The sequence below is a fragment of the Chelonia mydas genome, chromosome 17, assembly GCF_015237465.2.
Source record: "Chelonia mydas isolate rCheMyd1 chromosome 17, rCheMyd1.pri.v2, whole genome shotgun sequence".
Taxonomy (NCBI): domain Eukaryota; kingdom Metazoa; phylum Chordata; order Testudines; family Cheloniidae; genus Chelonia; species Chelonia mydas.
Genome location: NC_051257.2, coordinates 23,859,564 through 23,931,247, shown reverse-complemented (window position 1 = coordinate 23,931,247; position 71,684 = coordinate 23,859,564). Strand labels below are relative to the sequence as shown.

At 51.9% G+C, this 71,684-nt stretch overlaps 1 long non-coding RNA gene across 1 annotated transcript; it reads left to right on the top strand.

Moving 5' to 3' along the window:
• The first annotated feature begins 24,847 nt into the window (after positions 1–24,847).
• On the top strand, positions 24,848–49,774 carry LOC122463196. The gene is made up of 4 exons (XR_006286339.1): positions 24,848–24,860; positions 29,778–29,782; positions 48,567–48,574; positions 49,569–49,774. It is a non-coding gene; the product is annotated as an uncharacterized LOC122463196 (long non-coding RNA).
• The last annotated feature ends 21,910 nt before the right edge of the window (positions 49,775–71,684 follow it).

The window sequence follows — 71,684 nt, the reverse complement described above, 5'->3', positions numbered from 1 at the left end:
AAATGCTCTCCCACGGGTTTTTGAATGTTATAATTCTTGACGTCTGTTTTGTGTCCATTTATTCTTTTGCGTAGAGACTGTCACATTACCAGATCTGGCAGACTTGAACTGGCTGATACGGCTCATGACTCTCAGTAAGTTGCTGATACCCCCTATGTAGACCAGCGCTTTAGGTGCAGGGCCACAAGCACAGATTGCTGGGATCATGTTGTCAGGCAGACCTGAATAACCAGCAGTGGGTCCAGAACTTTCGCATGAAGCTATTTGTGGAGCTTTGTCAGCATCTTGCCCCGATCGTCCAGTGTACAGATACATGCATGAGGGCAGCCATCCTAGTCTAGAAGCAGGTTGCTATAACAATCTGGAAGCTGGTTACCCCAGACTGCTACAGGTCTGTTGCACACCAGTTTGGGGTTGAGAAGTCGACTGTGGGTAAAGTGGTGGCGGAGATATCTGAGGCAATCAGACGTGTGGTTTGCCCCAAGGTGGACATGGATGGGGCCTTGGGGAAGGGGTGGAATCGGGGCGGGGCCTGGGGCAAAGCCAGGGGTCAAGTTCTCCCCTCCCCGGCACTTTGAAAAGCCAGCGCCTGTCCTCAAAGGCAGCCTGAGCCTTTCCCCTGCCTCTCGCCGCAAGTCCCTCTGCCCTTGGTTCTGGACCTGCTTGTGGGCCCTGTCCAGAACTTCAGCTGCCAGTTCATCATGGAAACACTCCCTCTTGGGACGGTCTGGGGAGTTCGTTGGTCCAGGCTTCTGCTGCACTGTGGGCGAGCTGTGGGGGTGCTGCAGCCAGCAGGAGGTGAGGGGCCTGGCACAGGACCACGCACCGAGGGCTTTCTTCTCCAACAGCAGGAGCACAGGAAGAATCCTTGTGGAATTGCAAGGACATAAAATGTTACTTTTCCAAACTGAACTTCCGTATATTGTGGGAGGGATGCTACAGACCACAGAAGCTCCCTGGACACAGCCTGCTTAATTGCAGCGAAAGATGCCCAGAGACAGTGGTAAGTTAAAAATGACTGCTGCTTTTTTGGTTTGGTTTGTTTACTAAAAATTCTAAAATTACCTGGATTTGAAAGTGGTGTCATCAGTGGCCGTGCTAAAAATGCTTTTTCTATCATTTCAGACCTTCCCATTTTGGAGCAGAGAACGGTTATTGTGGTGCCCGAGTGCAAAGGGAGATTTTATTGCAATCTGCTGGTCACACTTCTACAATGTAGTCAAATGTATAGTGACCGAAGAGCACGTCTGTGCGTGGTGTGGGGTGGTCAGCTGAGGTGCCCTTGGAAACTCTGCTCTTCCCTGAAATGTGGCTACCACTCTGGAGTTCCTGCGTCTGGGAACATATGCAACTATCTGTACCCCTGTTTAGGTCAGAATTTGTGAGGCGATTAACAGGAGGATGTGTCAGCTTCCACATGGCTTAGCCTGGTATGGCTGCATGTGAACACACAGAGCTCCGTGGTCATCCTCCTATGGGACTCCTTGAGCTGAAGTGGCCTGGATTTGTAAATGGAACCATTTCTGCCCCCTTCCCCCACAGCTTCCTGCTGCCAGGCAAAGCACTGAGTGGTTACAGGACGGAGTACTTCCAGGCCTGGCAAGGCAAGGAGATTATTTCTGCACCTCCTCAAACCACAATTCACTTCCAAGGTGTTTTACTGTTTGCACATGAAGCTCTGCATGATGGGAGCCACGGTGCTGGCATACAGTTCTCCATTAGTGGCTACATGCTCCTAGCCAGGGCTTCTACTAACCTCTGCATGGAAATTCCTCCCATTGCTGTGCTAATACACATTCAAATGGAGCTCAGGGGTGGCTTCCGTCGCTTCCATGTCTGCGGGTTGTTCCTCTGGGGGACGTCAAACAGCTCCTCCAAGTATGGCTCCAGGGCATGCTGCTGCTCCTGCTCCAAAGCGTGGCTGGATTCCAAGGCCAGCATGGCACCATCCCAGCTGACCAGGTACTGCACACTGGGCTGGCTCTGGGCTCGGCACAGTGCCCAGCACCTGGTCAAATGCCTCATAAAACAGGCATGATGTCGGGCTCAATGGATAGCGATCAATGGCTCCATGTCTAGTTGGCAGCCGGTATCAAGCGGAGTGCCCCAAGTGTCGGTCCTGGGGCCAGTTTTGTTCAATATCTTCATTAAGGATCTGGAGGATGGCGTGGATTGCACCCTCAGCAAGTATGCAGATGACATTAAACTGGGAGGAGTGGTAGATACGCTGGAGGGTAGGGATAGGATACAGAGGGACCTAGACAAATTAGAGGATTGGGCCAAAAGAAATCTGATGAGGTTCAACAAGGACAAGTGTAGAGACCTGCACTTAGGACGGAAGAATCCCATGCACCGCTACAGACTAGGGACCGAATGGCTAGGCAGCAGTTCTGCAGAAAAGGACTTAGGGGTTACAGTGGATGAGAAGCTGGATATGAGTCAGCAGTGTGCCCTTGTTGCCAAGAAGGCCAATGGCATTTTGGGATGTATACGTAGGGGCATTGCCAGCAGATGGAGGGACGTGATCGTTCCCCTCTATTCGACACTGGTGAGGCCTCATCTGGAGTACTGTGTCCAGTTTTGGGCCCCACACTACAAGAAGGATGTGGAAAAATTGGAAAGAGTCCAGCGGAGGGCAACAAAAATGATTAGGGGACTGGAACACATGAGTTATGAGGAGAAGCTGAGGGAACTGGGGATGTTTAGTCTGTGGAAGAGAAGAATGAGGGGGGATTTGATAGCTGCTTTCAACTACCTGAAAGGGGGTTCCAAAGAGGATGGCTCTAGACTGTTCTCAGTGGTAGCTGATGACAGAACAAGGAGTAATGGCCTCAAGTTGCAGTGGGGGAGGTTTACGTTGGATATTAGGAAGAACTTTTTCACTAGGAGGGTGGTGAAGCACAGGAAGGGGTTACCTAGGGAGGTGGTGGAATCTCCATCCTTAGAGGTTTTTAAGGTCAGGCTTGACAAAGCCCTGGCTGGGATGATTTAGTTGGGGTTGGTACTGCTTTGAGCAGGGGGTTGGACTAGATGACCTCCTGAGGTCCCTTCTAACCCTGATATTCTATGATTCTATGATGTTGGCTAGTTGTCCAAGGTGCCATTCTTGTCCCTGCTTTCCCTGTCCTCAGTCCTGAGCTGCTTAGTCCACTCCCTGCCCTGGTCACTGGCCCAGTAACTTTCCAGCATTGTCAGCTTCTTTCTATTTGCTGCTCTGTGTGGTCATTCCTGGTACATCTCCTAAATCCACTGCTTTGCTGGCCTCACAGCAGAGATTTCCCAAATCTGGCCATGCTCCTGTGACCATAAGGCAGCGTGCTTTGCAAAAGGGCTTCTAGTCAATGCCCACTGCAACCCAAAGTGCTCCCTGATGGTGCCTGCAGTTCGGGGGTCAGACACAACAAACTGGCTAAACACTGACTCACCGAGTTTGCTGCACGGCATCAAAGGGGGTTGTTTCTCTGGAGTAGACTGGAGGTTCTTGGGATAGAGAGGACAATGGAATTTGGCCCATGGGATTGTGGTATACTGTCGGCAGACTCCCAGGACCCGAGTCGTGGGCGGGGGGTCTGCGTCTACACTGCAAAGCAATAGGGCTCAAACCCTGGGTCCCAGCTTGACTCAGTCTCCAACCCTCTAGGACCCTAGGTCCAAGCCCTAGTCTGAGAGATTTGTATCTAGACAGAAGGGGTGTTTGGGCTCATGCCTGAGTCTGAGTCCAGGCTGACATTGCAGTGTAGACAAGGACCTGCCATGGTGTGGAGCAGATGCAGCTCTTCCCCAGGAACAACTCATCCTGGTTTGTACCTAATGCTCCAGAGATGCATTGAGATGAATGGCTAGGACTTTCCAAACAGCCCAGCCATGTTCCCAGCCATGCCCTGGGCAGATGTCACAAAAACTCAAGGATAATACCACTTACCTTTGCACTAATGAGACCCAACATCTCTAGGAAAACTGATGTTTCATGAGAACACGGTCCCAGGTGTGATCACTGACTGCCCATACAACATCCCCAGCAGCTTACACTCCAATAAGAACAAAACTTCCACTTGAGCCAAAGCTGTCAGGACTGAATCCAGTGTTGCTGGGAACTGGGAACTCTGCATGGCAAGGGCACAGAAGGGAGAGTTCTGTAACACCCCAGGAACCCTCCCCACTGCAGAGGCAGCTGATGCTGTTGAGAAGAGAAAGAAGTGGACCTACCGCCTTCCCCTCAATTCACGGCTTGCTCACATGATTTCCATGCACACAGGCTGTCTGGGGAGGCATGGGCACCAGCATACAGGGAAACAGCTTGGAAGGACCAGTGGAGGGGTTGGAAATGTTTAGACACTGCAAAAGGAGCCACATGAGTCAGAGATGCAGATGGAAGTGATTAGAGCTGCAGAACCTCACCCTCCAACATGATTACAATCAGCCAAAATGGGCTTAGCTTTCCGACCAGCTGGGCAGGCCAGCGCTAGTCTCTTGTATAGAACTTTTACAATCAATCGCAGACAATATTACATTATAAATTCCATGTTTTAATAGTCATTGTGAAGACAATGCCGTTGGATGGCAGAGCAATTATTCGTTTTAATTTTAGGCCTAGACAGAGATATGGTGTTATATGACCAGCTTAGTGGCATAAACGATCATTTCCTTGTGAGAATTAGCCACATATTTTTAAAATGCCGCTAATTTCATGGCATGGCGTGATTTGAATAAAGCTGCTCAGTGACGGAGCGTCAGTGCTGTGATGTGCTATAGAGGCTACTCACCAGCAGGATTCAGTATGGAAATGTCCTAGTCTCAATCCCAAAGTAACAGGAGGAAATGCTGCACCACACCACCATGCAACTCCTGGGGCAGAGCCGCTTTACTAGAGGACCTCAGAGTAAAATTGAAATAGGAGCAGAGGAAGCGGGAATCCTGGGCCGGGTTTCTGCTCATGGCCTGTCCTCCGCCTCGGTGACAGACGCTGTAATGGGCAGGTAGAGGCATAAGAGCTCAGAGCAGTGAGTGGCTGAGAAATGCTGTTTGGAGGAGTCTGAGATACAGCCATTGAGTCTCCTGATTTCTGGGGCCGTGTTGCTGGTGCAAGGGAGTCAACAGACCCAGGAGGAGCAATCCCTCCTCCCCAGGAACCTAGTTAGCAGGGCTGAGGCCAAGGTCAGCCCAGTGCATCTGGCTGGCTGCACCTTCCATGCTTCCTCTAGCACAGAAGACAAGCTTGCAGTGTCACAAGTCAAGAGACATCCATCGCTGGTGCACTGGTGTCATGGAGTGTGGGGGAGTCCAGGCCCTGCACCCCTTTTCCTGGAATTCACCGTGACTCTCAGCCAGCCAGTAAAACAGAAGGTTTATTGGACAACAGGAACACAGTCTAAAACAGAGCTTGTGGGTACAACCAGGACCCTCAGTCAAGTCCTTCTGGGGGGCAGGGAGCTTAGACCCCAGCCCTGGGGTTCCCTGCGTTCCTCCACCCAGCCCCAAACTGAAACCAACCCCCCCACAGCAGGCTCCCTCCTGCAACCTCTGTCCAGTTTCCCGGGCAGAGGTGTTACCTCCCCCTCCCCCTCCTGGCTCAGGTGACAGACTCTCCGGTCTCCCACCCCCAGTGAAACTCCCCTGCCACATTCCCAGGTCAACACTCCCCCTCCCTGCTGCGTCACAGCTGGTACTGCTCCTCCCTGCCCTGGAGCCAGCCACTCACAGGGCTCGTGCATCCACCCCAGAGTGCCTAGATCCTACAAGATGGCAACCCAGACTCCCCGATGGTATCCAGATGTCTCTCCTTCCAGATTGACTCCCAGCTTCTCCGTGTGAGGGGACAGGTCCCCCCCCCCCCGCACACCTCCCTGCCCTGCTCTGAGCTGGGGCTCCCCAGTGCCTGGCTCCCATGGTGCAGCGTTCCTGCACTGCACTTCCTCCCCGCTGTCCAGCTCAAGGGCTGTGTCTCCTGGGTCCATCTGGCCGCAGCTCACTGACAGCACTTTGCTGAGCGGGGACAGGGTAAGAACGGCCCTCATGCTTCAGGCCACAGCAAGAGCTGCTGAGAGACTCGGCCTGGGCAAAGCCAGCCTCAGCGCACCAGGAGATCTCTGGGCGTCACCAGTGTCCAAACACGTGGCACAGTCACCATCTTTGCCATCACCTTCACCAGACATGGACACTGGACAGCCCTGGGCTGGGATGGGGGCTGGGGGCACACAGGCAGTGTCCCATGGGGGAGGGGCTGGGATGGGGGCTGGGGGCACACAGGCAGTGTCCCATGGGGGAGGGGCTGGGATTGGGGGCTGGGGGCATACAGGCAGTGTTCCATGGGGGAGGGGCTGGGATGGGGGCTGGGGGCACACAGGCAGTGTCCCATGGGGGAGGGGCTGGGATTGGGGGCTGGGGGGCACACAGGCAGTGTCCCATGGGGGAGGGGCTAGGATTGGGGGCTGGGGGCACACAGGCAGTGTCCCATGGGGGAGGGGCTGGGATTGGGGGCTGGGGGGCACACAGGCAGTGTCCCATGGGGGAGGGGCTGGGATGGGGGCTGGGGGCACACAGGCAGTGTCCCATGGGGGAGGGGCTGGGATGGGGGCCTGGGGGCACACAGGCAGTGTCCCATAGTGGTGGGGATTGCGGGACTGGGGGCACATTGGCACTGTCCCATGAGGAATGGGGTGGGGGTTTGGATTAGGGGATGGGTGCACCAGGCTATCCCTGGATCTGGATTTCAAACAGTGCATGAAGGAAACTGGCTGCATCCTCATCAGGAATTGCTCTATAGTAAAATCTCACCAGGTCTTCAGCAGCGCAGAAGCACAAGCAAATTCAGATCACAGGCTGGTCGTGTCTCAGCTCTCACTGCATCTTCCAGGTCCTCCTAAGCCAGGCAACTACCAACGCAATGTCCAGTATCCTTCTGAGGATCCTGCTGAAGCTGTGGAATACGTGCAGCCATCAAAGATCACATTGGTAACCTGGGTACACCCTTGGACGACATGGAGACTGCCTGCAGAGATGTATGTAATGCTGCATCACATACCACCGGTGAAATAACTGGCTTCAGAAGATCATGCAAGTAACCGTAGCTTTCTGAAGAGGCCTTTGATGTACTAGCAAAAAAGGCAGGAGCATGCAAGCAGGGAGCCGTCTAAGAACATAAAGGGCTGAAAGGCATTTGCCAGGCTACGGCAAAACATGACTGTGGGAACTATACCAACTCCCTGGTCGACAAAGCAGAGAAGGGCCTAAACCACAATCTGTTCCACCTAAGAGCGTAACGTGCCTGGCTGTCAGCCATAAACAGCCTTCTAACATCCGCATCATGAACCCAGGCGGCTCTCCCTGTCATCGAGAGATGAGGTCCTGGACTGTTGGAAAACACATTATGAAAGTGCACTGAACCACACACCTGCTGGTGACTGTTCCAACTGTCTGGCAGCAGACCCACAAACAGACACTGATCCTCTGCCACTCGAGGCAGCAGGAAAAGCCATCCAACAGTTATGGAATGGATGTGCTGCTGGACCTGATGGTATCGCGCCCACACTGCTCAAAGGTGCATTGGGACCAGAGCACACTGGCCTGCCTCAGCTGTTTTTAAAAGTGTGGGTATCAGGCAAAGTACTAGCAGAATGGAACGACGGCATCAGTACAAGGATAAAGGATCTCATGCCAGATATGGCAACTGCAGGCCGATCTCATTGCTGTCCATCCCTGGAAAGGCTTTCATTCACGCTCTACTTAGCAGGGTGCAGCTGTTCCTTAATAGGCATCATCATCCACAGCAATCAGGTTTCACCACTGGGCAGGCAGTGATGGACTCTGTCCCTACCCTACAGCTCCTAGCTGAGCTGCAGTCAGAGTTCAAGCACCCACTTCACATGGCATACATCGCTGTCAAAGTGACTTCTGATTCAGTTGACAGGTCAGCACTTCAGTTGGCACTGAAAGGAGTTGGTGTCCCAGATATTCTGCTAAATCTGGTGTGTGACCTGCACACTGGTGCCAGTGTAAGAGTGCCTGTAGGTTCATGACTTACACCACATTTCTACACAACCTCAGGTGTGCGGCTGGGATGTATTCTCGCCCCAGCACTATTCTGTCAAGCTCCTGACTGGATGTTAGGACTTGCCACTCCACATGTCGGAGTCCAGATTAGTTAAGAAGTGTTCTCCAACCCAGACAATTGTGGAGAAGCCAGAGAATTTCAGCCGTGCCCTTTGAGGTTTCCAAGAGGCTGCCCGCACTATGTGGTTGAGTGTCTTATGGCAGAAGACCAAGGTCCAGAACTTTGGAGCTGGGCCACCAGAACCCCCGGTGCAGATGGGGTTGAGCACCATGGAGAGCATTGCTGAGTTCATCTACCTAGGCTTCAAACAGCTGCAGCAAACCAACAAACAGGTCTTGTCACCTTCTCCATAGATTCATAGAGTCTAGGGCCAGAAGGGACCATTGTGACCATCTATTCCTGATCTCCTGTATAACACAGTCTGGAGAACTGCCCCACAATCATTCCTGGAGCAGAACTTTTAGAAAAACACCCATCTTTATTTAAAAATTGCCAGTGATGGAGAATCCACCATGAGCCTTGGTAAGTTGTTCCAATGGTTAAAATGCATGCCTTATTTCCAGTGTGAATTTGTCTAGCTTCAACTTCCAGCCATTGGATCATGTTAGACCTCTCTCTGCTAGATTGAAGAGCCCATTACTAGATATTTATTCCCCATGGAGGTACTTATAGACTATAATCAAGTCACTCCTTAACCTTTTCTTTGTTAAGCTAAATCAGGGGTGGGCAAACTATGGCCTGGGGGTCACATCCGGCCCTTCAGGCATTTTAATCCGGCCCTTGAGTTCCTGCCAGGAAGCGGGGTCTGGGGCTTGCCCCACTCCACACGGCTCTGGGAAGCAGCAGCATGTTCCCCCCCCCCGGCTTCTATGTCTAGGGACAGCCAGGGGGCTCTGCATGCTGCTCCCGCAGCTCCCATTGGCCGGGAACCACAGCCAATGGGAGCTGCAGGGGCGGCACCTGCGGACAGGGCAGCACGCAGAGAGGCCTGGCCACACCTCCACTTAAGAGCCGGAGGAGGGACATGCCACTGTTTCTGGGAGCTGCTTGAGGTAAGTGCCGCCCGAAGCCTGCCCCACAACCCCCTCCCACACCCCAACCCCCTGCCCAGCCCTGATCCCCCTCCCGCCCTCCAAACCCCTTATTCCCAGCCCCACCCCAGAGCCCGTACCCCCAGCTGGAGCCCTCCTGCCCTCCCGCACCCCACCCCCCAATTTTGTGAGCATTCATGGCCTGCCATACAATTTCCATACCCAGATGTGGACCTCGGGCCAAAAAGTTTGCCCACCCCTGAGCTAAATAGATTGAGCTCCTTGAGTCTGTCATTATAAAGCAGGTTTTCTAATCCATTCTCATGGCTTTTCTCTGCATTCTCTCCAAGTTATCAACATCCTTCTTGAATTGTGGACACCAGAACTGGACATAGTATTCCAGCAGTATCTGCACCAGTGCCGAGTCCAAAGGTAAAAGTCTGTGAAGTCTGTGTCTCTCCTATGAATGTGAGAATATCTCTGCGCTGAGACAAGGTTCAGTATCTGTCAAATTTGTGTACTGCCTGCACTGCTATATGGGTCAGAAACCTGGACCTTCGGACAGGGAGACTCAGAGCAGCTAGAGGCATTCCGTGTGCGCTCTCAATGCCAAATCCTGAGCATAAAGTGGTTCAACTTTGTGCAAAATGACATAATCTCGCAGAGATCCGGCCATCTTCCAATTGCTCACTACACTGAAAGGCATCATTGCATGTTCTTTGGCCATGGTGCCAGGAGAGTCTGGCCATGCTCAGACTCTCCATCAACATTCAAAGGGGGGCACACCCTGGCTCTACCTGGTATCACCCGTGTGGCTGCCCCAGAGATTCATGGATTTGCAAGATTGAGACAGTACTGGGCACTTCACTCTACGAAGCCTGGTATTACGCCATCAGATGAGGTCACTCTGACTGGTGCAATGGTCTGCAATAGACTGTGTTTGCTGATGACGATTTGCACATGGGCAGTGTCCCACAGGGCATGGGTTGGAGGTTGTGGGCTGGGTGCACATGGGCAGTGTCCCATAGGGATGGGGTGGAGGTTGGGGGATGGATGCACATAGCCAGTGGCCCATAGGGGATGGACTAGGCTGTGGGCTGGGTGCACATGGGAAGTGTCACATAGGGGAGGGTGTGGGGGTTGGGATTGGAGGCTGGGTGCACATAGCCAGTGTCCATAGGGGAGGGTGGGAGTGGGGGCTGGGTGCACATGGCCAGTGTCCCATTGGGGAGGGGGTGGGGGCTGGGGGCTGGGTTCACATGACCAGTGTCCCACAGGGGTGGGGGTGGGGTGGAGCTGGGTGCACATGTGTCATGGAGCCCCTGGGCGATGCTCTGGAACTGCTCCCCATGAAGCCAGTCAGGACTCTGGGGCAGTCGCCTTCCTATGAGCAGCCTGTCTGCAGGACACACAGCTCACACGGCTCCACCTTCCTGGGTCTGACCTCAGAGCATTCAGCATCCGCTGCCCCTCGGTGCGCTTCCCACAGTGAGTCCGCCCAGGCGGGGTCCTGGGGAAGCCAGAGGGTCCTGCCCCCCAACTCCGCAGTCAGACGGGACTCTCAGCCAGCCAGCAAAACAGAGATTTATTAGATGACAGGAACACGGTCTAAAACAGAGCTTGTAGGTGCAGAGAACAGGATCCCTCAGCCAGGTCCATTTTGGGGGGCAGTGAGCCAGACAGCCCCATCTGCACTTCATTCCACGTCCCAGTTAGCCCCAGACTGACTCTTCCTCTTTCCACCCCTCCTCCTCTGGGCTTTGTCCCTTTCCCGAGCCAGGAGGTCACCTGATACCTTTGTTCTCCAATCCCTTTAGCTCTCACCTTGCAGGGGGGAACGGCCCAGGCCATCAGTTGCCAGGAGACAGAGTGTTGGCCCTTTATGTACCCTGACCCTTTGCTCTGCAACAATTACACCCCCTTATCCCACCACCGAGAGACTTAAGAAATGCATAGGGGAAACTGAGGCACCCCTACAGTATTCAGAGGAAACATTAAGAACAGTCCCACTTTGTCACAACATGGCCAGTGTCCCATAGGGGAGGGGGTGGGGGCTGGGTGCACATGGCCAGTGTCCCATAGGGCAGTGGTCTCCAAACTTTTTGGCTCGCGCACCCCCAGGGTGAAGACCAGAAGACCAGCCGCAGGTGCGCCGCCGACGGAAGAAGACCGGAAGACCAGCTGTGGACGTGCAGAGCTGCCGCCGAAGGAAAAAAACGGCGGAGTGCCGTCCGGCGGTGCTCCTGCTGCCGCCCGTTTGGAGACCACTGCCATAGGGGAGGGGGTGCTGTCAGTGGCAGGTGATAGGCAGATTTGCACACAGGGGATGCGTGGTGGGGAGTGGAGCCAGGAGGAGGGTAGGTGGTCTGCGCTGGACTGGGAGAAGGGCTCCTCTCAGAGCAACAAGCGGCTCAGGCCTGGGAGCTGGCTCCCAGGGTGTCTGTTTCCAACAGGCCGGGGGGCCAGGGTGGTGTGCGCAGACAGCTTGTGGTCATGGCACAGCGAGGGTGCCGGAGGCCAGGAAGCCCAGCACCCTGAGAGCAGGACTCTGTGGAGCCTCCTTGTGGCGGTGTCAGAGCCAGCTGAGCCCGCGGCGCGTGGGACCAAGCAGGCCGGGGATGAGCCAGGAGGAGACAGCACAGCGAGCTCAGAAATGCCATGTCTCACCCGGGTGTCCGGGCTTGGGGGGTGGCTGAGATGGCACCAGGTGCACTTTGCTCTCACTGCTAGGAGCAGGCACTGCCAACACCAGGCCAGCTCTGCGTTGTTCGGATCACTTGGCAGGGGCCTCTGTCTGTCGACTAATGGGGATTCAAACAACCCCAAACCCAGCTCCTCCCGCACCCAAACCGCAGGATGGAGCAAGCCCAGCACCGCCTCCTCCAGCGCCCCACACAGCCCTTCAACCACCCGTCCATCTGTGAGGCTCCCACCCCCCTTATCCACAGCCCCTTCCTCACCACGCTCCGCCCAGCCGCCAGATGCCCCTGCCGCTCCCTGCTGTCAGTCACCCATCGGGTGTGTGGATGGGGGTCCTCCTCAGGAAATTTTTCATGCCACTGGGATGCCCCAGAGAATGCCAGATGCAACCTCAGTCCAGCAGAGACTGCCAGGCCTTGCCAGGGGCAGGAGCGAAGGGATAACTGTGGAGGCAGTGGGGAGAACACACAGTATATTAATGGGGCTGGCTGAGACCCAGCTGGACTGCGGTGTGGGCTGGTGCCTGCCCTGGGCTGGGCCTACAGCTGGAAGGGCTCGATGCTGCCCTGAGGCCCCAGGCGTGGAGTGCGGGACTCAGCAGAGCTGGGTGTGCACGGCATTCCTCCCCTGGCTGGCTGGGGCAGGGGCTGGCAGCCCAGCGTGGGCGCACGGAGCACGTTCCAGGAGAGAGCAGCTGTGAGCAGTGAGTCCCAGGCGCAGGTGAGGAGAAGCTCCTGGCTCCCCGGCTCAGCCGACCTGGGGCTGCCGTGCTCTCCTCTCAGAAACAGGCAGCTGAAGGGGGAAGGATGTTCTGTGGCGGGAGCGCGGCGCTCACTGCAATGGAATGTGCTGTGCCGCAGCCAGCCCCGGGGGAGCGAGAGAACGAGCAGGCAAAAAAATAAACTTTGTCTCCTCTAACACTACAGGGCCCCGCTTGGAACTAAAACATGATGTCAGCCATTGTTCTTGCTGCAGGCCTGCCAGGGCCCTGGCCCTTTCGCAAGCCTCGCTGCCCCGGCTCACCTCCCCAGCCTGCGAGAGGCTGCATGTGCAAGAGACATGCACTGGGGACCTGCTCCGGTAACAGACGCCTTTGTGAGCCTGCAGCGCTCCCATGGCTAAGAGCCCTGCAGTTCTGCACAGCCAGCATCCCCCTCCTGTCACGCCGGCCCGTCACTCGTACTGACCCTCAGGGGGCTCCTCTGCAGATCCCTTCGGCCCGTCTTCTGCACAGTCCCTGACATCGCTTCTCGCAACAACTCACTGCTCTGCCCAGCCCTCCCTCACCTCGTCGATGGGCTTGTCCATCCCCTCATCACTGAGCCATCCACAGCCCTCTCTGCTCGGCCCCCTGTGCCCCCAGGAGGAAATCCCCCCCATTTCTCCAGCACAGCAAAGCAGGACCCTCATGCTCTGCATCTGCGTAGTAGGAAGATGTATAGAGGGGAAAGCCCAGGAGCAGGGCTCCCTTTCCGGCCAGCCCAGGAGAGGACACCATCACTGCCAAGCAGAGGTTGGAGGCATGGTGGAGAATCCCAGGATGCAGTCATCTTGGAAAGTTCCATCTTGTGGCAATATCGGGGCTGTTGCCCATTGGTGGAGCTGTGTGTATGGGACAGGGCTGATGTCTATGGGTGGAGATGGGCGCTGGACAGGGCTGGCGCTAGTTGGTGGAACGGGGGTCTGGTACCTGTTGGTGGGGCTGTATGGGGCTGGTGTCTGTGGATGGAGCTGTATGGACTGTGCACACAGACTGTCTCCCACTCCAGGAGAAGGTCCCTCTCAGTCAGGGCCGCAGCTTGAGGAAGGGACAGTGATGCAATCTGTTCTCTGTCTCCCGGCAGGCCTGGCTGGGCGCTGCTCCCTCCAGGGCTCTCCTTGCCCTTCTCATCAACGGCTAGGGTCTCACTGACACCAAGGGAGGGAGAATTCATGAAGGAGGAACAAGCCAGCCGCATTCTCCAAACACGCCTGTCTGGCTCTCCGCAGGCTCTGCCCCGTGTCATGCACAGACAGAAGCTGGCTGGGGGCTCAGGAATTCACCAGCTGGCAACAGCAAAGGAAGTAGCCGTGGAGCTGGGACTCAGATGAAGCCATGCCTGGGGCTGTGGGCGGCAACTATTCAGTACTCGCCTAGCACCGCAGCTTATCCGTGAGCTCGCCGGAGGTCGCTTCGCTGCAGTCGAGCACCAAGCCAGATAATTTACTGGTGCCGCCGCTCTCAGAACATGAGTCAAGTGAGTCCTTGGGGAGCTGTATTCTCGTGGTTGAGTTTTGATTCCAAGCTAGCCGTGCAAAGACCAGAGCCTTCCTGGAGTGGGCAGCCCATGGGCTTGAGGGAGCGGGGGCAACAAGCCAGCTCAGCAGGTGTTGGCCTGTGCGGGGGAAATGAGCTTGGTGTGGCGTCATGCAGATCCCAGCTGCACCGAAGGGTTTTCTCCAGTGCAAGAGGGCGGGAAGGAAGTGCTGTGCGCAAGGCCCTGCTCCAGCCAGGCCGGAGGCATTCCGGATTTCACAGGTCGTTATTCACAGGCCTGACTTCCCGCCACACAGGGTCCCCCTCCTCCCACTAAGTGCCTGCTGCCCAGTGCCTCTTCTCCAGAAGGGAAAGTGCAGCAGTGTTACCAGCCCTTTGATGGCCCCCTGACAGCTCTGGGGACCTCGCTGACTGTCAGCACCTGTACAACAGGCCAACCGCGCTGAGCACTGGCTCTGCCAAGGCTGGTGTGTCTGCAAGCAGCTGCAGAGGCATTCTTCCCAGTGCTGAGGGTGAGAAGCTGGCTCGGTGGGATGCAGCCAAACAAACTCAGATGGGGGGTGGGGAAGAAACCTCCTGACTATGGCTGCCCTCAGGATTAGGGCACTTCCAGCATCTAACCCACTAAGCCAGCCCTAGTGACAGTCCCAGAGGTCAAAGGCAAGCATGACAAAGCACCTCTGAGCTGTGGCATCACCAGACCTAGTACCTTCTGCTCCTACAGTGAGTCAGTGAGAAGACCCATTGGACCCCAGTGCCTCAGCAGTGAGGTTCCAGCCAGAGCCTCCCGCACGCTGGCAAGAAGCCTTTATCCCTCCGAGCTGGCAGGGCTGATGCAGAGGAGTGACACAAAGGAGACCTTTGCCCCAGAAATGGCTGATATGTCTGGATAGACAGGTGCAGCAGTGAAGGACGCAAACTCTGCTCAAGGCTGCATATAGGCCAAAGCAACGTGACAGAGTGTGAACTGCAAATGGTGCCTGGGACTATTTCAGTGCTCAGCTGAGTGGCCTCGCCATGTTAGCTACATTTTAAAATCATAGAATACCAGAGTTGGAAGGGACCATCTAGTCCAACCCTTTGCTCGAAGCAGGACCAATCCCCAATTTTTGGCTCAGATCCCAAATGGCCCCCTCAGGGATTGAACTCTCAACCCTGGGTTTAGCAGGCCAATGCTGAAACCACTGAGCTACCCCTCCCCCCTATCAGAAGGCATAGATAACTTGCACGCAAGGGTCCTAAAAGAGCTGGCAGAGGTGCTCTCAAGCTTGCTGGTGTTAATTATTAATAAATCTTGGACTGCCAGAGAAATTCCAGGAGATTGGAATAACGTGCCAAAGGCAAGCAGGTTGCCCCAGGACACTACAGGCTAGTTAGCCTCTCCTCACTCCCAGGCAAAGTAACAGCAATGCCGATATGGCATTCCAATTAATAAAGAATGAAAGGATTGGAATGGCAGGCAACATGGTTTTGTGGAGCACAGGTGTTGTTAGACCAACCTGATTTCATTCTTGAGGAGATTACAGGTAAAAAGGGAAACTGCACAGGTGTAAAAACTATAGACTTTTATGAGGCATTCTGACATTCCAAATAAAAAATGAGCACTACACAATATCAGCATAGCAGCTGTTACATGGATTAAGAACTGGCTAAAAAAGTAATTCCCAGTGGAGGGGGGGGATTACTGATTGAGGATATTTCCCGTGGGGCTCTGCAGGCACTTGGCCTGATGGTAATCAGCATTTTGCTCTTCGATCTGGAAGTAAACATCAAATCTCTGCTGATCACATTTGCCGCTGACAGAAAGATTGGCGCAGTTGTAAATATTGGTGAGGCCTCAGTCTGACTGATGCCTTCCACCTCAGCTGGCAGTCAACTCTCCTTTCTCCTTTTCCTCTGATCCCAGTAATGTCACAGGTCATCCTCTTGCTGAAAACAGATAGGGCCAAGGTCATCCTCATTGCCCTGGTATGGCTATGACAGCGTTGTTTATTTGACCCTCTTGTGTGGTCGATTCAGTCTCCTATAGCCCTTCTTCTCCATCATAGACTCATAAGACTGGAAGGGACCTCAAGAGGTCATCTAGTCCAGTCCCCTGCCTCATGACAGAACTAAGTATTATCTAGACCATCCCCGATAGGTGTTTGTCTCACCTGCTCTTAAAAACCTCCAATGACAGAGATTCCACAACTCCCTAGGCAATTTATTCCAGTTCTTAACCACCCTGACAGTTAGGAAGTTTTTCCTAATGTCCAACCTAAACCGCCCTTCATGCAATTTAAGCCCATTGCTTCTTGTCCTGTCTTCAGAGGTTAACGAGAACAATTTTTCTCCCTCCTCCTTGTAACAACCTTTTATGTACTTGAAAACTGTTATCATGTCCCCTCTCAGTCTTCTCTTCTCCAGACTAACAAACCCAATTTTCTCAAACTTTCTTCGTAGGTCATGTTTTCTAGACCTTTAATAATTTTTGTTGCTCTCCTCTGGATTGTCTCAAATTTCTCCACATCTTTCTTGAAATGTGGCACCCAGAACTGGACACAATACTCCAGCTGAGGCCTAATCAGCGTGGAGTAGAGCAGACGAATTACTTCTTATGTCTTGCTTACAACAGTGGTCTCCAAACTGAGGTGTGCGGCAGCAGGAGTGCCGCCAGACGGCACTCTGCCGTTTTTTTCTTCAATGGCAGCTTTGCACATCCACGGCTGGTGATCCCCTCCAGCGGTGCGCCTGCGGCTGGTCTTCTGGTCCTCTTCCGTCAGTGGCACATCTGCGGCAGGTCTTCCAGTCTTCACCCTGGGGGTGCGCGAGCCAAAAAGTTTGGAGACCACTGGCTTACAACACTCCTGCTAATACATCCCAGAATGATATTTGCTTTTTTTTGCAACAGCGTTACACTGTTGTCTTGTATTTAGCTTGTGATCCACTATGACCCCCAGATCCCTTTCCACATCAGGCCCTGGTTATTTGAAGACATCTAACTTGTCTAAGTAATGTTTAACTTGTTCTTTTCCTATTTGAGTCTCAGATCCTACCTCATTTTCACTGGCATTCACTATGTTAGACATCCAATCGCTACTAAACCTTTGGCTGAAAATTTAAACAAAAAAGTCATTTAGCACTTCAGCCATTTCCACATTTTCTGTTATTATTTTTCCTCCCTCATTGAGTAATGGGTTTCACCTGTCCTTGGTCTTCCTCTTGCTTCTAATATATTTATAGAATGTTTTCTTTTTACCCTTTATGTTTCTAGCTAGTTTAATCTTGTTTTGTGCCTTGGCCTTTCTAATTTTATCCCTACATGCTTGTGTTGTTTGTTTATATTCATCATTTGTAATTTGACCTAGTTTCCACTTTTTGTTGGACTCCTTTTTGAGTTTCAGATCATTGGTTAAGCCAGGGTGGTCTTTTGCCATACTTTCTATACCATACATCCATACATCCTATGCCATACATCCTTACCTACTCTCACAGAATCATGGTTGCACTTTGCATCCCATGCCCAGCTCCCTGCATCTCACATCATGGATACTCCATGGTTGATGAGGAGGAAGAGTGATGTTTGGTGGCTACTGGACAGGTCCTACTCAGTAGTAGAAAACCCTCTACCAGAATGGCCTATTTGGCAAAATGGAAGCATTTTTCAATGTGGTCATTGGCCCATGGAGTTCAGCCAATGCTGGCTAGTATCCAAGACATCTTGGAGTATTTGCTGCATGTTCAGTGGTCAGACCTTATGCATAGCTCGCTGAGGGCACATCTAGCGGAGATCTCAGCCTTTCATCCACCCATTCATGGATGGTCAGTGTTTTCCAATGCCATGGTGGCGAGTTTCTTGAAAGGAATCCTTCATCTCCAAGTGCTGGTGCAGCAACCAGTTCCCTTGTGGGACCTTAAACGCTCTTTGTGGCTCTGATGAGACCTCCATTCAAGCCTATGGCATGCTGTCCCTTTCCTCTCTTATGTTAAAAAACTGCATTCCTAGTAGCAATAACATCTGCAAGGAGAATCTGAGAGTTGCAGGCTCTGATGCAGAGCCTCCTCATACACAGTTCTCCAAGGACAAAGTGGCATTGTGTTCACACCCGAAATTCATGGCTCTGTGGTTTCTGAGTTTCATTTGAACCAGGAGGCTATTTACCTGTGTTCATCCCTAAGCTGCATTCATCTCCAGTGGGGCAGCATCTCCTCATGAGATGACAGGCGATACCTGTCCTGTCTGGACAGGACGAAACCGTCTCGTACTTCACCTCGCCGGTTTGTGTTGTATGCAGATCCTATGAAGGGGCAAGTGGTCTCTTCACAGGTGATCTCTAAGTGGATGGCATCCAGTATCAAGACTGCATGCGAAACTGCTTCAGCTACCCCCCTCAGTGGCTGCGAGCTCACTCTATGGGAGTGCAAGCTGCGTCAGTGGCATTTTTATATGACGTCTCACTATTAGATATTTGCCAGGCTGCGGCATGGTTGTTGATACATACGCTTCCAAACCTTTATGTCATTACTGCAGCATCCAGAGTGGATGCAAACTTGGGGAAGGCAGTCCTACAGTCCTTGTTTAACCAGACTCGATACTGCCTGTCAGCCACCCAAGTGGAACACACGGCCGCATTTACTCCAAGAAGAAGAAGTGGTTGCTTACTGTAGCTGGTTCTTTGAGATATGGTGCAGACGTGTATTCCACAACCCCATAGATGCCAACTCCATGGGTGCTCCGGGGCTGGAGCACCCATGGGGAAAAAATGGTGGGTGCTGAGCTCCCACTGGCAGCCCCCCATCAATGCCTCTCCCTCCCCACAGCACCTCCTGCCCACCTGCGGCCCCTGGATCAGTGCCTTTCCCTCCCTCCCTCATGCCTCCTGCCTGCCACAGATCAGCTGTTTCGTGGCACTGGGAGGGAGGGGGAAGAGTGAGGATGCAGCATGCTTGTGGGAGGGGGCAGAAGTGGGTGGGAAGTGGTGGGGAAGAGGCACGGCGGGGGCAGGGCAGGGGTGGGAAGAAACAGGGCGGGGGTGGGGTATTGGGGGAAGGGTTGGAGTGGGGGCAGGGCCTGGGGGGAACTGGGGGGAGCACCCCCTGACAGATTAGAAACTCGGTGCCTGTGCACAACCCACCTCTGTCCCCTCTGCATCAGAGTCTAGTCTTGGGGCATTCGATGTGAAGGAACTGAGGAGGTCTGGGCAATGCCGCCTCATGTAGCCAGTGGCGGGGCTATGGCCACAAGGCACGAGCGCTGTGGGTGCTGCTAGGCAAAGCTCTCCAGCTCCAGTGCGCTGGGCAAGGACACACCTACATGGAATGCACGGCTGCATCACATCTCGAAGAGCCACAGTTACAGTAAGTCACTGTTTCTTCTTATCGATAGTGCTTTTCATCCAGAGCTCTCCAAGGGTTTCACAATCTTTAGTGTATTTATCCTCACACTCTGGGAGCAGGGCGGTGCCATTACAGGGGGACCCTGGTATACCTCTCCCCCATATCCATTGTTTTAGATATCCATCACTCATCAATAGGGGAATGTGTTCCAATTTACATTGATCTTGATCTGCATACATGTTGTTTGCATGGATTGGGACCGACGTGAATTGGAACACGTTCCCATATTGTACAGTATAGTACTGCACTTGCATCCGCCGGCCACGTTCAAGGCTTATTACCTACAGAGGATGTTCTCCATGCTGATTGCATGGAGATGGCAGGTGAAGAAAAGCCCAGTGTAAAGGAGTTTTGGAAGTCCTACAACATCTTGAACGGCATGGAAAACATTGACGTGTCATGGGAAGAGGTCACTTTGCAATGTATGAATGGCGTTTGGTGCCATGCATGGTCAGATGCTGTCCACAGCTTTGTGGGATTTTATGCTGTTCCTGCTCTCAAGGAGGAAAGATATCGGCTTCAAGGAGGTGGAGAAGGATGATGTACAGGAGTTGTTGGAGTCTCATGCTGAGCAACAGACAAATGAGGAACTAAATGAGCTGGACCAACAACGGATATCTGAAGAAAGCAAGGACAATGATGACGATGACGTAGGACAAGAAGCCAGGAGTCTGACAACAAAAAATCTCTCCCATTTCTTTGGATTGCTGAATGAGATGATGGAAATCACACAGAGAGGTGATCCTTTTCGTGAACAGCCTGCCAAAGTCTCCAAGGCTCTCAGTGATGCAGTGGCTTGCTACAGGGAGATCATGCATTTAAAGATTCATGCAGGAGAGCAGACATCAGTAAAATCCTTTTTTAAGACTTCTGCAACCAAAAAGCCAGCCACAGAAAAGCCAGCCCAAGAAAATCCAGCCGCCACCCTTATCTAAGTTTAGCATAATTGACATTGTTTTATACTGCATTACTGTACTGTATTTACTGTATTAAAATGCTCTGTGTGTTTGAACATTGGTAGTAGGGTTCTACATTATTTTATTCAATGTTTTATGTGTAAAATGTGTACTGTATAGCCTGTCATTGTAAAAAGGTACACTGTTTAGATACACTGTTGTTTAGAGATACTGTTGTTTAGATGTAAAGAGCATTGTCATAGGTGAGTGTGGTGAAGTTGTGAATGCATTTCCCCCCCCTCCCCCCACACACACTTATTTCATTATTTCCTGTGGGGAAAAATTCCCCGGTATATGTCATTTACAAGACATTGCTCTTTACAAGACGCAGCCCCAATGTACATAGGGGCCCCCTGTATCCCCATGGATGGGAGCTGAGGCCCAGAGTGCCTGAATGACTGGCCAAGGTCACACTGGGAGGCTGTGACTGATCAGGGAATTGAACCCACATCCCAAGTCCTAGGCTAGAGCCCTAACCACTGGCCAACCTTCCTCTCACTAAGTGGTGAGCTTCCCGGCCAGTTCCTAGGGAAAGTTGAGCCTATGCTGTCTGCTCCGGGGGAGCTGTGTTACGAACCACATACAAAGTGGGTCACGGATGTCCACAGCATTTGGTGCAGCTGACCAGGGGCTGTGACTGGCATGGGGGGCAGTGGATAAAGATGCCACTTGACTACCGACGTTTGCCTTCTCCTGTAGGAATGGGGCTGTGATTGCCAGGGGGCAGTGAGAATCCTACAGCATATTTGTCACACACCCACACGCTGACGGACAGTGCCGGGCAACGCTGTGACAAAGCCCTCAGCTCAGTACCTGGCCAGACTGCAGGATTCAGGAATGGGGCCATTTGCTGAGCGCCGTGCCTGTCTCTGCCCGGATCTGCCAGGCTTGGATGTTCAGCACACAGCCCCTTCGCAGCTCAGAAGTTCAGTTGTTATGAACTACTGACTATTGTGATTATATTAGTACAGCACCATGCATGAAATGGGCATGACACCTCTCAGCCCAGTGAGTGACAAGTGCCCTGCCCCGGAGATCTTGCAGCCACAGGCCAGATTATCGCTTGTTCTGCCTGGCTGTCTAGAGAGGGGAGCTGTCCCTTCCCAGCACCAGATGGCAGGTAGTGCTGGGACATGCAGAATGGGAAGGGATGGGGCAGCTGGCAGAGCTAGCCGCACAGAGGGAGCACATATGGGTAGGGCAGCGCATGGTCCCACTCCTCAGTGCACCAGCAGAGCTGAGCAGGGTGGGGAGAGTTAGCTGCACACCTTCCAGTATGTATCACCCGTGACTAGCACGATCCCCAAAGCACCCGAGAGACATCACACTCTCCGAAGGCCTAACTCCTCCAGCCACATCCCAGGAGATGTATCACCCCTACTCCCCGCCCAGCCCCCAGTGAGGCACCCTTGAGGGGCAATGACAGTTCCACACAAAGACTATTTCATGCTCTTGCAGATATTGTTTCAAGGCTGCACAGAGCAATCTTGACATGTGAGTATTGTGAGGTACACAGAGCATCCAGCCCTCCTTCTGGACTGTGCTGGACCCTTCAGATGTACAAGGGCAGCAGAGGCAGGGCAGGGGGGCTTGGTACCCAGGGAAGGTGAGTGAAGCCCTTGGCCCACTGACAGGGCAGTACATGGGAACAGTGGCTCGGATGCTAGCACTCTGGGCGGGGGACACTGTGGAGGACACTGAGGAGGGTTTGCCAAGCCCCGGGCATAGGTGCTGGAACTAGGAATGGGGGTGGGGGGTACGTGCTGCCGCACCCCCTGGCTTGAAGTGATTTCCGTCATATACAAGGTTTACAGAGTGGGCCAGTGGTTCTCAGCACCCCCACTATACACTTTGCTCCAGCACCCCTGGCCTGGAATGTCTCTGACTGGCTGGGAAATTCCAAACCAGCCCAGTAAATGGTAGAGAGACAGGGAGAGGGAAGGAATATCTTTTATTGGGCCAACTCCTGTGGGTGAGAGAGGCCAACTTTCGAGCTTACACCGAGCCCTTCTTCAGGTATCTCTCACCAACAGAAGTTGGTCCAATAAAAAATACCCCCCTCTCCCCCCATCTCTCTAATACCCTGGGACTGACATGGCCACACCAGCACTGCATTCACCAGGAAACATTGTTACTTGACAACACCACGCGATGTCCTGAGCCCAGAGCTGAAAAGATGAGACCAAACGTGTCATGCTGACCTTAGTGTAGGCCAGATCATGACAGAAATAAACGGCGGGGGGGGGGGGGGGCCTTATTTATTGCTCATTGGATCAGCTCTCTGGGCTTGCAGTGCTAGAGTCCCAGGGCCAAATTCATTCCGAGTCCAGCTCCAGTGAAGTCACTGCCCCAGGGATGAGTCGCTAACATCCACCCTTTCCTCTGGCTCCAATGCTTTGCCTCTCCTGGAATTGACACCTCCTCTTCGATTATTGGCAGTGTACCACCTCCACCCTAATCGAACTGGCCCTGTCAGCACTGGTTCTCCGCATGTGAGGTAACGCCCTTCTCTTCACGTGTCAGTATATTTATGCCTGCATCTGTAACTTTCACTCCATGCATCTGAAGAAGTGGGTTTTTTACCCACGAAAGCTTCTGCCCAAATAAATCTGTTAGTCTTTAAGGAGCCACCGGACTCCTTGTTGTTTTTGTATGACGGATGTGCATGGCAGAGACTTACTTGATAGGGATTGCTACCCAGGGGGGCAAAAGAGTTAAGATGCTGCTCCCAGGGCAAAGCAGGAGCCATGAGGTGTTTGGGTGACGTAACTGCCTGGGGTGGTGTGACTGGATCGTTAAGTACTGGCAGAAACTGACCTATATGAACTGAGGATCTCACACAGATGCACCTCTGAACCCAGGGTCCTCACTGACCAAGGACAACCACTGTGCGTGGGGTGTGGTCAGGGAGTGGTGGGGGCAGAGTAAAGGAACTGAGTTGTAGAACTCAAGAACATGAGGTGGAAGGCTCTGCCCCGCACACTGTGGGTGGGCGTCCTGCTCACAGCTTTATGATTATGAATCCTGCTTGTGGCATTTTCCCTGATTAATGTCCGGTGACGTCCCTCCTTTCCTTAAAAGTTTCTTTGCTACACTTAGACTCGGTGCTTGCAAGTGGCCTCTCAGAGGTGCCTGGGGCGGTGTGTAATTTTCCGAGGTTACTGGGTGGGAGTGCGAGCCGGTTCTGTGTTGTATTGTTGAAAAGGAACCCCTAGATATTGAACCTGGCCTGACTGCTGCCGGCTCCACCTGGCAGAAGGGTTACACTAAGGACTGCCAGTGCTGTGTTCCAACTGACTAATAAACCCTGCTCTGGTTTTAAAAGGCTGCCTGGTATCACTGCACATACTTGCTGCGGTGCACTGGTCCCTGAAGAGACAAAAAGTCTCTCACCAGGCATCTATCTTAGTTGGAGTTACAACAGAGCTCATGGTGTGAAACAGGAGGGCTGGGGTCTAGAGAATCAACCTACGAGGTGAGGAGGCTCCACAGCCTAACCTTATGGAGGAGTGGAACCCCTTGGGGTCGGGCGTATTGAAGGGTACCTCCAAGGGACAGTTTAATAGCTGGGGCATAGCATAGACCCCGTGGATCCGTCACATGTTTCACAACCACAAAGCAATGTAGGTCCAGGGAGTGTGATATCTAATCTGGTCTGAGCTGTCATGGAGACTGATTTATGGTTCCAAACGTGTTTATTCAGGCACACAAACGTTCTGCTGGCAGTAATGATCTGCTTGTCTATGTCATTTGCGTAGGGGTTGTAACATGTTATGATGGAACACAAATAGCAGGAGCTAGCTATACCGTTAATGACTAGGTTAGTCTGTTTCTTGATTTTTGATGTTACCATTAGTTTGGTCTTTATTTATTCAATTTTTATCCCCATTTTCTGTCTGTTGTCTGCAGGTTAGTTGCTGATTCTTGGTTGTATTTCTCTGTAGCATTATCATTACGATATCATCTGCAAAGTCAAGGTGATTGAGAATTTGCCCTGGTATCCTGCAGCCTTCACCAGAGTTACTAAGGCAGTTGGATAAGATGTTTTCTAAGTATAGAGCAAAAAGTAATGGACTGAGACTGCATTCCTGTTTGACTCCACTTTTGACTTCAAATCCCTCCACTCACCACTGATTCATACTGCATGCCAAGCTCTGCTATACAGACTCTGCAGTATTTGAAACATCTTGCTGCTAAAACCGTACCACTTGAGTACTTTCCAACAGAACTTTCTCTGTTAATGCAGTCAAATGCTTTCCTAAAGTCAATGGATGTGCGAACAGGGGCTTGTTGAACTCTACGTGTCTCTCCAAGATTTGACGAAAAGCAGAGATCTGATCTACAGTGGAACATCATAAAGCCAGCTGGTGACTCAGAAAGGATTTCCTCTGCCCTTTTTTTTTTCATTCGGTTGAGAATCGCTCTACAGAATGCCTTGCTCTAAATGCTTTAAGACATTCCTCTCTAGTTGTTGCAATCTCTTAGGTCCAGTTTCTCAGAGAGAGGAACAATGACGGAGTGCTGCCACTCTTCAGGGACTTCACCATTCATCCAGATGAGGCTAAATAGTTTGCGAAGGAGCATGACCCTGCCTCTTCTGCCATGTTTTATGCTTCAGGCAGCATACCATCTGGAACAGGTGCCTTCTTGTTTTTCAGAGACCTGATACCAGCTTCAATTTTTTCTTCCAATATGTTTTCTTCTTCTTTGTTACTTCACAATTGGTAGTCTCAAGGACAGGTGGGTCCACTTGACTATTCCCATTCAGTAACTGGTTAAATTATTCTGTCTTTTAGTATTTTGATCTCTATCCTCCGAGCATCACGTAGCTGATTTGTTACAGGTGCTAAATTCTTTGATAGTAATCTGACTTTCTGAAAAGCCCCTCTCACATTACTTTTTTGAAAGTTTTGTTCAAGCTGTTTGCCTTCTCTCTCAAGCCAGTCTTTTGTAGCCTTCTTAACCTTCTTTTTTGTTTCTGGTTGAACTGTCTAGCTTTGTATTTCTCTCGGGGAAATCTTCAACTTTCAGGTGTTCTTGAAACACTTCCTTTTTTCTTCTTGAAAGGTTTTCAATCTCTGGTGTCATCCAGGCTTTCTTTTTTGGTATGACCTCATCCCTAAAACCTACTTACTCTTGCCATGAATGATGTCTTTCGCCCCTGCCCAGGGTTATTCTATTGTGTTCTCTAGGTCTACAAGAGGATCTAAATTAGAATAAGAGGAGGAGTATTTGTGGCACCTTAGAGACTAACAAATTTATTTGAGCATAAGCTTTCATGAGCTACAGCTCACTTCATCAGATGCATTAGAATGCTTCCTGATGAACTCAAAATTAGAGCTGCAGCTCTTTTTCTTTTCCATAGATATTCTTGGTATTTATGAAACACACTGAACTAAAAGTGGTGAACTTTCCATAAAGTTCCGTACAATCATTTATTCTGGAAGGACAGACCATGTCCACAGAGAAGGAGTTACCTTCGCACTAACAGAAAAAGCTTGCAGTTCTTTGAAAAGCTATAGGTACATCTCATCACACAAAATGAGCCTTAAACTACAAGGGAAACATGGTCCTGTGATTATAATGCAAGTCTACAAACACACAAAATAGAATCATAGAATATCAGAGTTGGAAGGGACCTGTGGAGGTCATCTAGTCCAACCCCCTGCCCAGAGCAGGACCAATCCCCAGCTAAATCATCCCAGCCAGGTCCCAAGCCTGACCTTAAAAACTTCTAAGGAAGGGGATTCCACCACCTCCCTAAGTAACGCATTACAGTGTTTCACCATAGAACATAGATCATAGAATCACATGGTTGGAAGGGACCTCAGGAGGTCATCTAGTCCAACCCCCTGCTCAAAGCAGGACCAATCCCCAATTTTTACCTCTGATCCCTAAATGGCCCCCTCAAGGATTGAATTCACAACCCTGGGTTTAGCAGGCCAATGCTCAAACCACTGAGCTATCCCTCCCCACCCTCCTAGTGAAAAAGTTTTTCCTAATATCCAACCTAAATCTCCCCCACTGCAACTTGAGACCATTACTCCTTGTCCTGTCATCTGCTATCACTGAGAATAGTCTAGATCCATCTTCTTTGGATCCACCTTTCAGGTAGTTAAAAGCAGCTATCAAATCCCCCCTCATTCTTCTCTTCCGCAGACTAAACAATCCCAGTTCCCTCAGCCTCTCCTCATAAGTCATGTGTTCCAGTCCCCTAATCATTTTTGTTGCCCTCCGCTGGACGCTTTCCAATTTTTCCACATCCTTCTTGTAGTGTGGGGCCCAAAACTGGACACAGTACTCCACATGAGGCCTCACCAATGTCGAATAGAGGGGAACGATCACGTCCCTCCATCTGCTGGCAATGCCCCTACTTGTACATCCCAAAATGCCATTGGCCTTCTTGGCAACAAGGACACACTGTTGACTCATATCCAGCTTCTCATCCACTATCACCCCTAGGTCCTTCTCCGCAGAACTGCTGCTGAGCCATTCGGTCCCTAGTCTGTAGTGGTGCATTGGATTCTTCCATCCTAAGTGCAGGACTCTGCACTTGTCCTTGTTGAACCTCATCAGATTTCTTTTGGCCCAATCCTCCAATTTGTCTAGGTCCCTCTGTATCCTATTCCTACCCTCCAGCGTATCTAACACTCCTCCCAGTTTAGTGTCATCTGCAAACTTGCTGAGGGTGCAATCCACACCATCCTCCAGATCATTAATGAAGATATTGAACAAAACTGGCTCCAGGACCGACCCTTGGGGCTCTCCGCTAGATACCGGCTGCCAACTAGACATGGAACCCGTTGAGCCCGACAATCTAGCCAACGTTCTACCCACCTTGTAGTGCATTCATCCAGCCCATACTTCTTTAACTTGATGACAAGAATACTGTGGGAGACTGTGTCAAAAGCTTTGCTAAAGTCAAGGAATAACATGTCCACTGCTTTCCCTTCATCCACAGATCCAGTTATCTCATCATAGAAGGCAATTAGATTAGTCAGGCATAATTGCCCTTGGTGAATCCATGCTGTCTCTTCCTGATCACTTTCCTCTCCTCTAAGTGCTTCAGAATTGATTCCTTGAGGACCTCCTCCATGATTTTTCCGGGGACTGAGGTGAGGCTGACTGGCCTGTAGTTCCCAGGATCCTCTTTCTTCCCTTTTTTAAAGATGGGCACTACATTAGCCTTTTTCCAGTCGTCCGGGACTTCCCCCGATCGCCATGAGTTTTCAAAGATAATGGACAATGGCTCTGCAATCACATCCGCCAACTCCTTTAGCTCTCTCGGATGCAACGCATTTGGCCCCATGGACTTGTGCACGTCCAGCTTTTCTAAATAGTCCTGAACCACTTCTTTCTCCACAGAGGGCTGGTCACCTCCTCCCCATGCTGTGCTGCCCAGTGCAGTAGTCAGGGAGCTGACCTTGTTCGTGAAGACAGGAAAAAAAAAGCATTGAGTACATTAGCTTTTTCCACATCCTCTGTCACTAGGTTGCCTCCCTCATTCAGTAAGGGGCCCACACTTTCCTTGACTTTCTTCTTGTTGCTAACATACCTGAAGAAACCCTTCTTGTTACTCTTAACATCTCTTGCTAGCTGCAACTCCAGGTGTGATTTAGCCTTCCTGATTTCACTCCTGCATGCCCGAGCAATATTTTTATACTCATCCCTGGTCATTTGTCCAATCTTCCACTTCTTGTAAGCCTCTTTTTTGTGTTTAAGATCAGCAAGGATTTCACTGTGAAGCCAATCTGGTCGCCTGCCATATTTACTATTCTTTCTACACATTGGGATGGTTTGTCCCTGTAACCCCAATAAGGATTCTTTAAAATACAGCCAGCTCTCCTGGACTCCTTTCCCCCTCATGTTATTCTTCCAGGGGATCCTGCCCATCAGTTCCCGGAGGGAACAGATGCAGAAGACAGTGTCATTAACCAATTTTGCAATGAACTTCAAGCAGAGATTTCTCAAACCCCATCTAGAGATTTTTTTGCTCATAATGGGGGACTTTAATGTCAACACTGGAAATGATTAACAGACTGGGAGAACATCAGAGGAAAAGAAGGAATACAATTAAGCAATGAGCAATGATTCTGCACTATAAACAGCTTGTTTATAACAAACATAGCATTTCAGCACAGGTGAGTCCATAAAGAAACATGGATTTCTAATGATGGTACTATAGAAAACATGATCAACTTCGTCTTAGGAAGATAATGATGGAAAACAAGTGTACTAGACTGTAGGGTCTACAGAAGCCTACACACAGACTCAGACCATCGGGCAGTGATCCCTACAGTCAGTTCAGATGAAATACTTCAAAATTTGAAAAAAAAATATAAGAGAGTCTGTAGTGTCAAAGCTTTGAATAGTACAGATGCTATGGTGACCCTCCAGAATACCATATGTAACCACTTTGCCCCTCTCTTAGACCCAAACCTACTATAATTTATTAAAATAATTTAAAGAGAAATATTAATCAGTACATGTGGGCTGCCAAGTTTTAAAGAAAGTCAAACCACTGAACTGGTGGAAGTCACTGGCTAAACCAGCTTTCAGCAGCAGTAGCTTTTTTTGCAGAGGCAGAGAGTATATTTCTTCATTTCAGTTTGTTCAACAAGTTCCGTTCAATGACTAGTTAATTCAAGTTAAGAAATTGATTGGAAGCTGAAAAAGCAGGAAAGGTTGTTTCCCTCTTCCAATCTATAACTAAAAACTAGGTGTGAGAGGATGAGATCTACTAGTTCTAAAATCTTGATAGACAAGGGTGGGGAAGCACTGGAATGGGTTACCGAGGGAGGGGGTGGAATCTCCTTCCTTTGAGGTTTTTAAGGTCAGGCTTGACAAAGCCCTGGCTGGGATGATTTAGTTGGGGATTGGTCATGCTCTGAGCAGGGGGTTGGACTAGATGACCTCCTGAGGTCCCTTCCAACTCTGATATTCTATGATTCTATGGTGACCAGAAACAATCATAATTCACTAACTACAGCGAATACTTCCTGTTTTATAAATCAATTAGTTTTAAATGCAAAATATGTTCCGATAAACTTTTTTCTTATTTATCCAGCATATTTACAATAGTTTTATTGAATGGACAAAAACAATTTAAATGCTCTTTTTATGAATTTATTATTGAATTTAAATTTGTGACCATACAGAGCTGGACACTAATCATAATTTTAAAAGTTAACCATCATTTAGTAAAGAAGAAATGCATCATTCACCATTTTCTAACATAAAAATGTATAAATTAAGAATCACATTAAATGTAAATTAAGGTACATAATTGCTTAAATAAATGTATATAGATTAGCAGTCCTCAAACTGTGGGTCAGGACCCCAAAGTGGATCACAACACCAGGGGTAGCCAGGGCCAGCATTAAACTTGCTGGGACCCAGAGCTGAAGCTGAAGTATATCCTCCTGGCTAACAAAAAGAAGCACCAAATTTAGTGTAAAGACCCATATTTAGTTGCAAATCAACATGCTTTACCAACCAAAAAGAATTAACCTTTCCGTAGGAAAATAACTGAAAAGTACAAATGCAAAACAAGAGTAAAATCAATTATTTAAATCAGGGTTTCTCCCTTGTTGATTTAAATCATTATTAAAATAAGTAATTTAAATTCTTTGATTTCAGTTAGCCACCCTGCACAGACATGTGTAAGATGCTGCTGAATGGGGCAACCCCAAAACTGCCAAAATTCCAGTTAATTAATGCTGCGCCCCTCAGTCTCTGACTCTGTTTTTCCTCCAGCTCCACTGGTTCTTTACCACTTCCCCTTTCCCAGGTGGGTGCTGTAGGGCTGTAGTTGTAGGGAGTAGGGAGTGGACTGACCCATTGCTCACCATTGCAGCCAGGAGTGTCTCTCTTGTGAATACGCTGCAGCCTCTGTCCGTCAGGAACCCAGACTGACACCAGGGTTTAAACCCCAACTCTCTTCTGTAGTTACACGAGAGACAGCTCCTACAGACCCTAATCGTGCCTGCATTAGCCTGTATCAGCAGGAGTGTTGTAAGCAAGACACGAGAAGTAATTCTTCCACTCTACTCTGTGCTGATACGGCCTCAGCTCGAGTATTGTGTCCGGTTCTGGGCGCCACATTTCAGGAAGATGTGGAGAATTTGGAGAAAACCCAGAGAAGAGCAACAGAAATTATGAAAGGTCTAGAAAACATGACCCTATGAGGGAAGATTGAAAAATTTGGTTTGTTTAGTCTGGAGAAGAGAAGACTGAGAGGGGACATGATAACAGTTTTCAAGTACATAAAAGGTTGTTACAAGGAGGAGGGAGAAAAATTGTTCTTGTTAACCTCTGAAGACAGGACAAGAAGCAATGAGCTTATATTGCATGAAGGGCACTTTAGGTTGGACATTAGGAAAAACTTCCTGTCAGGGTGGTTAAGCACTGGAAGAAATTGCCACAGGAGGTTGCCAGCAGGGAGGGGGGAGATGTGACGCAGCAGGGAGGGGGGAGTGTTGACCTGGGAATGTGGCAGGGGAGTTTCACTGGGGATGGGAGACCTGAGAGCCTGTAACCTGAGCCAGGACGGGGAGCGGGAGGTAACACCTCTGCCCGGGAAACTGGACAAAGGCTGCAGGAGGGAACCTGCTGGGGGGTTTTGGTTTCAGTTTCGTGCTGGGTGGAGGAACGCAGGGAACCCCAGGGCTGGGGTCTAAGCTCCCTGCCCCCGAGAAGGACTTAACTGAAGGGTCCTGATTGTACCCACAAGCTCTGTTTTAGACTGTGTTCCTATTGTCCAATAAACCTTCCATTTTACTGGCTGGCTGAGAGTCTCAGTGAATCCCAGGAAGAGGGGTGCAGGCCCCGGACTCCCCCACACTCCGTGACAATTGGTGGCAGAGGTGGGATCTACTTCACCCCGTGAACGGCGCTTCCTGCAGTAAGTGACTGGGGAACAGAAAAACAAAGGGGGATTGATGGGGACCAGGCGTGCTGAAGATTCAGAGAGACATGATTTCAGGGGGGTGGTTAACCCCTGGGAGTGTATGACCAGAGAGAAGGACTTTTGCAGTAACAGGGTCCCCCAGGGGATCGCAGCGAGCGGTCCCAGGGGCGGAGGAGTCTGCAGCTCGACCCTGGCAAAGAGGTGGTGACCTCAAGAAGGACTGGCACACGAGGGGTTTTTCCTGGAAACCGTAGAAAACTGCCCAGGCCTGCGAGTGGCCAGCAGGGAGATGTACGGTAAATGCCTTAAGAGTGACCTGGTGGAGCTGTGCAGGCAGAGGGGGCTGCGCATCGGGGGGTCCACCAAGGAACAGCTGATTGCCCAGATGGAGGAGAGGGATCGCTTGGATGACCCGATCCCTGTCCCTGAGGGAAGCCGCCCCGTGGATGCAGCGTGGGCCCTGGGGCCTGACCAGGCTGGGAGAGCAGACTGCTGCCGAGGACATCCCGAGACCCTTCCTACCTATGCCTAGGGGAGGGGTTGGGGGAAGCCCAGTGAATACCGAGAGCACCCTGACCCCGGCAGCCAGCAGGGGATCCTCCCGGCGGAGCTCCCCATCCCTGCAGCAGAGGCAGCTGGAATGGGAGAGGGAGATGAAAATGAGGGAGCTGGAGGATCATGAAAAGCAGCGTCAGCATGAGCGGGAGGAGAAGGAGAGGCAACTTCATCATGAGCAGGAGGAGAAGGAGAAACAGAGGCGACATAAAGAGAGAAAGAGAAAAAGAGAAACAAAGACAGCATGAACTGGAGCTGGCCAGGCTGAGGAGCAGTGGGGCCCCGGCTGTGGTGAGTGAGGGGGGACCCAAGACTGCAAGGAGCTTTGATAAGTGCTTCCTGGCCCAGCGGAAGGAGGGGGAGGACATAGATAGCTTCCTGACGGCCTTTGAGAATGCCTGTGAGATGCACAGGGTTGACCCTGCAGACAGGCTCCAGTTTCTCACCCCCTTACTGGACCCCAAAGCCGTGGAGGTGTACAGCCGAATGACAGGGGCGGAGGCAGGGGACTACAAACTGTTCCAAAAGGCCCTGCTCCGTGAGTTTGGACTGACCCCCGAGACGTACCGGAAAAGGTTCCGGAGTCAGCGTAAAACGCCTGAGGTCACATACCTACAACTGGTCAACCGAATGCAGGGATATGCCCGCAAGTGGACAGCTGGGGCCCAAGCTAAAGAGGACCTGCTTCACCTAACTGTCCTGGAGCAACTGTACGAACTGTGCCCTTCTGACCTGAGGCTGTGGTTGGTGGACAAAAAGCTTGAGAACCCACAGCATGCAGGGCAGCTGGCCGACGAGTTTGTGAACAGTCGGTCAGGGGGTAGAAGGGAGGAGTCCCAAAAGAACAGGCCCCCCCCGATGCAGAGAGAGAGTCACCATGGGACCTCCCAGCAGGGAAATATGGAGAACCCCCTCCTAAGGGGAACACCTGGTGTCAGGACCATGCGACCCACTCGAGGGGACCAACTTGACATGAGCTGCTATCACTGTGGCCAGAGAGGCCATGTATGGACCCAGTGCCCCAGGCTCAGGGACAGACTGAGCAGACCCAACCTACCCAGGGTTAACAGGGTAGGGACCCAGCTGGACAAGGGGCAGACGGCCCAGGCAAGGGGGGCTGCCAGCTTACCACCTGCTCCGGAGGGAAGAGTACCCCAGGCCAGCTCCGCCAGAGGGCTGGATGCTCGGGACTCAGGGTTCTTGGTTTACAGGGTGGGCGTGGGGTTGTCCCTCCAGAGAGAGTGCCTTGTTCCCCTGGAGGTGGATGGGAGGAAGGTCAATGGATACTGGGATACGGGCGCGGAGGTGATGCTGGCCCGGCCCGAGGTGGTGGCCCCAGATCGGGTGGTGCCCAACACTTACCTGACCCTGACGGGGGTGGACGGGACGCCATTCAAGGTGCCCGTGGCAAGGGTACACTTGAAATGGGGAGCCAAGGAGGGCCCCAAGGACGTGGGGGTGCACCACCATTTGCCCACTGAGGTTTTGATGGGGGGTGACCTAGAGGACTGGCCAAGCAACCCCCAGACCACCCTGGTTGTGACCCATAGCCAGAGCCGGCGAGGGGCACTGCGCCCTGACCTTGGGGAGGGTGACACATCGGAGGCACAGGACCCTACCCTGGTGCGGAGGGAGCGCCGAGGGGCACAGCTCAGAGAGGCTGTGGCCTCAGACCCGGCCAATGAGAGGGGACGAGTCCCCATCCCTTCCCCAGCAGCTGAGTTCCAGGCCGAATTGCAGAAAGATCCCTCCTTGCGGAAGCTCAGGGACCTGGCCAACCTCAGTGCGGTACGGACCATGAGGAGAGGTTGCCAGGAGAGGTTCCTGTGGGAGAAGGGGTTCCTGTACCGAGAATGGGCTCCCCCAGGGGAAGCGGAGTCCTGTGGGATCAGAAGGCAGCTGGTGGTCCCCCAGAAGTATCACCGCAAGCTCCTGTACCTGGCCCATGACATCCCCCTCGCAGGGCACCAGGGAATCCGGTGCACCCGGCAGAGGTTGCTACAGAACTTTTACTGGCCCGGGGTCTTTACCACTGTCCGGCAGTATTGCCGATCCTGTGACCCCTGTCAGAGGGTGGGGAAGGCCCAGGACAAGGGGAAAGCAGCTTTGAGACCTTTGCCCATCATAGAGGAACCTTTCCAGAAGGTGGCCATGGACATAGTGGGACCTCTCAGCAAAACGACCCAATCAGGGAAGAAATACATTCTGGTGGTGGTAGATTTTGCTATCCGCTACCCCGAGGCAGTGCCCTTAGCTTCCATTGAAGCAGACACCGTGGCAGACAGGGTCGCACCCGCCGATAAGATGCTCCCCCTTCCGAGTCACAGGGAAAACTGCTCAGGACCTGGCTTTTGGGGTGATCCAGCCATCTGCCAGCCCTTGGGCCTCAACAGTGGTGCTGGTCCCCAAAAAGGATGGGTCGATCTGATTCTGTGTGGACTATCGGAAGCTCAGTGCCATCACTGTATCTGATGCCTACCCCATGCCCAGGCCTGATGAGCTCCTAGACAAATTGGGAGGAGCTCGGTACCTTACCACCATGGACCTTACAAAGGGCTACTGGCAAGTGCCACTGGATGCAGATGCCCAGCTGAAATTGGCCTTTATCACCCCTTTGGGGGCTCTATGAGTTCCTGACCCTGCCTTTCGGCCTCAAGGGAGCGCCGGCGACCTTCCATTGCCTGGTGGATCAGCTACTGAAGGGGATGGAGAGTTTTGCCGTGGCGTATATTGACGACATCTGTGTCTTTAGCCAGACCTGGGAGGACCACGTGTCCCAGGTTAGACAAGTGCTGGACCGACTCCAGGGGGCTGGGCTGACTGTAAAAGTGGAGAAGTGCAAGGTGGGGATGGCTGAAGTATCTTACCTGGGCCATCGGGTGGGGAGCGGCCGCCTAAAGCCGGAACCAGCCAAGGTGGAGGTGATCAGAGACTGGCCCGCTCCCCACACCAAAAAGCAGGTCCAAGCCTTTATTGAGATGGCAGGATACTACCGAAGATTTGTGCCCCACTTTAGCGCCACAGCCACCCCCATCACTGAGCTATGCAAGAAGGGGAAGCCAGACAAGGTGGTCTGGACCAAGCAGTGCCAGGAGGCTTTCTGGGCGCTGAAGGAGGCTCTGGTCAGTGGCCCAGTTCTGGCAAACCCAGACTTTGACAAGCCCTTTATGGTGTTCACCGATGCCTCAGACATAGGACTGGGGTGATGTTAATGCAGGAGGATGGAAAGGGGGAGAGACACCCCATCGTGTACCTGAGCAAGAAGTTGCTACCCCGGGAGGAACACTACGTGGCCATCGAGAAGGAGTGCCTGGCCATGGTGTGGGTCCTCAAGAAACTAGAGCCCTATCTCTTTGGGTGACACTTCACCGTGTACACCGACCACTCTCCCCTGACCTGAGTGCACTAGATGAAAGGAGCCAACGCCAAGCTCCTGAGATGGAGCCTGCTCCTGCAGGATTATGACATGGACGTGGTCCATGTGAAGGGAAGTGCCAACATGAGAGCGGATGCGCTGTCCCGGAGAGGGGGCCCTGAACTTCCCCAGGTCACTGGTCAGAGTGACCCCGCTCCGTTCAGTCTCGAAGGGGGGAGAGATGTGACGCAGCAGGGAGGGGGGAGTGTTGACCTGGGAATGTGGCAGGGGAGTTTCACTGGGGATGGGAGACCTGAGAGCCTGTAACCTGAGTCAGGACGGGGAGCGGGAGGTAACACCTCTGCCCGGGAAACTGGACAAAGGCTGCAGGAGAGAGCCTGCTGGGGAGTTTTGGTTTCAGTTTCGTGCTGGGTGGAGGAACGCAGGGAACCCCAGGGCTGGGGTCTAAGCTCCCTGCCCCCCAGAAGGACTTGACTGAGGAGTCCTGGTTGTACCCACAAGCTCTGTTTTAGACTGTGTTCCTATTGTCCAATAAACCTTCCATTTTACTGGCTGGCTGGGAATCACAGTGAATCCCAGGAAGAGGGGTGCAAGCCCCGGACTCCCCCACACTCCGTGACACCATCGTTGGAAATTTTTAAGAGCAGGTTAGACAAACACTTGTCAAAGGTGGTCTAGATAATACTTAGTCCTGCCCTGAGTGCAGGGGACTGGACAAGAAGACCTCTTGGGGTCCCTTCCAGTCCTATGATTCTATGATCATGTGACCCCTCACAATGACCCCTCACAATGGGAGAGCCTCTGTGATTACACATCACTAATTTTAAAGAGACACCATGGGTGAAGAAATATCTTTTATCGGAGCAATTTCTGTTGGTGAAAGAAACAAGCTATGCAGAGACCTGAAGAAGAACTCTGTGGAGCTTGAAAGCTTGTCCCTGCCCTCAATAGAAGTTGCTCCAATAAAAGGCATTGCCTCCCCACCTTGTCTCTCGAATGTCCTGGGACCAGCACAACTATACCACTGCAAATGAGAATGAAAGAGAAGAGACTTCACCAGACTATCCTACACCCTCCCATCCCCAAAAACTTCTCTGGCTTCTGTGGGGAGGGGGAAAACTCTGCCTCCCTCCTGGAGCAGCCCTGATTGGCTGCTCTTCTACAGGAGGTATGACAGGGAGGAAGGCAGCCAATCAGAGAGGTTTTCCCCTGGGTGCTGAAGCATCTCCTGTCATCACCAGTTGGGCTCCAGCAGGGCTAAGGTCCCTGGACTCATGTGGCGAGAGTCAGCGATGCTGCTAACCCTGGCTGCTGCGCTGAAAAAGAAAGGAGAGTTAGTCTCTAAGGTGCCACAAGTCCTCCTTTTCTTTTTGCGAATACAGACTAACACGGCTGTTACTCTGAAACCTTTCAGCATCCCCCCGCGCGCCGCCCCCCCCAGTCCCCTGCCTCCTTCCCATCTGCTTAGCCTGTCTGCACAGGCCTGCAAGCTCCTGGAGGCAGGGAGTTGTGTGTGGTGTCCCAAAGATAACAGTAAATGCCTTAAAACCACATGCGTAACTCCACCTCTTCACCCGTTTCCCAGCCATGTGGCCTGCCTTGTGCTGTGGTTTGCAGCTGGTGAAGGAATCACCTGCTTAGGACAAGGCAGGGAGGGGGAAGGGGGCAGTCGGAGATGGGCCTGTGACTATGCAGAGCCGCATCTCGCAGGCCCCTGCTGCAGCACCCCATGGCTGCGGTGGCCTCTGGCACCTTTAAGCCCACTGAAGGATATTTGTTCTAATGGGCCAAATCTTGCTGTTTTTCCCAGGTTTGTACTCAGGATTCACTCCTCAGATGGCTGCAGAGTGACGGGCTGTCTGGCTAGTGGGGTGGGTGGAAGCCTGTTATTCTTTTCCTTCTGCATCTTCGTTTATTCACTTCTTGCCTTTGAAACCATCCCGGCATCTTGTCCTGTGATCTCTGACTGCCCCGTTCTGGCGTGGAAGGCAGACAGCACTGAAGTGCAGACTGCCACAACAGTGCTAGCTCAGGCCTGCTGCACTTCAGCAGCTGCGAGTCAATTCTCACTCACAGCAAGTCCTGTATTTGGGCACGTTCCAGCGAGAGAGTTCCCAAGGAAAACGTGTGGGGCCGGTGGTAGGAGAGAGCTGTTTCCAATCTTGGGCCTATTTAAAAACTCATCCTTCCTGGAATTAAAAGAAAAATGTGATCTTGATCCCGGAGATAAGGTTTGCTGTGCTCAACATGGAAAGAGTTTACAAAGGCGCCTAGTCTCTGCTGTCCCCACCACAGGGATGAAATTGGGGACATTGTTAATACAGCATGTGAAGTGACATCTGGGATCCTAGGTCCTTGTAATTATTTATCAGAGCTTTGTACGACAGTGGCTGCAACCCAAAGTGAGCGTGGGGAGGTGGGGGCTGATAGCCCTGTGTGAGTAGAAATGGAGCAACTTACTGCCTGCTGGAGCCATACAGAGGACACAAGGGAACCTGTTTATTTTGAGCTCCAGGAAAGGGACCAATTTAGTGTGAGTGTATTGGGAGGAGCAGTTTTGTGTGAAAATGCAGAGGGAGCAGGTTTAGAAAGAGTGGTTTATGGGGAGCCCTGGGGAGGCCTTCAGGGGAGCACGGGGGAGAGATTTAGGGGGAACATCAGGGGTGCAGCCTAGAAGGAGCAGTTTGGGGGAGCACCAGTGTTGCAGCTGAGGGTCAGGAGACAGGGAGGGATGAGTGTGGCTGGGTGTCCAGGAGGCCGGGCTGGATTGAAGCATAAGCACAATGGACCAGTGGCTCTGGGAGTCAGATGATGATGAACTGTTGTTGAGAAAAAATATTTTTTAGACCTCATAATTTTGAAGAGAAATAGGGTTGTCAGGTTTCTAGTTTTCAACTGGAACACCCGGTCGAAAAGGGGCCCTGGCAGCTGCTGACTGGGCCATTAAAGGTCCAGTCAGCGGCGCTGCAGGGCTAAGGCAGGCTAGTCCCTACCTCCCCTGGCACTGTGCTGTGCCCCGGAAGCAGCCAACAGGTCCAGCTTCTAGGTGGGGGGGCCACAAGGCTCCGCGCGCTGCTCCCACCCTGGGCATCAGCTCCGCACTCCCATTGGCCGGGAACCGTGGTCAATGGGAGCTGGGGGGGGGGTGTCTGCGGGCAAGAGCAGTGCATGGAGCCTCCTGCCAGCCCCCCTGCCTAGGAGCCAGACCTGGTGGCCACTTCCGGGGCACAGCGCAGTGCCAGTACAGGCAGGAAGCCTGCCTTAGCCCCACTGAACTGCTGACCAGGAGCCACCCGAGGTAAGCCCACACCCCAACCCCAAGCCCCAACCCCCTGCCCTAGACCTGAGCCCCCCCAAAACTGGAGCCCCCTCCCACACCCCAAACACCTCATCCCCAGCTCCACCCCAGAGCCCTGACTCCCTCCCTGCCCCAGCCCAGAGCCCCCTCCCACACCCTGAACTCCTCATCCCTGGCCCCATCCCATAGCCCATATCCCCTCCTGAACCCTAACCCTCTGCCTCAACCTGCAGCCCCCTCCCACACTCCGAATCCCTCAGCCTCACCCTGCAGCCTAGAGCCCCCTCCTGCACCCACACCCCTCATCCCTGGCTCCACTCCAGAGCTCACACCCCCACCCCAGAACCCTCACCCCTCCCACACCCCAACCGCCTGACTCAACCCGCAGCCCCCTCCCACACTCTGAATCCCTTGGTCCCACCCCACCCTCAGCCTGGAGCCCTGTCCTGCACCCCAAACTCCTCAGCCCCAGCCCCATCCCTGAGCCCACATCCCCAGCCAGAGCCTGTACCCCCCTGCACTCCAACCCCCTGTCCCATCCTGGAGCCCTCTCCCGCACCCTGAACCCCTCATTTCTGGCCCCACCCTGGAGCTCAAACCCCCATTTAGAGCCCTCACCCCCTCCAGCACCCCAACCCCCAGCCCCAGCCCCAGCCCAGTGAAAGTGAGTGAGGGTGGGGGAGAGCGAGCCACCGAGGGAGGGGGAATGTAGTGAGTGGGGGGCGTAGGGCCTCAGGGAAAGGGTGGCACAGGGGGTGGGGCCTCAGGGAAGGGGCAGGGCTAGGGTGTTCGGTTTTGTGTAGTTAGAACTGGGGTGGCCAACCTGTGACTCCGGATCCATCTGTGGCTCTTCAGAAGTTACCATGCGGCTCCTTGTCTAGGCACCAACTCTGGGGCTGGAGCTACAGGCACCAAATTTACAGTGTGCCGGGGGGTGCTCACTGCTCCACCTCTGGCTCTGCCACAGGCCCTGCCCCCACTCCACCCCTTGCCTGAGCCTGTCATGCCCTCGCTCCTCCCCCTCTCCCCCCCACCTCCCCAAACCTCCTGCATGCCATGAAAACGCTGATCGGGAGGTGCAGAGAGGGAGGGGGAGGCGCTGATCGGCAGGGCCGCTGGTGGGTGGGAGGTGCTGGGAGTGGGGTGGGGTGACTGATGGGGGGCTGCTGACATATCACTGTGGCTCTTTAGCAATGAGAAAAGGAGGACTTGTGGCACCTTAGAGACTAACCAATTTATTTGAGCATAAGCTTTCGTGAGCTACAGCTCACTTCATCGGATGCATACTGTGGAAAGTGTAGAAGATCTTATTATATACACACAAAGCATGAAAAAATACCTCCTCCCACCCCACTCTCCTGCTGATAATAGCTTATCTAAAGTGATCACTCTCCTTACAATGTGTATGATAATCAAGTTGGGCCATTTCCAGCACACGGGGGGGGGGGTGTGTGAGAAAACCTGGATTTGTGTTGGAAATGGTCCAACTTGATTATCATACACATTGTAAGGAGAGTGATCACTTTAGATAAGCTATTATCAGCAGGAGAGTGGGGTGGAGGGAGGTATTTTTTCATGCTTTGTGTGTATATAATAAGATCTTCTACACTTTCCACAGTATGCATCCGATGAAGTGAGCTGTAGCTCACGAAAGCTTATGCTCAAATAAATTGGTTAGTCTCTAAGGTGCCACAAGTACTCCTTTTCTTTTTGCGAATACAGACTAACACGGCTGTTACTCTGAAACCTGTCTTTGGCAATGTACATTGGTAAATTTTGGCTCCTTCTCAGACTCCGGTTGGCCACACCTGGATTAGAAAGTTGGCAACCCTAAAGAGAAACTTGAAAGCGTGACCTGCTTCCGGGCACTGTGGCTTTGCTGGGTGGTGTCTGGGGGCTCATGTGTAGGGGCTGTGAGCAGCCAGATGGTGTTGGAAGGGACCCAAGTGAGAACATCTTGGCTTGGCCAGGTGGTGTTGACAGGCACCCCGAGCACAGAGTGCCCTGCTTGGATGGATTGGGGTCATTTTGGGCTGGAACTGAGCCCAACTGAAGTTTCAGGGTAATGGTCCAGGGATGGGGTCCCTCAACCCGCTCCTCTTGTGTGGGTGGCCTTTGCCCAGCGCCTCCAGCAGGTGAGGCTGAGGCCTGTGGCCGGTACCAGCAGGGCCATGTGTGAGTGTCCTAGGCCCTGCCCTGGAGCTGCCAGCAGGTGGAGATACAAGTCTGACGTCTCATTGCCAGGGACACCTGAGCAGCTTGGGAAATCAGGCGAAGAAGCCCCGGCTTGTGTCAGGCTGGTCACAGACAAGGAAAGAACTCTTGTGGTCAGGTCCTGCAGTGAGTCCATGAGGTTTTCAGCACCATGCTGGGTGAAGCCGGCTTCACTTTGTGTACAAGGGGGCCATGTCTAAGGACCTCACCCTCCCCAGAGGAGTGACGAGCATGGGCATTGTCAGCAGACATCGGCTCCTTGGAAACAGTCCCGTTTTATCATCCTGACACATGAGTGGCAACCTCGGTAAACGCTGCTGTTCGCTGATTCATGAAGCGCATACATGGAGAGTCACACGCAGCTAGTGCTGCTGGGCAGGACGTGACTGGTAATCTCTTCATGGCGGGATGGGTTCCTTCTGTGTGAGAGAGAGGGGGTTTAACAGTGAGTGTCCGGCAAGTGAGAGAGAAACCTAAGCTTTTAAATGCTGCAAACGGGCTGGCTTCCCGTGCCCCTCCATCCTCAGGCCCTCTCTGGAGCGGCCAGTAACCGCAAGCATTGAAAAATCGTGAGTCAGGCACCAAAGATCATGAGAGTGGTTTAAAATCATGTGACTTTAAAAAACAACCCATCTGGAGTTTTGCCGGTTGCCCCTCTGGAGCCCTGTGGGCTCATGGGTTCAGGCCCTTCCCCGCAATCACAGGGCCAGAGACTCTTGCTTTAAGGAGAGCTGAGAGCCTCACGTATTCCCAGGGCTCTGGAGGCGGGGACTTGGAGAAAAGTACCAGGTCTCTCCAGCCTGATTGTCAAAGGGCAGCTGCATGGAGACGGTGCTGCGAGCACAGTGGTGAAGCAGACCTGGTGCAGCGCGAGTCTCCAGCGCCCTGGCTCGCGTGGGGCGTGATGCGGAAAGAGCTGTCCCAGCCGGCGCCCTGTGGGCTCTCCGGTCCTACAGGGCGGGAAGCACTCACCATGGAGAAAAGTCAGCCGGGCTGCCCCTTTCTCTGCCTTTCCTCCACGGGAGGCAGCAGAAGAGCAGCGCCCGCGAAGCAGAGGCAGCTCTGGAGAGTAGAGACAGCTCAGAGAAGAGATTTCAGGAGAAGGGCTGAGCCATCCCAGACTGGAGTGAGGCGGTAAAGCGAGGATGGGGAGGGCTGGGATCAGCAGGGTGGACTGGCCAAGCGTAGTGGTAGAAAAGTCTAATCTTCTTCTCAATGTTAATACATCCTTGGCCTCAATGATCTCTTGTGGTAATGAGTTCCCCAGGTTAATTACATATGGTTTAACAATGTTTCCTTCTATTAATTCTAAGCTTGTTGCCTTTCAGTGTCATCGCCTGTCTTCTGGTCTATGACAGTGAGACACTGGGGTTATCATTGGTGTACCAGTCATTATATTGTAAACTAAACGGTCCCAATCCTTTCAATCTCTCTTTGTATAGAAATTTCTCCAGGCCTTAGATCCTCTTTGAACCCCGTCTCTGGACTGCCTCTATTTCTGCTATCTGTCTCTTGAAACAAGGTTACCAGAACTGCACACAGTATCCAGGTGAGAGATCACCATTGTTTTATAGAATGGCATTACATTCATTTCATTATTCGTTTCCATCCTATTCCTCATGCAGCCTAATATTTTTGAATCATTTTGTCCATCGCTGCACAGTGAGATGGGGTTTTAATTGATCTGTCAACAGCGATACCCAGATCCTTTTACTGAATGGTTTCAGCTCAGATAGAATCTATTAAGGTGCACAAGAAGTTCCAATTATTGCTTCCAGTGTGAGTTACCTTGTGTTTGTCAGCACTGACTTTTATCTGCCAGTATCTGCACAGGAAAGAGAAGAAAAGCCACAGGAGGCCAATGTGGCTGCGCGAGGAGCTTCGTAGCTATCTACAAACCAAAAGGGATCCATCCAGGAAATGGAAGGAGGGGCACGGCACCAAGGAAGGATACATGGGATAGCGTGAGTGTGTAGGGACAGAATCAGGAGAGCCAAGGAAAAGAATAAGTTACAGCTGGCAAGGAATGTTAGAGACAAGAAGGGGATCTGCAAATATGTCAGACAAAAAAGGGAAGATCAGGGATGCTGAGGGTCCAGCTGTTCAATGGAGAAGGTGAACTGGTAATGGAAGATGATAGGAAAGAAGAGCTGCTCAATGTCTACTTTGCTTCAGTCTTCACACACGAAATAACATGTGACTGGACGACTAGTGAACTCATCGTAGACAATAAAGGGGAAAGGACGCAGATCGGGATAAGTAAAGAACACATCAGAGATCTTCTGACTAATCTGAATGAATTCTAGTCAGTGTTATTCACCCCAGGATGCTGAAGGAATTAGCTGAAGAAATCTCGGAGCCACTGGCAATAATACTTACAAACTCATGGATGACAGGAGAGGTCCCAGAAGCCTGGAGATGGGCTAATGTGGGGCCCATCTGTAAAAAGGGGGGAAAGGAGGAGCCGGGCACTATCGACCAGTCAGCCTGACCTCCATCCCTGGGAAGCTACTAGAGCAATGTACAAAACATTCAATTTGCGAAAACCTGGAGGCTGAAGAGTGATCACTGGCAGCCAGCCTGGATTTACCAAGAACAAATCATGTCAGACCATCTTGATTTCCTTCTTTGACAGGGTAACTGGTTTGGTGGAATGCGGTGGACATTATGTTCCTGGACTTTAGCAAGGCTTTTGACACAGCCCCACATGACATTCTGATAAGGAAGCTGGAGAAATACAGGCTCGGCAGAACTATGATTATTAAGTGGATACATAATTGGTTAAACAACCACAAACACAGAGTCACTATTAATGGAATGATGGATTGGAGGGAGGTCTTAGTTACCCAGGGATCTGTTCTGGATCCGGTGTTGTTTAACGTCTCTATTAATGACCTGGATGTAGGTATAGAGAGCGCACTGATCAAGTTTGCAGATGACACAAAGCTGGGGGTTAGGGGTTGCCAACACTTTGGAGGAAAATTGAGAGGGATCTTGATAAACTGGAGAACTGGGCTAGACAACAAAATGAAATTCAACAAAGACAAATGTGAGGTGCTACACTTAGGGAAGAAAAACCAAATGCACAAATACAGAATGCGGGAAAACTGGCTTTGCAGCAGCACTGCTGAGAAGGCTCTGGGGGTTGTGGTGGATCACAACCACAACATGAGTCAGCAATGCAATGCTGCTGCAAAAAAAGCAAATGCAATTTTGGGTTGTATTAACAGAGGCAGCGCATGCAAGTCACGGCTGGTGATGATATCGCTCTCCTCGGCACTGGTTAGGTCTCAGCTGGAGTTCGGTGTCCAATTTTGGTCACCAATGTACAGAAAGGATGTAGAGAAACTGGAAAGGATCCAGAGGTGAGCAACAAAGATGAGCAAAGGCTGAAGGAATTGGGTATGTTTAGTTTGGAAAAGAGGAGATTAAACGGGGAAATGATAACAGTCTTCAAATACTTGAAAGGCTGCTATAAAAAAGATGGAGAAAAGTTTTTCATTTTTGACACAGAGGCAGGACAAGAGGCAGTGGGTTCAAACTACAGCAGAGCAGATTTACATTAAACCTCAGGAAAAACTTCCTAGCTGTGAGAGCAGTAGGACAATGGAGCAGAGGCCTAGGGAGGTTGTGGAAGCTCCTTCACTTGAGGTTTTCAAAAGGAGGCTGGAGCCACCTGTCTGGGATGGTTTAGACACAACAAATCCTGCATCTCGGCAGGGGGTTAGACTAGATAACCCTTGCAGTCCCTCCTAACCCTCAGGTTGTATGATTGTGCAACCCATTCATCTAACCTTGCTAATAAATCCTTCTGAAATTCCTCACAGTCTTCTCTACTGTCTGTAATGTCCAGGAGCACTTCTCTTGCCCTTCTTAAAGATAGCTGTATTTGCTGCCCTGCAGCCCTCCTGGGTATTAGCTGCTTTCATGAGAGCGTGCATGTTCTGTCAACACTGCAGCCTTTTAAGTTTTCAGCTCCTTCAGAACTCTTGGCTATAGCATGCGGACGTGGCCACTTGCATTGGTTTGTTCCAGCACCTCCTTTCCTGACCCATCAGTCTCAATCACCAGAAAAGAGCCGCTCCAAGGGAGGTATCTCCTTAACATCCTCTGTGGGAAAGACTGATGCAAAGCTATTCAACAATGTCCTTATCTTCTGTAACTGTTCCCTTTACCCACTCATTCTCTCACTGAGCGCCTGCTTCTGATATACTTTACAAAGTTCCTGTTATTGTCTCTAAGTCTCTTGGGAGTTTCCTTGTCGAATTTCCTCTTAACCCTGCTAGTTTTCACCATGCACATTGCCTGCCACAATGGCTTTACTTTTTTTTCATGTTTACGTTTTCATGTTCTCTCCACAGGTCCTAATGCGGAGAGTGGACTAGATGATATGTCTGAGGGAAGGGAGCAGAAGGAGACTCCACCGATAGGAAGGCATGAGATGCACTGTCCTAGGGATGGGGGTTCCATGACCACTGCTCCCAAGAGAAGGAGGCGGGTGGTGGTGGTCGGGGTCTCTCTCCTCAGGGGGTCTGAGTCATCTATCTGCCGCCCCGACCGGGAAAACCGAGAAGTCTGCTGCTTGCCAGGAGCCAGGATTCACGATGTGACGGAGAGACTGCCGAGACTCATCAAGCCCTCAGATCACTATCCCTTCCTGCTTCTCCACGTGGGCACCAATGATACTGCCAAGTATGACCTTGAGCGGATCACTGCAGACTATGTGGCTCTGGGAAGAAGGATAAAGGAGTTTGAGGCGCAAGTGGTGTTCTCGTCCATCCTCCCCGTGGAAGGAAAAGGCCTGGGTAGAGACCGTCGAATTGTGGAAGTCAACAAATGGCTATGCAGGTGGTGTCGGAGAGAAGGCTTTGGATTCTTTGACCATGGGATGGTGTTCCAAGAAGGAGGAGTGCTGGGCAGAGACGGGCTCCACCTAACGAAGAGAGGGAAGAGCATCTTCGCAAGCAGGCTGGCTAACCTAGTGAGGAGGGCTTTAAACTAGGTTCACCAGAGGAAGGAGACCAAAGCCCTGAGGTCAGTGGGGAAGTGGGATACTGGGAGGAAGCACGAGCAGGAGCACGTGAGAGGGGAGGGCTCCTGCCTCATACTGAGAAAGAGGGGCGATCTCAAGTGCCTATACACAAATGCACGAAGCCTGGGAAAGAAGCAGGGAGAACTGGAAGTCCTGGCACAGTCAAGGAATTATGATGTGATTGGAATAACAGAGACTTGGTGGGATAACTCACATGACTGGAGTACTGTCATGGATGGATATAAGCTGTTCAGGAAGGACAGACAGGGCAGAAAAGGTGGGGGAGTTGCACTGTATGTAAGGGAGCTGTATGACTGCTCAGAGCTCTGGTATGAAACTGCAGAAAAAACTGAGAGTCTCTGGATTAAGTTTAGAAGTGTGAGCAACAAGGGTGATGTCGTGGTGGGAGTCTGCTATAGACCACCGGAGCAGGGGGATGAGGTGGATGAGGCTTTCTTCCGGCAACTCACGGAAATTACTAGATCTCAGGCCCTGGTTCTCACGGGAGACTTCAATCACCCTGATATCTGCTGGGAGAGCAATACAGCGGTGCACAGACAATCCAGGAAGTTTTTGGAAAGTATAGGGGACAATTTCCTGGTGCAAGTGCTGGAGGAACCAACTAGGGGCAGAGCTCTTCTTGGCCTGCTGCTCACAAACCAGGAAGAATTAGTAGGGGAAGCTAAAGTGGATGGGAACCTGGGAGGCAGTGACCATGAGATGGTCGAGTTCAGGATCCTAACACAGGGAAGAAAGGAGAGCAGCAGAATACGGACCCTGGACTTCAGAAAAGCAGACTTTGACTCCCTCAGGGAACTGATGGGCAGGATCCCCTGGGAGAATAACATGAGGGAGAAAGGAGTCCAGGAGAGCTGGCTGTATTTTAAAGAATCCTTATTGAGGTTACAGGGACAAGCCATCCCGATGTGTAGAAAGAATAGTAAATATGGCAGGCGACCATCTTGGCTTCACAGTGAAATCCTTGCTGATCTTAAATACAAAAAAGAAGCTTACAAGAAGTGGAAGACTGGACAAATGACCAGGGAAGAGTATAAAAATATTGCCCAGGCATGCAGGAGTGAAATCAGGAAGGCCAAATCACACCTGGAGTTGCAGCTAGCAAGAGATGTCAAGAGTAACAAGAAGGGTTTCTTCAGGTATGTTGGCAACAAGAAGAAAGTCAAGAAAAGTATGGGCCCCTTACTGAATGAGGGAAGCAACCTAGTGACAGAGGATGTGGAAAAAGCTAATGTACTCAATGCTTTTTTTGCCTCTGTCTTCACAAACAAGGTCAGCTTCCAGACTACTGCACTGGGCAGCACAGCATGGGGAGGAGGTGACCAACCCTCTGTAGAGAAAGAAGTGGTTCAGGACTATTTAGAAAAGCTGGACGTGCACAAGTCCATGGGGCCAGATGCGTTGCATCCGAGAGTGCTAAAGGAGTTGGCAGATGCGATTGCGGAGCCATTGGCCATTATCTTTGAAAACTCATGGCGATCGGGGAAGTCCCGGTACGAACTGGAAAAAGGCTAATGTAGTGCCCATCTTTAAAAAAGGGAAGGAGGAGGATCCTGGGAACTACAGGCCAGTCAGCCTCACCTCAGTCCCTGGAAAAATCATGGAGCAGGTCCTCAAGGAATCAATCCTGAAGCACTTAGAGGAGAGGAAAGTGATCAGGAACAGTCAGCATGGATTCACCAAGGGCAAGTCATGCCTGACTAATCTAATTGCCTTCTATGACGAGATAACTGGTTCTGTGGATGAGGGAAAAGCAGTGGACGTGTTGTTCCTTGACTTTAGCAAAGTTTTTGACACTGTCTCCCACAGTATTCTTGCCAGCAAGTTAAAGAAGTATGGGCTGGATGAATGGACTAAAAGGTGGATAGAAAGCTGGCTAGATTGTCGGGCTCAAAGGCTAGTGATCAATGGCTCCATGTCTAGCTGGCAGCCGGTATCAAGTGGAGTGCCTCAAGGGTCGGTCCTAGGGCCGGTTTTGTTCAGTATCTTCATAAATGATCTGGAGGATGGTGTGGATTGCACCCTCAGCAAGTTTGCAGATGACACTAAACTGGGAGGAGAGGTAGATACGCTGGAGGGTAGGGATAGGATACAGAGGGCCCTGGACAAATGAGAGGATTGGGCCAAAAGAAATCTGATGAGGTTCAACAAGGACAAGTGCAGAGTCCTGCACTTTGGATGGAAGAATCCCAATGCACCGCTACAGACTAGGGACCGAATGGCTCGGCAGCAGTTCTGCAGAAAAGGACCTAGGGGTTACAGTGGACGAGAAGCTGGATATGAGTCAACAGTGTGCCCTTGTTGCCAAGAAGGCCAATGGCATTTTGGGCTGTATAAGTAGGGGCATTGCCAGCAGATGGAGGGACATGATCGTTCCCCTCTATTCGACACTGGTGAGGCCTCATCTGGAGTACTGTGTCCAGTTTTGGGCCCCACACTACAAGAAGGATGTGGAAAAATTGGAAAGAGTCCAGCGGAGGGCAACAAAAATGATTAGGGGACTGGAACACATGACTTTATGAGGAGAGGCTGAGGGAACTGGGGATGTTTAGTCTATAGAAGAGAAGAATGAGGGGGGATTTGATAGCTGCTTTCAACTACCTGAAAGGGGGTTCCAAAGAGGATGGCTCTAGACTGTTCTCAGTGGTAGCAGATGACAGAACAAGGAGTAATAGTCTCAAGTTGCAGTGGGGGAGGTTTAGGTTGGATATTAGGAAAAACTTTTTCACGAGGAGGGTGGTGAAGTACTGGAATGCGTTACCTAGGGAGGTGGTGGAATCTCCTTCCTTAGAAGTTTTTAAGGTCAGGCTTGACAAAGCCCTGGCTGGGATGATTTAGTTGGGGATGGGTCCTGCTTTGAGCAGTTGGTTGGACTAGATGACCTCCTGAGGTCCCTTCCAACCCGATATTCTATGATTCTATGATTCTATGATACTTGGGCTGGATCACCACATTTTATAATATTTCTGTTTGACTTTGTAACAGTGTGATTTGTCCCTACGGGCGGGAGGCCCAGGGCCAGCCAACCCTGGTCACAAAGGAGCCACACCTGGTTAGATCAGGGGATTCCTTGTACAGAGCTGCAGGAAGCCAGGGCTGGGGCTTCAGCCAGAGAGGGCTGGGCTGGCAGCTTTGGGTGGAGCAGGCTGGGGCGGAGGCAGCGATTTGGGTATGGCAAAAGAACCGGGGCTGAGTGTAAACTTTTGGGTTAGTGTAAACTTGGACTTCATTTTGGGACCCAAAGAACTGTTTGAACCACTTCTGTTTTTAAACAAGCTCTGGGTGGTGGTGCTGTGAGCCACATGAAAGGCTGTGTGGACTTCTTAAGGGACAGACAAGAGGGGGCTAACAGGGGTAGGGCACCTGCAAAGCAATCTCTGGACACTAGGGGATGCTCAGTAAACGGCAACTCTACTGTAGTCTTGAATAACCTTCTGAATCTTGTCATTATGCTGCAATGGTTTAGTACTTGTCATCCTGCATCTTTCACTCACTGAGGATTTGCGAGCCCTGTGGGACTGGTGGGGCTGAAATAGCCTCTGTGCTGAGTCTAAGGGATTTAATTTAATTTCATCACTTTTGACCTGAGGTCATTTTTGATTCACTCCCTCATTTACGTGAAATCTCCCTTTCTAGAGTTTAGTGTCACTGGGCTATTGGTGCTGTTATACTGAGGGCATGTCTGTGCTGCAAAAACAGGTGTGTTCTTACCTCTGGTTAAACTAGCTGTGAAGTCACAGCAACTAGCTCAAGACTATAGGCCAGCCTGGGGTTGAACTCAAGCTACTAACCTCAGGCCTGGTCTACACTAGGAGCTCAGGTCAAATTTAGCAGCATTAAGTCGATTTAATCCTGCACCCATCCATACGACGAAGCCCTTTTTTTTTACTTAAAGGGCTCTTAAAATTGATTTCCTTACTCCACCCCCGACAAGGGGATTAGTGCTGAAATCGCCTTGCCGGGTCAAATTTGGGGTAGTGTGGAAGCAATTAGACGGTATTGGCCTCCGGGAGCTATCCCAGAGTGCTCAGTTGTAACCGCTCTGGACAGCACTCTCAACTCAGATGCACTGGCCAGGTAGACAGGAAAAGGCCCGCGAACTTTTGAATCTCATTTCCTGTTTGGCCAGCGTGGCGAGCTCACCTGTACAGGTCACCATGCAGCGCTCATCATCACAGGAGACCATGCAGTCCCAGATTCGCCGAAGAGCTCCAGCATGGACCGAACGGGAGGTATGGGATCTGATCGCTGTATGGGGAGACGAATCCGTGCTGGCAGAACTCTGTTCGAAAAGACGAAATGCCAAAATATTTGAAAAAATCTCCAATGGCATGAAGGACAGAGGCTATAACAGGGACCCGCCGCAGTGCCGTGTGAAAATTAAGAAGCTCAGGCAAGCCTACCAAAAAAACAGAGAGGCAAACGGCCGCTCCGGTTCAGAGCCCCAGACATGCTACTTCTATGATGAGCTGTACACCATTCTAGGGGGTGCAGCCACCACTACCCCAACCCTGTGCTTTGACTCCATCCAAGGAGTGGGAGGCAACACAGAAGCGGGTTTTGGGGCCAAGGAAGATGATGAGGAGGAAGAGGTTGTAGATAGCTCACAGCAAGGAAGGGGAGAAACCAGTTTCCCCAACAGCCAGGATCTGTTTCTCACCCTGGACCTGGAGCCAGTGCCCCCCAAACCCACCTAAGGTGGGCTCCCGGACCCGCCAGGCAGAGAAGGGACCTCTGGTGAGTGTACCTTTGTAAATATTATACATGGTTTAAAAGCAAGTGTGTTTAATGTTTAATTTGCCCTGGCATTCATGGCTAGTACAGCTACTGGAAAACTCTGTTAACATGTCTGGGGATGGAGCGGAAATCCTCCAGGGATATCTCCATAAAGCTCTCCTGGATGTACTCCCAAAGCCTTTGCAAAAGGTTTCTGGGGAGGGCAGGCTTCTTCCATCCTCCATGGTAGGACACTTTACCACGCCAGGCCAGTAGCCATAGTTAGGAATCATTGCAGAACAATGCATGGCAGCGTATGGTCCCGGTGTTTGCTGGCATTCAAGCAACATCTGTTCTTTATCTCTCTGTGTTACCCTCAGGAGAGTGATACCATTTATGGTCACCTGGTTGCAATAGGGTGGTTTTAGTAAGCGGACATTCAGAGGTGCCCGTTCCTGCTGGGCTGTTTGCCTGTGGCTGAACAGAAATGTTCCCCGCTGTTAGCCATGCGGTGGGGGGAGGGGTGAAACCATCATCCCAGAGAATTGGGTGTGTGTGTGGGGGGGGGGGGGGTTAGTTGGGTTTCTGCTCCACATGAACCTGGAAACCACAGTCCCTCCTTTTAAATGGCCAACCCAATGGGTGCTTGGTATGGGAAAGGAGAGCGCTGCTGTTTGAAACCATTCCCACATGTTATGAAGATTAAAGAAGCCAAACGACTGTGACTTACCATGGCTGCCTGCAAACCAAATTCTGGTGCCCGCTGGCACTGTGTGAGTGATCTCTCACACCAAACTGGCAGGCCCTCAATATAAGAGGCAAAATGCGACCTTTTAATGAAAGCACATGTGCTATGTAATGTTAACAGCAAGGTTTACCGTGAAAGAGTGTACCCATTGTTCTCTAAAATGTGTCTTTTTAACTACCACTCTCCCTTTTTTTTCCTCCACCAGCTGCATGTGTTTCTCCATCCCAGAGGCTAGGGAAAGATTAGAAGGCAAAAAAAACGCACTCACAATGAAATGTTCTCTGACCTCATGCTGTCCTCCCACACTGACAGAGCACAGCAAAATACATGGAGGCAGACAATCTCAGAGTGCAGGAAAACACAATATCACCACAAGGAGAGGTGGCGGGCTGAAGATGGTAGGTGGCGTCAGCTTGCTGAAAGAAGGCAGGAATCAATGCTCAGGCTGTTGGAGGATCAAACTTATATGCTCCAACGTATGGTTGAGCTGCAGGAAAGGCAGCAGGACCACATACCCCCGCTACAGCCCCTGTGTAACCAACTGCCCTCCTCCCCAAGTTCCATAGCCTCCTCACCCAGACACCCAAGAACGTGGTGCGGGGGCCTCCGACCACCCAGCCACTCCACCCCAGAGGGTTGCCCAAGCAACAGAAGGCTGGCATTCAGTACGTTTTAAAGTTTTAAAGTTTTAAAGTACTGTGTGGCCTTGTCCTTCCCTCCTCCACCACCCAATCCGGTGCTTCCCTCCTCCACCACCCCTCCCGGGCTACCTTGGCAGTTATTCCCCCTATTTCTGTGATGAATAAATAAAGAATGCATGAATGTGAAGCAACAATGACTTTATTGCCTCTGCAAGTGGTGATCGAAGGGGGGAGGGGAGGGTGCTTAGCTTACAGGAAAGTAGAGTGAACCTGGGGGGCGGGGGGCGGGGGTTTCCCATCAAGGAGAAACAAACGGAACTGGCACACCATAGCCTGGCCATTCCTGAAACTGGTTTTCAAAGCTTCTCTGATGCGCACCGCTCCCTCCTGTACTCTTCTAACTGCCCTGGTGTCTGGCTGCATGTAATCAGCGACCAGGTGATTTGCGTCAACCTCCCACCCCGCCATAAACATCTCCCCCTTACTCTCACAGATATTGTGGAGTGCACAGCAAGCAGTAATAACAATGGGAATATTGGTTTCGCTGAGGTCTAAACGACTCAGTAAATTGCACCAGCGCACTTTTAAATGTCCAAATGCACATTCTACCACCATTCTGTACTTGCTAAGCCTATAGTTGAACGGCTCCTGACTACTGTCCAGGCTGCCTGTGTACGGCTTCATAAGCCATGGCATTAAGGGGTAGGCTGGGTCCCCAAGGATAACTATAGGCATTTCAACATTCCCAATGGTTATTTTCTGGTCTGGAAAGTAAGTCTCTTGCTGCAGCTGCTGAAACAGACCAGAGTTCCTGAAGATGTGAGTGTCTGTACCTTTCCTGGCCATCCCACGTTGATGTTGGTGAAATGTCCCTTGTGATCCACCAGTGCTTGCAGCACCATTGAAAAGTACCCCTTTTGGTTTATGTACTCGCTGCCTTGGTGCTCTGGTGCCAAGATAGGGATACATTTCCCAGAGTCACTACCCTTGATATCAGCAGCTCAGTGATTGCGTTGGCTACTTGCATCACAGCAGCCCCCACAGTAGATTTGCCCACTCCAAATTGACTGACCGGTAGCTGTCTGGCATTGCAAGCTTCCACAGGGCTGTCGCCACTCGCTTGTGAACTGTGAGAGCTGCTCTCATCTTGGTATTCTGGTGCTTTGGGGCAGGGGAAAGCAAGTCACAAAGTTCCATGAAAGTGCCCTTACACATGCGAAAGTTTCGCAGCCACTGGGAATCGTCCCAAACCTGCAACACTATGCGGTCCCATCAGTCTGTGCTTGTTTCCCAGGCCCAGAATCGGCGTTCCAATTGACACCATGATGTGCACATTGCAGGGGCCCGTACTTTGTGATAAGCCTATGTCCATGTCCTCATCACTCTCGTCACCGCGCTGCAGTCGCTTCCTCCTCATCTGGTTTCACTTTTCTTACAGGTTATGGTTCTGCATACCCTGTTGGATAATGCACACAGTGTTTATAGTCCTCATAATTGCCGCGGTGATCTGAGTAGACTCCATGTTCACAGTGCTATGGTGTCTGCGCTCAAAAAAGGCGCAAAACGATTGTCTGCTGTTGCTCTGACGGAGGGCGGGGTGACTGACAACATGGCTTACAGGGTTGGCTTACAGGGAATTAAAATCAACAAAGGGGGTGGCTTTGCATCAAGGAGAAACAGAATGGCCCCTTCAAGGATAGAACTCAAAACCCTGGGTTTAGCAGGCCGTTGATTTCACAGAGGGAGGGGGGAGAAAATTAATACAAAACAAATCTGGTCTATTTCTTGTTTTGATCCACTTCATCTATCTTTATACGTCTTGCTGGCAGCAGACGGTGCAGTACGACCGCTGGCCATCGTCGTCTCCTGGCTGCTCATTAGAAGACAGTGCAGTAGGGCTGCCGGCAGGACTGAATTGCCATGAGATGAAACTTAAAAGGGAAATTACCTGGCTGAGTCACTCCCATGTTTGCCAAGGCACCCCTGACCGACCTCACCGAGGTCAGCTAAAAGAGCACCTGGAGTACGGCAACGATGGCTACCAGTCATACTGCACTGTCTGCTGCCAAAAGGCAATTAACTGCCGCTGTGTAGCAATGCATACCACATCTGCCAGCACCCAGTGACAGTGAGCTGAGCAGGCTCCATGCTTGCCATGGTACGGCTTCTGCACAGGTAACCCAGGAAAAAAGACGTGAAATGATTGTCTGCCATTGCTTTCACAGAGGGAGGGAGGGAAGGGAGGGCCTGATGACATGTACCCAGTACCACCTGCAACAATGTTTTTGCCCCATCAGGTATTGGGATTTCTACCCAGAATTCAAATGGTCAGCGGAGACTGCGGGAACTGTGGGATAGCTACCCACAGTGCAACACTCTGGAAATCGACGGTTGCCTTGGTGCTGTGGACGCACTCCGCCAACTAAATGCACTTAGAGCATTTGTGTGGGGACACACACAATCGACTGTATAAAAATGTTTTCTACAAAACCGACTTCTATAAATTCAACCTAATTTCTTAGTGTAGACATACCCTCAGTTGAAAGCCAAGTTGCTGGTTTGACCAGAGCTCAGAACACACCACTTTTTACAGTGTGGACATACTCTAGGGCTCCAGAGGTGTTATTTCCAGCTGGAGCAGTCATACCGTGAGGGATTTCAGACCTCCAAGCCAGATCCACAAGTCCCTAGTCAATGCTCAGACCATAAGCAGCTCCCCTGAACAACTGAGATGGGGGCTGCTGAAGCTTTAGCTCACAAAGACCCTCACCCTCAAAGCTCCTGGCTGGGGGAGATGGCTCGCCCCACCGATTGGCTGGGATGCTCTTACACCAGAAAGAGGCACAGGAAGTTGCCTAAGCAACTAGGTGAATCCCTGGTTGGCCGCTATATGGACCCTGCCTACTGGTCTGACTCCTGAGCCCTGGCTTCCCATCTGTTCCTGGTTCCTGTTCCAGTGCCCTACCCCAATGATAACTCCAGCTTCAACCCCTGGCTTGATTCCTGACTCTGACTCTGACCTTTGGCTTGGCACCTGACTCTGACCCCAGCTCCTGTTCCAGGCTCCTGAAGCTAACCTGAGGCCTGACTTTCCATGCCCTTGCTCGGAGCTCTACCAACTCTGCCAAGGGCAGACTCAGTGGAGTTCCCCATGCCCCAGGGGGGCATCAGCACTGCATGAGTGGGTGATCTGCCTCCAGGCAGATAACAGAGCATTGCAGATGCAGATGCAGAATGTGCAGTTGGCCACTGAGAAGCAGGTGTTATGGGAGCAAGTCCATAAACTCCACACAAGAGACACTGTGCTCTGAGCCCATCTGGCTGCGCTGTCACCCCGAACTGCGACTGCTATCCCTCTGCCTAAGCATGTCAATGGGAGCCACTCCAATTTCTGAGGCTTCGTGAATCCATGTTGCCTCTTGTTCTTGCTTCAACTGCAGATGTACATGTCTGACCATACCAAAGTAGGCCTGGTAGTCAGCCTGCTGAAAGGGGAGGTGTTGGATTGGGCTCCTGTCCTGTTGGAAGCCAGCACTCTGGATCTGTCCAATTGGGATGCCTTCCAGAGGGCAATATCAACCATCTTTGATGACCCCAGCCAGGCTGCTCTGCTGAGGCCACCTTGCAGAATCTCTAACGGGGTCGGGCCCAGCAGCTGCCTCTGTAGCTCACTTCTGCCATTGCATATTGGACACAGAATGGAATGAGGCAGCCCAGTTATTTAAGTCTTGAGGGGGCTTGAACTGGCCCAAGTCAAGATCATATGTGTCTTGAATATCTGTGTAGGGCAATGACAACTCTGGTGGACCTTATTCTTTTTGTGTTTTGCTTTTGTAATCTCCTACCATCCAGGAAACAAAAATAGCAAGGCTGATGCTTTGTCCTGGCAGGGTGAGTATTACACTGACCTAAAGGACCTGAAACCTCCAGTATCCTCAAGCCTCACAACTTTCTGGGCCTGGCTCACTGCCAAGATCTGCTCAGAGTCATGGACCTCCTCACAAAGATGGCAAAATTCATCCCCTGCACTGGTCTACCCTCCTTCCAAGAAACCACCCAGCTCTGGGTGGACCAAGTTGTCTGCCTCTATGAACTCTCAGAGCACATTGTCTATGAGTGCAGTGCACAGTTTATTTCCTGCTTCTGGAGAGAAGCTCTCCAGGTTTTGGGAATCCACTCCTTTCTCTCCTCTGCCTACCATCCTCAGACAAATGGTCAAGCAGAAGGAATCAACCAGATGCTGGAGAAGTTTCTTCAGTGCTGCATAAACCTCCACTAGAAGTACTGGTCCCTGCTGCTATCCCAGGCAGAGTTTGCGTATAATAACACAGAACACTCTTCTATGGGGTAAAGCCAGTGGGGAGCTGGAGCCGGTTCGCACCGGTTCACTAGAATTTTTTTTAGGTTGTTAAATTTAGAAGCCCTTTTAGAACTGGTTGTTCCGCGAGGGAGAACCGGTTCTAAAAGGGCTTCTAAATTTAACCGGCCAAAAGTGGCACCTTAGGCACCGATTCCACGGGTGCTCCAGCCCTGGAACACCCAAGGGAAAAATTTGGTGGGTGCAGAGCACCCACTGGCAGCTCCCCACCCCAGCTCACTTCCGCTCCCAGCTCACCTCCGCTCCGCTTCTGCCTCCTCCCCAGAACGCGCCGCCCCGCTCTGCTTCTCCGCCCCCCCAGGCTTCCAGCGAATCAGCTGTTCGCGTGGGAAGCCGGGGCAGGCTGAGAAGCAAGCCGCGGCTTCCCGCTCAGGCCCAGGGAGGTGGAGGTGGAGCGGAGGTGAGCTGGGGTGGGGGGGGCACAAGGAGGGCCGCCCACGCCGCAGCAGGTAACCTGGGGGGCGCACAGGGGAATCGCTCCCCGACCCAGCTCACCCCCGCCTCCCTGGGCCTGAGCACAAAGCCGCCGCCTGCTTCTGAGCCCTCCCCGGCTTCCCACGTGAACAGCTGATTCACGGGAAGCGGGGGGGCGGAGAAGCAGGGCGGGGTAGCGCATTCAGGGGCAGAGGCCGAGTGGAGGTGAGCTGGGGCCGGGCGCGGGGCAGGGAGCTGCCAGTGGGTGCTCTGCACCCACCAAATTTTCCCTGTGGGTGCTCCAGCCCTGGAGCACCCACGGAGTCCACGCCTAAGGAGCCACTTTTGGTGTGATCAGTGGGGGGAGTGGCCACTCCCCCTGCTCCCCCTCTAGCTACGCTCCCCCGCCCCTAGGAGCCAGAAGGACCTGCCGGATGCTTCCCAGGAGCTGCCCCAGGTAAGCACCGCCGGGACTCCCCACCTCGCCCCCCAGCAGGTGCCTCTGGCTCTTAGGGGCGGGGTGGGCACCCACTACGGTGCTGCTGCTCTGTTCTGGGGGCAGTCAGGGGACAGGGGAGGGGGGTGAATGGGGCAGGGGTCCTGGGGGGGGAGTCAAGGAATGCGGGGGGTTGGATGGGGCAGGAGTCCCGGGGGGCGGGGGTGGGCAATGACCCCCTCGTGGGGTGAGGAGGGAACTGGTTGTTAAGATTTTGGCAGCTCATCACTGGGTAAAGCCCCTTTCTTTCCAAACATGAGTTCCACCCTCAGTTCTACCTGGAGCTACCCACAGCTTCCCACAACCCAGCAGCCTGGGACTGGATACAACAGATATGTGGCACCCAGGATAACTTAAGAGTTCAAATGCAGGACGCCAAGATGAGCTACAAACAATATGCGACCTATCCATGACAGGAAGGGTCCACCCATTTGGTAGGCCAGAAGGTCTGGCTATCAACAAAACACCTACACATGAACTGGCCATCTCATAAACCGGACTGCCATTTTCTTGGCCCCTACCGAGTTCACTGGCAAATTTAACCCAGTCACCTTTGAACTCTATTTACCTCATTCTCTCCAAATACGCCCAGTTTTTCATATCTCACTCCTGAAGCCCCATATTCAGAACCCATGCCCTCACTGCTCCCAACACCTCACCACACTGGATCGTGTTCCAGACCATGATGAGTATATCGTGATCCTTGATGCTTGACCCAGCCAGGGTTGACACTCATATCTTGTGGATTGGGAAGGCTATAGTCCTGAAGAGTGCCTCTGGGAACTGGTGGAGAATGTCTATGCTGTGACCTGGTGAATGCCTTCCACAGAAAACATCCTGGAAAACCCAGCCCACAGGGCACCCTAGGGGAAGGGATGATGTGAGGGACTTCATGCCTCAAACCAACGCCTGCAGGTCCCTAGGTCATGACTCTTGAGTTTGAGAACGCTAGGTAGCACCACTGGAAGTTCCCTAAAAGAGGGGGGGCCACCAGCACCTGGACTGTGGCCCCACCTCCCGCTCCACCCCAAGGCTCCACCCCCGCTTAGCTTTCTCCCCCCAAGGCCCTTCCCACTCTCCACCCCCGCTCTGCCCCGAAGCCCCACTCCTGCTTGGCCTCTTCCCCCAGGGCTCCCCCCGCCTGCTGCTCACTGCTCACTGCCCCCACCCCATATGCCCCACCCCCTCTCCACCCGCTCCCCCCAGAGAGGTGCGAGCAGAAGGCAGGGGGGGCCTTCGGGGAAAAGGTGGAGTGGGGACAGGAAGAGACCAAACAGAGGCAGGGCCACCACCCAGCAGCTCCCCTGAACAACTGGAGAAGGGGGCTGCTGAAGCTCTAGCTCCCAAAGAGCCCCACCCGCCAAGCTCTGGCTGGGGGAGATGGCCCGTCCCACCAATTGTCTGGGATGCTCTACTTACACCAGAAAGAGGCATAGGAAGTTGTCTGAGTAACTAGGTGATTCCTTGGCTGGCGGCTACTATGGACCCTGCCTACTTGTCTGACTCCTGGCTCCTGCTCCTATGCCCTACCCCCGATGCTGACTCTGGCTTTGACCCTGGCTAGACTCCTGACTGGCTCCAGCTCTGACCCTTGGCTTGGCTCCTGACTCTGGCTCCAGCTCTGGTTCTAGGCACCTGACTAACCATTAGGCACGACTGCCCACACCCTGGTCCCTACAAATACCTGCACTCACACCTATTGAACTAGTGCACTAAAAACTTGTACCTAGTGTACTCAGAGTGGTTAGTCCCTCCTACTGCTTGTGCTGCTGTCACTAGGCTTCTATTTTTAGCACAGAGCTGGCCTGTGTATGCCTCCTTGGGCTGGAAATCACACCGTCCAACTCCAGGGTAGACACACACATAGTGGTTGAACTATAGTTACTTCTTGAACCAGCTTCTGCAGTTTAGGACTAAGGGCCTGAGTAAAAAAATTCCCCTTGTCTTATTTAGGTGCAGGATCAGGCGCTAAGTGCCCTGCAGATGCATGTGGCAGTGTAGGATTCGCACGAGTGAGGCTGCCTAAAGAAAGCAGGTTCAAAGTCTGTGACTCATTTTTCTTTTCAAAAGATCAGACTCACTTCCCAGCTACAGTAACCAATTTCTGAACTGTGCTGTCTGATGCCCTGAATGCACAGCTCCATCCTCCCTGGGTAAGAGAGCTGTGGTGCCCTGGTGAGCCTGGACTTTGCAAAAATGCATCTAAGGATATTAATATGGTCTCACTCTCTTGTGACTAGGCATAGGCTGTGATCTTCTGGGGTGCAATCCAGACCAACCAGGAGCTGTGTCACCACCTGCCCTGCAACCTGGAGTGCCTTACAAGGCCTTGCTGTTGTAGCTCTCTCCAAGTTGCTCACAAACAGCCACCAGCATGAAATTCACTCCCTGAGTGTTTGTGTGCAGCCACAACCCTTGTCCAGAACTTCAGCAGCCTGTCAGCAAATGCCAGCCACACCCTGGTTCCCACCAGCCTGGTTATTATCTACAGTGTGACCCCTCTCTCTCTGTCTCTTTCTCTCTCTTTGCACCTAAGCAGACAAAAGAAACAGCCATTGGACTTTGCAGGCTGGGTCCTGATCAAAGAGGTTGGGCAGTAATGCTTGTAGGAGCATGTGGGTAAGAACTTTGCCTTAAATCAAGCCTATTTGTTAAATTGGAGCACCAGAAAGCATTCTATCTTTATTTTCTTGTAACCATTTCTAACTGTAATGCCTCTACTTGGATTCACTTAAAATCCTATCTTCTTTGGTTAGTAAACTTGTTTTATTGTTCAATCAAATCCAGTGTGTTTAAGTTAAAGAGTTTGGGTAACTCCAGTTCAGGTGGTAAACTGTTGTGGGTTGTATCCTTAGAGGGATAACAGACCTACTATATCTGGGCTGTCCAGGAGCGGGCTGGACGTGGGGGAAAAACTCAGGCCTGGGAGTGTGTTGGGGTCACCGAAAGATAGTAACGCAGGTTGGTGGGAGCGAGGGTAGCTGGCGTTTGCGGACAGGCTGCTGGGAGTGAAGGTCACATAGGCTAGAATAAAAATCCCCATCCACCCTCACTGTAAATCCTGGCAAAGTTCTGGAAAATCCTGTTCTGAACTTGGCATCTGGTTGGCAACTTATTTCCATATTAAGACAGGGTGAGATCCCTGATCTGAACACCAGAAAGCCATGGAGAGGTTCATATCTGGGTCTGAATCCAAACATTGTGACTCAGACCTCCCCATTCTGCTATCCCAGAGACACAACACTCCTAATGGTTTGGTGTGCTCTTTCAGCTGCTGTGTCCCATTCCAGAAGTGACAGCATGAAATGTTCTGTACATGTATTTCACCTACATCACAGGGAGATTGTGGGGCTTAACTCTTTGATATTTTAAAGTATGTCAAGAGCCTTGGATGAAATGAGCTATCCATACTTTTTTGCTATTCTCAGCCCTTTGTTAAAAATATAATAAAATAAATTAAAACCAAGGAAATTAACAACAAACCCACCACCATTAACACCACAGCAAGGAAATACAAAACAATTTGGGAAGTTTAAGGTTCTCATAATAACAGTAGGTCATTCACATTGCACGTATAGAACATTTTCAGTAGCTAGTTAGACAGTGAAATGTTACCTGAATATACCAGTTACCATGGAAACCTTACCTTTGGGAATAGTCTGTGTTCATATTTTTAACTTTGCTCTAACCTAGGGGTTGTTTTTTGCATATCCTTGTTTATTAACTCTTTTTAATCCTCCATTGGCCCAGCTAGTTCAAGGTTCTGATCACCTCCTGCTGGGAGCCCTCATCTCCCACTGCAGCAATGCCTGGCCCCAGATTTATTATAACTCTTCACAGGAACTTGCCTTTAAAGAAAACAAAATACTGCACGGTGCAATTTGTGATCCCCTCCCACTTCATTATTCCTTAAGGAAATATTGTCCAGCTGATTACAGCCATGATCCCTCATTGAGAGCCAGGCACTTGCCAAGTCTGAAGTTTCCAAAATGTGAAGCTAGTTTTGAGTTATCTGAGCACAAATAAGGACAGAAAATGTCTGAAGAGAGAAAAACACATTTCTTTTTGATGCTCACATTATTCAGGAACAGCTGAACAGCTTTTGTTTAAACCATCCCAAAATAATTCTTCATTTTTGGGCTGAGATCAAGCATGAGCAAATTCAATCCAAAAGGATGTTTTTTGAGAACTGTATAAACAGCTGAAAATAGGGGTTTCTGGTGGAATGTGCATCTCACCCTTAACCCGCATGTTGCAACAGCAGTGAGCGTGCTTTCTCCGGGGACTGCCGGCTGGCTTCAGCCCATGGCATTGGGTCAGCCAGTCCCTTGTCCTCCCCTAGTGGAGGCGTCTCCTCTGCTCTACACAGCAAAGTATTCTAAGAGGCTGCAGGGACCCTTCTTGGCAAAGGGTCGCTGTGTGTAATTGACCAGATTCTAAGAAATCATCCCCAGTGTCTGACTCCTGCATGCTCCCCTTGCGTGGTCAGCCTGTCACCGGTTGTGCTGCCCACAGCCACCCTACCTATCCCCCCATGCTGTTGCTCTCTCTTGGTTGCACATGATACTGCTAGCCTTCCCAGTGGTCTCTCCCCTCTGCTGGATGTGTGAAATCCCTCCATCTGCCCTCACTGCCAGGCCCTTTGATCCTGCTCAGCAGTGGTGGTGGTCAGCAGGCAGACACATCACATCAAGGCAGCAGCCGTGTGGGATCTTCAGGAAAACAAACTGCCCTCGTTTCCTGCTGAAAGCCCTTCCACCGGTCCCTCCCCTTGGAGCGCTTACACAGGGTCTGACCAGATGTGCTGCAAATGCTGCAGGGCATTGAGATCATGGGCCCCCCAGGGTTGAACTCCCTCGTGATCCCCAAGAACACAGAGCACAGACAGCCCAGCCCCCACCTGATCTCACCAAGCCCCTGCAAGAGAAAAGGAGCCATCTGGGCTGCAGAGAACCAGGAGAAGTAAGCCCCCACAGGCATAACTCAGGGACTCTCCTAGCCAGTGCCAGGCAGAACCCTGCAGAATCTGGACCGTTTCTTCTCCCACCCGAGCACAGGCCGGCCTCTCTGTGGTACTGTCTGCACTGCACTGCTTAAGCCAAGGGCCATGCTCTGCAAGCCCTGCTCTCCTCCTTGCCAGCCTCTTTGTACCCCCCAGCAGCTGAAGCCCAGGGCAGTGTCTCCGGTAATGTTTTGTCTTGATGAGCACTAGGATGACACAGTTGTTACTTTTCCTGACTCAGTGACTAATGTGAAGGGAATCACTTTCTGGAGCAGGGAGAGGCTCTGTGAATGCAAACGAGAGTGACATGTTCTGTAACATCTCCCTCCCCAGTGGGAGAGGATCCTTCCAATTCACCATGGCAATCTCAGCAGTGTGATTGTCAGTCGCGCTGATTGTTTTCCATCTTGTCACTGAAGAAACACACCCCACACAGCACAAACTGAGATGGACAGTTGTCCACCTACACCCTTGGCGCCCACACAGTTCAAAGCTTTCCTCACTGCTTGCTGCTTGGATGGCTGACAGGTTGTGGTTGTGGCTGAAGGAACAGGGTTTGGACGTGCCACTCTTGTGGGCATGTCTGTATTAGCAGCCTGTCTCCCAGGTTCTGGCAGGACCACAGAGGTCACTGGCAGGTTCACAACCCCATGATTCTTTCTGTCTGGAGCAAATAATAACAGCTGGCCATAGTCCCATCCATCCAGGAGGCCCATCTGAAGTGATCTTTGCTTCATTCTGACAGCAGGATTCCAGTGGCCCTTGTCCTGTCTCACCTGGATTGAATCCCAGTGTTCAGCATGGCCTGGTTCTAACAGGAATGCTTTTGGGGTTGTTTGCCTATTAGCAGGACTCACCCCGCTTAGGTTCCAGCTGTTTCTCTGTAGAGGACACTATTGAATGAAGCCATTGGCTCAACAGCAGCTGGGCAAGTATCGCAGGGTTGTCGGTAGTTGTGTTCCAAACATAAGTAGGCTGTGGTAGGAATATTTGCCATCAGCCTTGGCTTGTCCCACCTGCTTTTTAGGGTGTGGCCTGTTTTCTCAGCAAGACCATTGCTATGTGGATAACACAGACTGGGAAAAGCTAGAACTGGAAAAGCCCTATGAGCTCACCCAGCTCATCTACCTGCAGCTGCAGGATCATTCCCTACAGCCCATTTCCAAGGGTTTATCCAGGGTAGTTTTAAAAGTCTCAGGTGAGGAGGATTCTATCACTTCCCATGGAGGCAGTTCCACAGCCTGGTCGGTCTCTGTCAGAGTCTCTCCTGACATCCAACCTGCATTTTCATTCATCTCTCAGGTACCCCAGTAAACAACTCCTCTGTATCCTTGGTGTTATCACTTTTCCAACACATGCAGAGTGTACCTTGTCCACTGCAAGTCACAGCTTAGGTTTAGCTCTTTTATTCCCTCGTCATAGTCAGTCCCTTTGGCTCTTTGATCATTTAGGTTGCTCTTCTCTGGCTCCCTTCATTTTGTCTGTATCTTTCAGGTAATAGTGACCATGACGTTCCAGGTGTGAGTACAGGTGAACCAGTAGGGAGACTATCACACCATTGCTCCATGAAGTGAGACCTTTGGGGCTGTATATACAAACCGCATTGCCTAATTTACCAACCCATCTTCCCTCAAAGTCCTTTTGGCATCACCACTGCCAGATCCTTTCCTCCCATTGCAAATCTGTGTTTTGGATTCTTTTTCTCCCTCTAGGACCCTTTGTATTATTACTCTGTTGTGATCAGCTTTCAGGGCTCTTCCCATGTTGGTATCGTCTCTGAATTCATTAGTGGAGCTGAAGCGTACAAATAGTGATGTGTAAATATTTTCACAAGCAGTGAACTGCATTTGCTGTTAGTTGTGGATTTATATCGGCCCTTGCTGGTCAGTGGCCAGATGGGGCTATGGATCCATTACAAAGTGGCTCTCAACATGCACAATGATTTTTCATGCAAAAAATTCCTACAGGAAGTTCCCAAGTCACTGTTTGTTATTCTCCTGTTTGAAAAGAGTCAATCATCTGGACAAGAAGCAGAAACTCAAAATGCCATGTGCAGTTCCGCCTCACAAAGTTAACGGGGCTCTCTCGTGTGTGTGCAGAAGTGGTTTTCAGGATCAGGGCTTTAGTGCATTCCCCTCAACCTGGGGAAGTGGCCAGATTTCAGAACTGCTGAGTGTGTTGGGTGCTGGGCTCTTTTGAAAGTGTCACAACAAGAATCACTGGGTGCTGGGCACTTCTGTAGATCTGGCCCTAAGTGTTGAATGACTTGCTCTCTTAATACTTATGCCGTTATGTCACTAGGAATAAAAGTTTGACAGGAGTTGCCAGGATCACTTTCCGTCCCTTTAATGTTGTGTGAGTTGTAATACATGTAATTTCCTCCCATCCTCTGCTATTTCCACAGTTGCTCATAATTTACAAAAATAAAATAATGATCAGTAGCTCATTAAGTGAATGCGCCAATTTCTTACTACCCTGAAGACCACATCATCTGGACTGGCTGATTTGCATACACTTGGATTTTTGATTGTTCCCAGCTTAGTAAGCCATCTCTCCTCTTAGATGGCCACCTGCCAGCCTTGCTTATATATTGTTCTTAATAATCTTTCAGTAATGTTTTCTCCCTAACAAACCCACAGCTCATCTCAACAGGGGCGCAGCTGGGGACCTGTCTGCCCAAGAATGAAAGTGGAGTTTGTTCATACAGACAGCTGTGGATAAATTGGAGAGAGTCCAGCAAAGGGCAACAAAAATGATTATGGGTCTGGAACACATGACTTATGAGGAGAGGCTGAGCGAACTGGGATTGTTTAGTCTGCAGAAGAGAAGAAGGAGGGGGGATTTGATAGCTGCTTTCAACTACCTGAGAGGTGGTTCCAAAGAGGATGGTTCTAGACTATTCACAGTGGTAGAAGATGACAGGACAAGGAGTAATGGTCTCAAGTTGCAGTGGGGGAGGTTTAGGTTGGATATTAGGAAAAACTTTTTCACTAGGAGGGTGATGAAACATTGGAATGCTTTACCTAGGGAGGTGGTAGAATCTTCTTCCTTAGAAGTTTTTAAGGTCAGGCTTGACAAAGCTCTGGCTGGGATGATTTAATTGGTCCTGCTTTGAGCAGGGGGTTGGACTAGATGACCTCCTGAGGTCCCTTCCAACCCTGATATTCTATGATTCTATGATTCTATGATTTCATGACACTCCAACTGTCACGATAGGACAGACCACTTCAGGTCTTCTCTGGAGAGCCACTATGTTGAACTAGCAGCTTTGGTCAGTTACAAACTCTTCACGTGTCTCAAGGATTCCTTGCACTCCTTCACAGAATTTGTCTCTTGCTGAAGCTGAGGTTGTATTTGCTACACCGTATTTCATCTTTGCTGCACTGTCCTCTGAGCTAAGGTTCTATGCGCTAATGGCCCTTCTGCCAAGTGCTATTAGCAGTAGAAAGCCAGGTCCGGGTGATGTATTGGGGTTTCTTTTAAAATAAATAAAATGGTTGGCTCGAGCCCCAACCTCAAACCTTATCTGCTTCCAGGCTTATTAAGTGTCTGGCTTGTTGGGGCCCAGAACTCATTCTGAGCACTACAAACCCACCCATCTTAACCTCATTCATGAATCCAGTTGGACGCAGAGTGGGCAAGTGGGCACCAGGAAATGGCTGTCCTAAGCCTGCCTGCTTTCATCACTCCGAAGGCCCTCTCAGATCTGTGGTTGCCAGGCCTGGCACCACCAGGCCTGCTACAACTAGGTCCTGGGGAGTTCTGCTACTGCCTCGTCGGGTTCTGCAAAGTCCGTGGCCACAGCTCAGCCGCTGCTCAGCCTGATTCTGTGACAACCTCACTGCAGAGCAGAGCAATATCCCGAAAGAGAGGTGCCGCTGCCCTAGACAGTCTCTGCTTTCTCTCACAGTCTCTGGTCTCCTTGCTGAATTAGGCCTCACTCCTCAAGCAGAGTCCACTAGCTGTCAGCCCAGGCTGGCCTGCTTTCCCCGGATATACCCAGCCCTTTCATGATCCCCTGCAACTGCCATAATCCAGGTCCATGTACCATTCATAGCATTTCCCTACGCCAGCCCACAAACAAACTTCAACCCAGAGGGCAGAAAAGGCTGCACAGAACTGCCCTGGGGCAGATTCTTACTGCTGGGACTGGTGCTACTAGAGAAAGCCTGTCCCCTGTCTCCTGCAGGGGCAGAGAGCTTTAGTTCCCTTTAAGCCTCTGAGCTCGGGGCTCCTATGTCCATCCCATCAGCGCACACTAGGAAGTAGCTACACTTTGCTCCTTCTGAAGGGGCTCAGGAGGGGCTGGAGAACAGCAGCTTTCAGAAGGATTCTGACTCTTTCCGGGCTTTGCTGCCAGATGGCTGGTCCCTGCTGGGCTCAGGAGCAGTGTTAGAACCCAGAGGCTGCTAGACTGGGGGGCGTTCTGGTCAGATTGGACACCTTGTCATATCTGGGGCAGGGTTCACCCCAGTGTAACTGCACTGACGTCAGGGGTGCATTTGGCCCTGGCATCCAGCTGAAGTGCCCTAGAAGGCCGGAGCTGTTACCAGAGTGACTGGATTTCGGAGTTACTGACTGGCTTCTCTCACCCCCTCTCTGAGGCCGGCCCCTCTGCTGTACTCCTGCCAGCGTTGGAAAGCAGCGTGACCACTGTAGAGACGTTGTTTCCTGCTCTCTAAAGCTGTAAAACCAGCCGTGAGCCGTCCACTCAATTCCCAGACTGGCTGTTCTGTCCAAAACTAATGTAGCCTCGCCTGGGTCAGACGCAGCGCGAGATGCCGGTTTGCAGCCCTCCTTTATTCATCTCGCTCCAAGCATCGCTCCAAGAGCAGCATGTGGAGCGCCTGCAGGCCCAGCTGCAGCAGGGCGGCCCTGCCTCGCCAGCTCTTTCTTCTCCTTCTCAGGGAAAACAGTCCAGCCACTGCCATTGTTTGGGAGCCGAGGGCTCCAGTTGCCTTGCTGTTGTTTCTTACAGGCTCGACCAGACTGAAACTGGAGCCAGCGGTTTCTGTAGCAGTACCCTGCGCGTGCGGCTGAGCCACGGCCAGCACAGCCCTGGAGAGCGGCCTGGCTCCAGGAGCGACCAGGACCACACGTCTGCAACGTGCTGCTCGTGGGGGGAGCCAGCCACGGGCAGTGCCTGCCTCTGCCTTCGCCCACCTGCGTAGGCAGTGCCCCTGGCGGGGAGGGCGGGGTGTAAGCTGAGGGGAAGGGGGTTTCAGCCCCAACTGCTCCTCTAGCCCATAACAGGCAAGGCCTGGAGCTGCCCTGCGAGGGAGGGGCATGAGGCCCGGTCGCTCCCCAGAGGCACAGAGCTGCTCTCTCTCTCAGGGAGTCTGGACTAAGGGTGGCCCGTGCCCCAGACTCCAGAGGAGGCTTTCGTGGCCTCCTGTCCCCTGCACCCCTTAGTGCGATGCGATGGGGTGCGATGAAGGGCTGCTCAGACAACACCTGCCCCTGCACGAGAGCAACACGAGCACGCGCACACCGCCACAGGAAAAACACGCCACATACACGCACACACCGCCACAGGAAAAACACGCCACGTACACGCACACGCCGCCTCAGGAACAACACGCCACGTACACGCACACGCCGCCACAGGAACAACACGCCACGTACACGCGCACGCCACCTCAGGAACAACATGCCACGTACACCGTTCACACGGCCTCAGGAAAAACACGCCACGTACACGCGCACGCCGCCACAGGAACAACACGCCACGTACACCGTTCACACGGCCTCAGGAAAAACACGCCATGTACACACGCACGCCGCCACAGGAACAACACGCCACGTACACCATTCACACGGCCTCAGGAAAAACACACCACGTACACGCGCACGCCGCCACAGGAACAACACGCCACGAACACGTGCACGCCGCCACAGGAACAACACGCCACGAACACGCACACACGGCCTCAGGAAAAACACGCCACATACACGAGCACGTTGCCACAGGAACTACTCGCCACGTACACGCACACACCGCCACAGGAACAACACGCCATGTACACGCACACGCCGCCTCAGGAACAACACGCCACGTACACGCGCACGTTGCCACAGGAACAACATGCCATGTACATGTGCACTCCACCTCAGGTACAAGATGCACGTACATGCGCACGCCACCACAGGTACAACACGCCACGTACATGTGCACACCGCCAGAGGTACAACATGCCACGTACATGCGCACGCCGGCACGTGTACAACACGCATGTACACGCGCATGCCACCACAGGTACAACACGCCATGTACACGCGCATGCCACTTCAGTTACCACACGCATGTACACACGCACACCGCCACAGGTACCACACGCACATACACGCGCACGCCACTTCAGTTACCACACACACGTACACGGGCACAACGCCTCAGGAACAAACCCGCACATATATGCACATGTCGCGTCAGGAACAACGCACACATACAGGTACACGCTGCCACAGGAACAACTCACACGTACAAGTGCACGCTGCCACAGGAACGGCACAGCTGCCAGACCTGCACACTGCTAAACGGACACCGGGTACTGCAGCACAAACAACACACACACGCTCACTGCCACCCAGACAATGCACACATACACCCCGCACACACATATACGTTGCCACAGGGACAGCAGACATACATGCATGCACACTCCCACTCTGACAGCATGCACAGACACTGCCACGCAGACCGCACACACACGTGCACACACTGTCACAAAAGCTCACAGACACTCACAAACCTGTAGGCATGCTGCCCCATGGACACTGCCATACAAAAACACACACAACCGCATGCATACTGCCACGTGGACAACACACGCATAACATGCACTGCCACACAAATGGGGGTGTGCCCTCACCCTCTAGCCAGTTACCTCTCATAGGTACTTACATGGGCCATCCCACCAAAGTGTTTGAGCACCCCAGAGTCTGTGATGTATTTGTCCTCACCCACCCCTGGAGGCAGGGCAGATTTATGAGCCCCATTGGGCAGCTGGGAACCAAGGCCCAGCAAATCTAAGGGCTTGTCTACTCTACAAAATTAAGTCCACTTTATCTAATTCGAGCCCCCGAATTAATGAAGTCAATTGTGCATGGCCACACTATGCTCATTGTCTAGATGGAGTGTGTCCTCACTAGCAGCACCTGCATCGATGCACAAAGCAGTGCATCGTGGGTAGCTATCCCAAAGCGCAACCTGGCACAGTGTGCTTTGGGAAGTTTGTGCAATGCCTCCTGAGACCAAAACACCATCGCAGGGGAGATTGGGAACATTGTATCACATCCCATGATGCACTGTGCTCAATGGCAAACAACCTAGTGATTTTCATGCCTTAAAACTGCCGCACTTACACCGTAACCCCAGAAGCTTGGAGCCAGCTCAGTTGTGCACTCTTGCTGTGAGCATCTCAAACACCTCATGCCTTCTCCTGCAGTATTTCCAGAGCTGAAGTAGATTTTTGTGCCTTTTTGGTAGCCCGGCCTCATGAGTCCCAGCCCAAGGACACACAGGAAGTTTGTGATGAAGTAGGAAATAAAACCTGGGTCTGACAACATCTAGACAAGTGCTGTAACCACTGGACCATCCTTCCTCCATCAGCCCTTTAAGGCATGGCTTCCCCAGCCTCCGGGGTGGACTCATGAGGCTGGGCCACCCAAAAGGCACAAGAATCTATGTGTTTCCCAATGCCTGTGTAGAATCATAGAATCAGAGAAGATTAGGGTTGGAAGAGACCTCAGGAGGTCATCTAGTCCAACCCCTGCTCAAAGCAGGACCAATCCCCAACTAAATCATCCCAGCCAGGGCTTTGTCAAGCCTGACCTTAAAAACCTCTAAGGAAGGAGATCCCACCACCTCCCTAGGTAACCTATTTGTGACGAAGTGGGACTGTTCTTAATGTTTCCTCTGAATAGTGTGGGGGTGCCTCAGTTTCCCCTAGGCAGTTCTTAAGTATCTAGGTGGGGGGGTAAGGGTGTATGATCACTGCAGAGCCCTAGAGGGCAGGTGTGTGCAGAGGTCTGGACACAGACAATGGCCGACACCCTGTTTCCTGGCCACTGATGGCCTGGGCCCTTCCCCCCTGCAAGGTGAGAGCTGAAGGGTTGGAGAACAAAGGAATCAGGTGACCTCCTGGCCTGGGAAAGGAACAAAGCCCAGAGGAGGAGGGGCTGGAGGGAGTTTCAGTTTGGGGCTGGCTGGGACATGCATTGAAGTGCAGACGTGGTTGTCTGGCTCACTGCCCCCCAAAATGGACCCAGCTGAGGGGTCCAGTTCTCTGCACCTACAAGCTCTGTGTTAGACCATGTTCCTGTCGTGTAATAAACCTGTTTTACTGGCTGGCTGAGAGTCACGTCTGACTGCGAAGTTGGGGGGCAGGACCCTCTAGCTTCCCCAGGACCCCACCTGGGCGGACTCGCTGTGGGAAGCGCACGAAGGGGCAGAGGATGCTGAATGCTCCGAGGTCAGACCCAGGAAGGTGGAAGCTGTGTGAGCTGTGTGTCCTGAAGACAGGCTGCTCATAGGAAGGCGACTGCCCCAGAGTCCTGACTGGCTTCATGGGGAGCAGTTCCAGAGCATCGCCCAGGGACTCCGTGACAACTGGTGGTAGAGGTGGGATGTACTGCACCCCATGGATGGCACTTCCTGCAGTAAGTGACAGGGGAGCAGTAAAACTAAGGGGATTGATGAGGACCAGGCGTGCTGAAGGCTCAGAGAGGAGCGGTTTCGGGGGGCGGTTAACCCCTGGGAGTGTGTGACCAGCGAGAAGGACTGTGCAGTAATGGGGCCCCTTGGGGACTGCGGCGAGCAGTCCAAGGGGCGGAGGAGTCTGCAGCTTGACCCTGGCAAAGAGGTGGTGACCTCGAGAAGGGCTGGCACACTAGGAGTTCTCCCTGGAAACCGTGGGGAGCTGAGAGCACACAGGCCTGTGAGTCCAGAACAACTTGGGAAGAGCGGAGTGATGGCCTGTCACCGGCTCCTTAAGAAGGACATTGTAACCCTGTGCAAAAAGAGAGGGTTGAGCATTGGAAAGTTCACCAAAGCACAGTTCAAGGTGTGGCTGGAGGAGGATGACCGCTCTAAGGAACAGATTCCTGACCCCAAATGGGGCTATAGCAGGATCTGGGAGCAGCTGGAGTGGTAGCCAGGCATCCCCAAGACTCCTGTCCCCGATCAGACGAGGGTCTTCATGATCGGGTTCCCCATCAGGGGATCGGAGATGGATGGGATTGGAGCTGAGTCCGAGAGAGCAAGAGGACTGTGAGAGACAGCGAGAGCCCGAGAAAGAGCTGCAGAAGCAGCAGCAGCATGAACTGGCGATGGTGGAGCGGAGAGGCCTAGGGGAGCTCCCCGGGGTGAGTGGGGATAGACCCCAGGGTGCCAGTTCTGCAGGGAACCTCGAGACTAAATTGCTGCCTCTGGTTAAGGAGGGGGGGATGTGGATGCCACCTCACTGCCTTTGAGCAGGCTGGCGATTTGAACCAGGGGGACCCTGCGGAAAAGCCC